The sequence below is a fragment of the Mobula birostris genome, chromosome 10 (assembly GCF_030028105.1).
Source record: "Mobula birostris isolate sMobBir1 chromosome 10, sMobBir1.hap1, whole genome shotgun sequence".
Taxonomy (NCBI): domain Eukaryota; kingdom Metazoa; phylum Chordata; class Chondrichthyes; order Myliobatiformes; family Myliobatidae; genus Mobula; species Mobula birostris.
This window is the reverse complement of record NC_092379.1, coordinates 5,325,501-5,397,589: the sequence shown is the minus strand read 5'-3', so window position 1 is coordinate 5,397,589 and position 72,089 is coordinate 5,325,501. Positions and strand designations below refer to the sequence as shown.

General features: G+C 49.0%; 1 long non-coding RNA gene across 2 annotated transcripts; it reads right to left on the bottom strand.

The window, feature by feature from the left end:
- Positions 1-21,509: 21,509 nt before the first annotated feature.
- LOC140204429 (uncharacterized) lies at positions 21,510-44,351 on the bottom strand. Of its 2 annotated transcripts, none has more exons than XR_011887608.1 (3): positions 44,287-44,351; positions 23,456-23,602; positions 21,510-22,276 (listed from the first exon to the last, which is right to left on the bottom strand). It is a non-coding gene; the product is annotated as an uncharacterized lncRNA (long non-coding RNA). The 2 variants fall into 2 exon arrangements; XR_011887609.1 differs by lacking the exon at positions 44,287-44,351 and adding an exon at positions 40,470-40,820.
- Positions 44,352-72,089: the final 27,738 nt, after the last annotated feature.

Here is a 72,089-nt window from a genome sequence, read left to right as displayed (position 1 = left end):
GTTTGCGTGATTTGTGTTTTCTCTCTGTCTCTGCACATTAGGCATTGCTGTTTTTTTAAAAAAATTGGGTTCTTTCAAAGGGTTTCTTGCTTTGTGGCTGCCTGTAAGCAGGCAAAGCTCAAGATTGTATAATTTTTACATTCTTCGATAATAAATGTACTTTGAATCCTTTACAGGAAGGATATTAGTAAAATTGAAGGAGTACAGAGAAAATTTACAAGATAGATACATTATTGATCCCAAAGAAAATTACGGTGTCACAGTAGCATTACAAGTGCACAGCTATACAAATATTAGAAGAGAAGTTACCACAAACAGTCTAACAGGAGGGGGTCATCGCTTCCCCAGCTATAGGTTGACTCATTATAGAGCCTAATGGCTGAGGGTAAGAATGATCTCATATAGCACTCTTCAGAGCAGTGCAGTTGTCTTAGTCTATTACTAAAAGTGCTCCTCTGTTCAGCCAGATTGGCGTGCAGAGGGCGAGAAACATTGTCCAGAATGGGCAGGATTTTCCGACGGGTCCTTTGTTCTACCACAGCCTCCAGAGTGTCCAGTTTGACTCCTATAACAGAGCCAGCCTTTCAGATCAGTTTATTGAGTCTGATGGCATCACCCATGTTTACAAGAATGTTGCTGTGGCTTAAGAACCTGAGATTTAGGGATAGGTTGAGTAGGTTAGGACTTCCGGAGTGTTAGAGAATGAGGGGAGATTTTATAGGGGCATACAAATTATAAGGGGTATAATTTATCATTATAAAGTGTATATACAGTTCTGTGCAAAAGTCTTAGGCATATATATAGGTAGGGTGAAAATAACTCAGAAGATATGTAGCTCCGGTGGTAGGTGGTTGGGTTGAGTTGTTCACCGATCTTGGCAATTTACTTGCAAACATTTTGTCCCCATGCGAGGAGACATCGTCAGAGCGCTGTGTCCTCCACCCTATAGCTAGGGTGCCTAAGGTTTTTGCACTGTGCTGTAGTAATTTTATTTATTGCGCTGTACTGCCGCCGCAAAAAAAAACACACACACACAAATTTCATGACGTATGTGAGTGACGATAAACCTGATTCTGATCTGGGTCTCTATTGTGGACTGAGAGTGGGAAGGGGACAGGGAGAGGGGAATCGTGGTTGGGGAAAGGGAAAGGAGCAGGACGCACCAGAAACCTTCTGTAACGATCAATAAACCAGTTGTTTAGTATCAAATGACATGTATAGTTAGGGTACCTAATACTTTATATATGTATATAAGACTGCACAGTTCTGTATCGGGTAGGTTCCTTAGGCTGGGGTGGCAGTGGGGATAAGCTCCTACTACTCATCAAGTGTTTGTCTCAAATACCCTCTGAGAACCAAGTCCAACACCTGGACTTACTTGACGTATGGCTTGGCTATCAAACCTGGTGGAACTGTTTCCACTGACAGGAGAAGGAGCAAAGGTAGATTGTTGGCACCTTAAAACCAGTCAAAGTTTGGGCAGATGAGGCTCGTCAGCCGTGGTCGGCAGCTCATCTCGGAGAAGGAAAACTCTGATCTCAAACCTCCGTTACCTTATCGCTATACCCACTCACAGGGAAGGCTTTGGGAGTAAACCCCGAGGGAAAAATCCAGGATTGGAGTCCCTAAGGAAGCTGTATGTTGAGTTCAACGCTGACTGGCAACCCCTGCAACGCTGCTGGTGCCAAACTGTATCGGTCTCTGCCGATCCTTTGGGTTCTTCAGGTGCGTGGAGAGGGGGAGCCTGCCGCATGGGCAACAGCCAGCTCTCCGTATCGTACTGCCCTGGCCTGTGTCTCCAGACTGCCAGGACACAACATCCATGGTCGACCCTGACCAACCTCAGGCTTTTTCCACTGAGGCTGGGCAAGACCAGAACCAGAAGTCATGGGTTAAAGGTGAAAGGGAACCTGAGCTCGAGCTTCCTCACTCAGGTGGTGGTGAGAGTGTGGAACGAGCTGCCGGCAGAGGTGGTGGATGAAGATCTGAATGCAACATTGACGTGAAGTTTAGTCAAATGCATGGATGGGAGGGACGTGGAGGGCTATGGTCCAGGTGCGGGTTAATGGAACCAGGCATAATAATTCAGCGTGGATTAGATGGGCTGAAAGGCCTGTTTCTGTGCTGTAGTGCCTCGTTACTCTATATAGATAGGGCACTCTATATAGATAGGTTGAGTGAGTGGGCAACAGTCTGGCATTTTGGCGTGCCATTTTGTGCCAAGATGAGGCCACCCTCAGGATGGAGGAGCAACACCTTATATTCTGTCTGGGTAGCCTCCAATATTAGATTAGATTAGATTAAATTCAACTTTATTGTCATTGTGCCAAGTACAGATACAAAGCCGATGAAATGCAGTTAGCATCTGACCAGAAATGCAAAGAATAGTGTTATTTACAAAATAACTGCAAATAAAAAAATTGCTACAGCACACAAATATAAAAGTACTGAGACAGTACAATATGGTGCAATATTGTTTAGTGCTGTGATGTGAGGTTCAGCAGGGTCACAGCCTCAGGGAAGAAGCTCTTCCTGAGCCTGCTGGTGCAGGAGCGGAGGCTGCTGTAGCGCCTACCGGATGGGAGGAGAAAAAAAGCCCATGGTTAGGGGAGATACATCCCCGGTAAAGCTTTTCGCCCTGCCCAGGCAGTGTTTATGGTAGATGTTCTCAATGGTGGGCAATTGGGTGCCGATAATCCGCTGGGCAGCTTTCACCACACGCTGGAGTGCTTTGCGGTCCGATACGGGACAATTGCCATACCACACTGAGATGAAGTTGGTGAGTATGCTCGCAATGGTACAGCGGTATATGATAGCATGAATATCGACTTTCTCCTCCTGATGAACATTCCCCCCCTCCCATGCCCCACTTTGACCTTTCACTTCTCACTTGCCCTTTACCCCTCTCTAGGTCCCTTCCTCCTTCCCTTTCTCCTATTAGATTCCTTCTTCTCCAGCTCTTGACCTTTCCCATCCACCTGGCTTCACCTATCACCTTCCAGCTAGCCTCCTTTCCCTCCTCCCACCTTTTTTTCTGGCATCTTCCCCTTATTTTTCAGTCCTGAAGAAGGGTCTCCACCTGTTCGTTCATTTCCCTAGATGCTGCCTGATCTGCTGAGTTCCTCCCGCACGTTGTGTGATTTGTAGATGGTGTACAATGTTGGTAAATGCAACGTCACCCATTCTGGAAGGAAAGTTAGAAGAGCAGATTATCATTTAAATGGTGAAAGATTGCAACATGCTGTTTTGCAGAGGGACTTGGGAGTGCCTGTGCATGAATCGCAGATTGATTTGCGTGCAACACATTATAATGAAGGCAAATGAAATGTTGGCGTTCATTGCTAGAATGATTTAATTTAAGAGCGGGGATGTTATGCTACAATTCTACAGGGTACTGGTGAGGCCGCACCTGGACTACTGCATGCAGTTCTGGTCTCCCTACTTGAGGAAAGATATATTGGCCTTGGAGACCGTGCAGAAGAGACTCACCAGATTGATTCTGGAGATGAGGAGAGATTGAGTTGCCTGGGATAAGGTTCCCTGGAACTCAGAAGAAGGGATCTTACAGAAACAAATAAAATTATGAAAGACATGGATAAGATAGAGGCAGGAAAATTGTTTCCACTGGTGGCTGAGATCAGACTAGGGGACATCACCTCAAGATAGAAGGGAGTAGATTTAGGATGGAGATGAGGAGAAACTCCTTTTCCCATAGAGTAGTGAATCTGTGGAATTCTATGCCCAGGGAATCAGTGGAGGTTACCTCATTAGATATACTTAGATGGATTTTTGCATTGTTTGAAAATTAAGAATTTGAGAAAAAGGCAGGTAGGTGAAACTGAAGCCAGATCATCCACGATCTTATTGAATGACAGGGCAAGCTCGATCGGCCAGATGGCCGACTCCTGCTCCTGTTTTTTATGTTCTTAATATTGACTGTCCATTTCCCACCATAGATGCTGCCTGACCTTGTGAGTTCCTGCAGCAGCTTGTGTGTTTTTTCAGGCTCTGGAGCCATAGAGTTGTACATCCTGGAAACAGACCCTTGGTCCCATTGCATTGATGCCAACCATTACACCCATCTATACTAACCCCATTATACCCATCTATACTGACCCCATTACACCCATCTATACTGACCCCATTACACCCACCAATACTAACCCCATTACACCCATCTATACTGACCCAATTACACCCACCTATACTAACCCCATTACACCCATCTATACTGACACCATTACATCCATCTATACTAACCCCATTACACCCACCAATACTAACCCAGTTACACCCATCTATACTGACCCAATTACACCCACCTATACTAACCCCATTACACCCACCTATACTGACCTCATTACACCCACCTATACTGACCCCATTACACCCATCTATACTGACACCATTACACCCACCTATACTAACCCCATTACACCCACCTATACTAACCCAGTTACACCCATCTATACTGACCCCATTACACCAACCTATACTGACCCCATTACACCCATCTATACTGACCTCATTACACCCACCTATACTGACCCCATTACACCCATCTATACTAACCCCATTACACCCACCTATACTGACCCCATTACACCCACCTATACTGACCCCATTACACCCATCTATACTGACCCCATTACACCAACCTATACTGACCCCATTACACCCACCTATACTGACCTCATTACACCCACCTATACTGACCCCATTACACCCATCTATACTAACCCCATTACACCCACCTATACTGACCCCATTACACCCACCTATACTGACCCCATTACACCCATCTATACTGACCCCATTACACCCATCTATACTAATCCCATTACACCCACCTATACTGACCCCATTTGCCTGCATTCATTCCATATGGAGGAGGTGTTTGCTACCTGCAGGCAAATCAGCGTGGATAAATTCCCAAGGTGCTCCCTCGGACCCTACGGGAGGCAAGTGCACAAATAACTAGAGCCTCAGCAGGAGATATTTAAAACATCATTAGCGACAGGAGAGGTACCAGAGGATTGGAGGATAGCCAATGTTGTTCCGCTGTTTAAGGAAGGCTCTAAATATAAACCAGGAAATTATAGGCTGGTGAGTCTGACATCATAGTGGCGAAGTTATTGGAAGGTTTTCTAAGGGACCGGATATATAAGTATTTGGATAGACACGGACTGATTAAGGATAATCAGCATGGCTTCGTGCGTGATAGGTCATGTCTAACCAATCTTATAGAGTTTTTTTAGGAAGTTATCAGGAGGGTGGGTGAAGGCGAGGCAGTGGCTGTTGTCTACAGGGACTTTAGTAAGGCATTTGACAAGGAGCCTCATAGGAGGCTGGTCAAGAAGGTTCAGTTGCTCAGCATTCAGGGTGAGCTAGTAAACTGGATTTGACACTGGCTTTGAGGGAGAAGTCAGAGAGTGGTAGTAGAGGGTTGCCCCTCTGACTGACGGTCTGTGACTAGTGGTGTGTCGCACAACTGGTTCCTGGGTCCTTTCGTGTATATCAATGATCTGAATGATAATGTGGTTAACTGGATCTGCAAATTTATGGATGACACCAAGATTGGGGTTGTAGGAAGGCTATCATGGCTCGCAGAGGGGTCTGCATCGGCTGGAAAAATGGGCTGAAAAATGGCAGACAGAATTTAATGCAGACAAGTGTGAGGTTTTGCCCTTCGGTAGGAGCAGCCAGGGTGGGTCTCACACAGAGAATGGTAGGACACTGACGGGTGTGGTAGAACCAAAGGATCTGGGAATACAGGTTCACAAGTCATTTAAGGTGGTGAAATAGGTAGATAGGGTCATAAAGAAGGCTTTTGCAATATTGGCCTTCATAAATCAAGGTACTGAGTACAGGAGATGGGATGTTATGTTGAAGTTGTATAAGACATTAGTGAGGTCTAATTTAAAGTATTGTATGTAGTTTTGGACACCTACCTACAGGAAAGATGTAAGCAAGGCTGAAAGAGGACAGAGGAAATTTACAAGGCTGTTGCCAGGTCTGGAAGACCTGAGTTATAAGGAAATATTGAATAGGTTAGAACTGTGTGCCTTAGAACGTAGACGATTGAGAGGAGATTTGATAGATGTATAGAAAATTATGAGGGATATAGGTAGGGTAAATGCAGGCAGGCTTTTCCTACAAGGTTGGGTGGGACTACAACTAGAGGTCATGGTTTAAGGGTGAAAGGTGAAAAGTTTAAGGGGAACATGAAGGGAAACTTCTTCACACAGAGGGTGGTGAGAGTGTGGAACGAGCTGCCAGTGCGAATGGTGGATGTGAGCGCAATTTCAATGTTTAAGAGAAATTTAGATAGGGACATGGATGGTAGGGGTATGGTCCCGGTGCAGGTCGATGGTTGTAAGCAGTTTAAATGGTATTGGCACAGACTAGATGGGCCAAAGGGCCTGTTTCTGTGCTGTACTTCTCTATGACTCTATATCTCTCCATGCCTTGCTCTGTCCTGATGCCTCTTAAATGTTGTCGCTGCTCCTGCCTCCAAAACCTCCTCTGGCAGCTCATTCTAGTTCCCAACTAGTTCTTGTATCCCGCAGCTCCCCTTTAAACCTCTTCCCTCTCACCTTCATCATATGTTCCCTGATATTAGACACCTCACCACGCGAAAAGGTCTCTGGCTGTCTACCCAATCTGTGTCTCTTATCATTCGTAACATTATAAGATAAAGGGGAATTATTAAATCATTCGGCCTGTGGAATGTGCTCCGCCATTTCCCTCTCAATCGTACTCTCCTGCCTTCTCCCCATGACATTGGATGCCCTGACTAAGCAAGAACCTATCAATCTCTGCCTTACTTAACCTCTCACCCAATGACTTGGCCTCCACAGTTGTCTGTGGCAATGAACTTCATACGTTCACCACCCTCCAGTTAAAGAAGTTCTTTCTTATCTCTGTTCTAAAAGGACACAGTTCTATTCTGAGCCTGAGCCTCTGGTCCTAGACTCCCCCACTATTGGGAACATCCTCCCCACATCTACTCTGTCTAGGCATTTCAACATTCTACAGCCTTCAAAGTGAACCCCCCCCCGTCGCCACCATTCATTTTTTCTAAACTCCAGGGAGCACAGGCCCAGAGCCATCAAACACTCATCATACGTTAACCCTTTTATTCCTAGGATCATTCCTGTAAAACTCCTTTGGACTCTCTCCAATGCCAGCACATTCTTTCTTAGACACAGAGTCATAGAAAAATACAGCACAAACAAGGCCCTTTGGCCCATCTAGTCCACGCCGAACCATTTAAGCTGCCTACTCACATTAAACTACACTGGGACTGCAGCCTTCCCATCCACGTACCTATCCAAACTTCTCTTAGAAGCTGAAATCAAGCTTGCATGCACCGTTTACACTGGCAGCTCATTCCACACTCTCACCACCCTCGGAGTGAAGAAGTTTTCCCTCATGTGTCCCTTAAACTTTTTCACCTTTCCACCCTTAACCCATGACCTCTGGTTGTAATCACAGCCAAACTCAGTGGAAAAAGCCTGCTTGCATTTACCCTCTCTATATATGCCACTGTCAAATCTCCCCTCAATCTCAGAATCAGGTCTAATGTCACTGAGGTATGTTGTGAAATTTGTTGAAATTTATGTACAATGATAAATAAATATAGAGAAAAAAACTAAATTACATTATGTATATATATATAATGTGTGTGTGTGTGTGTGTGTGTATATATATATATATATATATATAATAGTTAAGTTAAAATTACTTGTGCAAGAAAAAAAATCTACATTCCAACATTCCAAGGATTGATGTCCTAACTTATTCAATCTTTCCCTATAACTCCGGTCTTCCTGTCCCGGCAACATCCTTGCAAATGTTCTCTGTACTCTTCCAACCTTATCTCCATCTTTCCTGTAGGTAGGTGACCAAAACTGCACATAGTACTCCAAATTAGGCCTCACCGTCGTCTTATGCAACTTCAGCATAACATCCCATCTCCTCTACTCAGCACATTGATTTATAAAGGCCAATGTGCCAAAAACAAAAAGGACCTCCAGCACCCAGGGCATGCCCTTTTCTCACTGTTACCATCAGGTAGGAGGTACAGAAGCCTGAAGGCACACACTCAGCGATTCAGGAACAGCTTCTTCCCCTCTGCCATCAGATTCCTAAATGAACATTGAATCTTTACACACTACCTCACTTTTTTTTAATGTACAGTATTTCCATTTTTGCACATTTTTAATCTATTCAATATCCATAATTGATTTACTTGTTTATTTATTATTATTTTTATTTATTATTTATTCCTCTCTTCTAGATTATGTATTGCATTGAACTGCTGCTGCTAAGTTAACAAATTTCACGTCACATGCTGGTGATAATGAACCTGATTCTGGTCAATGGACACTTCCTCACTATTTTCACTTTGTTTATTTATTTTTATGTTTCTTTTTGTAGCTTGTGGCAATATTTTATGTATTGCACTGTACTGCTGCCACAAAACCACTAATTGCTTGATCCTTCCTTCAGTTAGTCCTGACAAAGGGTCTCGGCGTGAAACGTCGACTGCACCTCTTCCTACAGATGCTGCCTGGCCTGCTGCGTTCACCAGCAACTTTGATGTGTGTTAATTGCTTGATCTATGTGAGTGATGGTAAACCTGACTCCGATTAGAGTAAATGAGCTGTTGCTGGTCAGCCTAGACCTTGTGGGCCGAAGAGCCTGTTTCTCTCTCTCTCTCTCTGAGTCCTTCATTGAGTGAGCTTTACCTCCACAGAGGGTCTGTTTCGTGCTGTATGATTATGTGCCAATGACTGGTGTCTCAGCAGCTCCCCCTGTTGGATGAAGAGTTACCTTGCGATCCCCCGGCTCACCGGAACACAAAACCAAGCCTGGCACATTCACCAAACGATCTGCTGGGGGAATTCATGGTGGCAAGCTGCATCTGTGGGTGGAAAAGAATTGTTAACATTTCCAGTTGAAATTGTGCATCCATAATCCAAAACATCGACAATTTCTTCCCCCCCCACCCCCATACAGATGCTGCCACTATTCCCTGTAAGTTGCGCAGTGCACCACCGCGCAGTAACTGAAATGCTCCCGTGCACATAGCCTTTGTTGCCATGCACCTGAAATTTTCTTTTATATAAGATTAACGTAACTCTGAAAATATGTTAATATAATTATGAAATACCATGTAATTAATTATGTGTTATCCATAAATTTTCTAATTAGTAGTACAGCCTTTACTTTGGAACATTTTAGAGTTTCAACATAATTACATTACCAATGTTTTAAGTTACAACACTGTTCCAAATTGTAACAATATTTTCTATTGTCAGTAACTCATTGTTAATAAACTACCGGCCCACTGAACGCAGATGCCGTCGAGTCAAAACATTTTACTTTTCCCATTATACCTGTCAGTGTTTTGCCTGCCTGACATTGTTTACTTGTGTTGTGTGTTGTGGTTTATGTTTGATTGATGTGTATATTAAAAAAAAACATGTAAAAAATCCACACGGTTTAGTTTCCTGCTCAGAGCAATGGGTGGTCCACACAACTGCAAAAAAAATTAGAGGGAAAGTTGGATGCTGTTCAACTCGCTGAGACTCTCCAGCAGATTGTTTGTTAAGCCAACTACAGTCTCTTGCGTCTCCATGTACAATCATCAGTGCCAGAACCCCAAACCATTGATGAGGCCAAGGTGGACTTCTACCCTGTAGAAACACAGCCCACGTTCAAAGGGGAGATGAACGTTAATTTATACAGAGCCCTACTCCTGATAAAAGACTTGGAACTTGCTCTTAGATTCGTAGAGTAATACAGCACCGAAACAGGTCTTTCGACCCAATTTACAGCGATGAGAATGAGAGGTGACTTGACAGCGGTGTACGAGAAGATAAGAGGCAGAGATGGAGTGGACAGCCAGAGACTTTCTCCCAGGGTGACAACAGCTAAGACATGAAGGCATTGTTTTCAGGCAATTGAAGAAAGTATAGGGGGGAATGTCAGAGGTAAGTTTTTTTTTGCAGAGATAGTGGTGAGTGCGTGGAACACCCTGTCAGGGGTGGTGGTAGAGACAGATACATTAGAGACAGGCATTCAAAAAACTCTTTTTACATATGGATGATAAAAAAAAAGTCAGAATCAGAATCAGGTTTATTATCACCGGTGTGTGTTGTGAAATTTGTTAACTTAGCAGCAGCAGGTCAATGCAATACATAATATAGAAGGGGGAAAAATAAAATAATAATAATTAATAAATAAGTAAATCAATTACAGTATATGTATATTGAATAGATTAAAAATCGTACAAAATCAGAAATAATATGTATGTTAAAAATCGAGGTAGCATTCACGGGATGTTTGATGTGCAAGTTACAAGAAAAACTACAGATTCAATGTCCATTTAGGAATCAGATGGCAGAGGGGAAGAAGCTGTTCCTGAATCGCTGAGTGTGTGCCTTCAGGCTTCTGTACCTCCTCCCTGACGGTAACAGTGAGAAAAGAGCATGCCCTGGGTGCTGGAAGTCCTTAATAATTGACGCTGCCTTTCTGAGACAGTGCTCCAAAGTCCTGGGTACTTTTGTAGGCTAGTACCCAAGATGGAGCCGACTAAATTTACAACCCTCTGCAGCTTCTTTCGGTCCTGTGCAGTAGTTTCCTCCTCCAATACCAGACAGTGATGCAGCCTGTCAGAATACTCTCCACAGTTCATCTATATAAGTTTTTGAGTGTATTTGTTGACATCTCAAATCTCTTCAAACTCCTAATAAAGTATAGCTGCTGTCTTGCCTTCTTTATAACTACATCGATATGTTGGGACCAGGTTAGATCCTCAGAGATCTTGACACCCAGGAACTTGAACGTCTGATCCCTCTATGAGGATTGGTTCGTGTTCCCTCATTTCACCCTTCCTGAAGTCCACAGTCAGCTCTTTTGTCTTACTGATGTTGAGTACAAGGTTGTTTCTGCGACACCACTCCACCAGTTGGCATATCTCACTCCTGTATGCCCTCTCGTCTCCATCTGAGATTCTACCAACAATGGTTGTATCATCAGCAAATTCATAGATGGTATTTGAGCTATGCCTAGCCACACAGTCATGTGTATACAGAGAGTAGAGCAGAGGGCTAAGCACACACCCCAGAGGTGCACCAGTGTTGATCGTCAGTGAGGAGGAGATATTATCACCAATCCACACAGATTGTGGTCTTCTGGTTAGGAAGTTGAGGATCCAATTGCAGAGGGAGGTACAGAGGCCAGGTTCTGCAACTTCTTAGTCAGGATTGTGGGAATGATGGTGGGAATGGTGTTGTGCTTGGATGGGTCTCGGCCCGAAACATCAACTGTACTTTTTTCCACAGATGCTGCCTGGCCTGCTGAGTTCCTCTGGCATTTTGTGTATGTTGCTCGGATTTCCAGCATCTGCAGATTTTCTCCTGTTCTTACTGTGCTGTGATGTTTTATGTTCTTTGTTCTTTTAAGACCGTTAGACCATAAGACATTGGAGGAAAAATTAGGCCATTTGGCCCATCAAGCCTTTTCCACCATTTGATCAAGGCTGATCCATTTCCCCTCTTAACCCTGTTCTCCTGACTTCTCCTGGCTGCAAAAAAAAACAAATTTTATGATATCTGTGAGCGATGATAAACCTGATTCTGATGTGGGTCTCTGTTGTGGACTGAGAGTGGGAAGGGGACAGAGAGAGGGGGATCATGGGTGGGAAAAGGGGAAGGGAGAGGGGTGGAAGCGGGAAGCACCAGAGAGACCTCTTGTAATAATCAGCAAACCAATTGTCCTGCTGAAAGGGTCTCAGCCTGAAACTTCAACTGTACTTTTGTCCATAGATGCTGCCTGGCCTGCTAAGTGCCTCAGATTATTTTGTGTGTGTTGTTTGGAATCAAATGACCTTGCCTGGTGCCCTGGGCTGTGTGTCTCTGCACTCGTACCAACACCTCAAAAAGAGAACGTTCAAAGAGAAGAAAATAGAAATACTGAGGTAGCGTTCGTGGGTTCATTGTCCATTCAGAACTCAGATGGCGGATGGGAAAAAGCTGCTCCTAAAACATTGAATGTGTGTCTTCAGGCCCTTGCACCTCTTCCTTGATGCTAGCAATGCACAGTCTCTTGCATTTGTACATAATGAATGCCTCACCAGGTGAGGTACCCAGAGTTTCAAACTCAACATTTTTAGGTAGGAACGCAGGGAACATTTGGCGGGACTGCCCCTTTAAGGCTGAAGCTTTTTCCCGTCAGGACAAGTTTGCCAACAGATTCCTCTCGACAGAGTCCTGTCAGAGTTTTCTCCTCCTCTTTTAATGCAGAACACGGCCCCAAAAGCTAGACCACAAACATTCCTGGAGTCTTTGCTGGCAACTGGGACGGGAGCCATCGACTGTCTCGGCAAAGCGAAGAGGAGCAGCTCAGGTTTCAGCTCCAGGCGCGGGCTGTCATTGCACTGAGCACCAGCAGAGGGGGCACTACGACGAAGGACTCGGTCTCCAAAGGCGAGGCCAGTGACCAGACAGTCTGCCTATGCTGGAAATCCTCTCAGAATGCTGCTGGAACTCTGCAGGTCGGGCAGCGTCTACGAAGAGGAATAAAGAGCTGACATTTTGCGCCAGACCCTTTATCGGCACAGGAAAGGAAGGAGGAAGAAACCATCCTTTGGAAAGGGGAAGGGATCTCAATGTGAGATTCGTGGTGGGCAGGGTGAAGTTCCTGACATCAACGTCTCAGGAGATCAGTCCTGACACGGTCGTGAAGAAGGCACACCAACAGTTCCATCGGGAGTTTGAGGATTCGTGCAAGTTTCTGCAGATTTACGATGGAGAGCATTCCAACGGGTCGTATCACTGCCTGGTGTGGAGGCTCCAATGCACGGGGTCGAAAGAGGCTGCAGAGGGTTGTAGACACACTCAGTTTCATCACGGGCACAACACTCCGCACTATTGAGGACATCTTCAAAACGTAGTGCCTCAAGAAGGCAGCATCCATCATAAACAACCTTCTCCATCAGGGATATGCCTTCTTCTCATTACTACCTTCAGGGAGGAGATACAGGTGCCTGAAGACCCCTCTTCTCATTACTACCTTCAGGGAGAAGATTCATGAACCTGAACACCCCTCTTCTCATTACTACCTTCAGGGAGAAGATACAGGTGCCTGAAGACCCGTCTTCTCATTACTACCTTCAGGGAGAAGATTCATGAACCTGAACACCCCTCTTCTCATTACTACCTTCAGGGAGGAGATACAGGTGCCTGAAGACCCGTCTTCTCATTACTACCTTCAGGGAGAAGATTCATGAACCTGAACACCCCTCTTCACATTACTATCTTCAGGGAGGAGATACATGTGCCTGAAGACCCATCTTCTCATTGATACCTTCTGGGAGGAGATAGACAATAGACAATAGGTGCAGGAGTAGGCCATTTGGCCCTTCGAGCCAGCACCACCATTCACTGTGATCATGGCTGATCATCCACAATCAGTACTCCGTTCCTGCCTTCTCCCCATACCCCTTCACTCCGCTATCTTTAAGAGCTCTATCTAACTCTTTCTTGAAAGCATCCAGAGAATTGGCCTCCACTGCCTTCTGAGGCAGAGCATTCCACAGATCCACAACTCTCTGGGTGAAAAAGTTTTTCCTCAGCTACGTTCTGAATGGCCTACCCCTTATTCTCAAATTGTGGCCTCTGGTTCTGGACTCCCCCAACATCGAAAACATGTTTCCTGCCTCTAGCGTGTCCAATCCCCGAATAATCTGATATGTTTCAATCAGATCCCCTCTCATCCTTCTGAATTCCAGTGTATACAAGCCCAGTCGCTCCAATCTTTCAACATGACAGTCCCGCCATCCTGGGAATTAACCCCGTGAATCTCTGCTGCACTCCCTCAATAGCAAGAATGTCCTTCCTCAAATTTGGAGACCAAAACTGTACACAATACTCCAGGTGTGGTCTCACCAGGGCCCTGTACAACTGCAGAAGGACCTCTTTGCTCCTATACTCAACTCCCATTGCTATGAAGGCCAACATACCATTAGCTTTCTTCACTGCTTGCTGTACCTGCATGCTTGCTTTCAGTGACTGATGAACAAGGACACCTAGATTATTATGATTATGAGGACATGCAGTCCCCTTTTATTGTCATTTAGTAATGCATGCATTAAGAAATGATAAAAATGTTTTTCCAGAATGATATCACAAAAACACATGACAAACCGACTTAAAAACTAACAAAAACCACATAATTATGACATACAGTTACAACAGTGCAAAACAATACCGTAATTTGATAACAGCAGACCACGGCACAGTAAAAGTCTCAAAGTCTCTCGAAAGTCCCATCATCTCACGCAGACGGTGAACCTCCAGCGCTGCCAACTTGCCGATGCAGCATACCGGAAGCATCCAAGCACAGTCCGACTCCGGGTCTGTCCGAAAACTCCGAGCCTCCGACTACCTCTCTGACACCGAGCACCATCTCTGCCGAGCATTCCGACTCCAGCCCCAGCAACAGGCGATACGCAAAGCCGAGGATTTGGGGCCTTCGTCTCCGGAGATTCTCGATCGCACAGTAGCAGGGGCAGTGAAGCAGGCATTTCAGAAGTTAATCCAGATGTTCCTCTGGGCTTTCTCACGGCTGTCCTCATCAATTCCGGATTGTGCACGGCACCCCTAGTTACACATATCGATATTCATTCGGAACAGCTGCACGTGCTACGTCGCGCTGCCATCTTCTTCTCCCTCCTTAGAAGTTAGAACTTCCCCTTTTCCTAACTTGGCACTATCCAAATAGTAATCTGCCTTCCTGCTCTTTCCACCAAAGTGAATAACCTCACATTTATCCACTTTAAACTGCATCAGCCATGCATCTGCCCACCCACCCAACCTGTCCAAGTCATCCTGCATCATCTCAACATCCTCCGCATATTTCACACTGCCACCCAACTTTGTGTCATCTACAAATTTGCTAATGTTACTTTTAATCCATTCATCTAAATCATTAATGTATATACACGATACATGAACCTGAACACCCCTCTTCTCATTACTACCATCAGGGACGAGGTACAAGAGTCTGAAGACCCCTCTTCTCATTACTACCATCAGGGACGAGATACAGTTGCCCGAAGACCCGTCTTCTCATTGATACCATCGGGGAGGAGATGGACGAACCTAAAGACCCCTCTTCTCATTAATATGTTCAGGGAGGAGATACAGGAGCCTGAAGACTCACACTCAACAATTTAGGAACAGCTCCTTTTCCTCCACCATTGGATTTCTGAATGGTCCATGAACCCATGAACACTACTTCAACTTTCCTCTTTGACACCATTTTCAATCTACCTATCTGTTTATGGTAATTTTTTGTCTTGCACTGTGGTGTTGTGATTGTCCACTGTGTACAACATGACAGGAAACCTGTGAGGAAGTTTATAAAGTGGAAAAGCCACTGCAATGGGGCAGTTCCTCATCAGTGCCTTATAAAACCTCAGTATCACATATTTGCTTTTATATTCTAGAACTCTTGAAATGAATGCTAACATGGCATTTGTCTCCCTCACCACCGACTCAATTTGCAAGTTAACCTTCAGGATGTTCTGCACAAGGACTCCCAAGTCCCTCTGCAACTCAGATAACTCATTTAGAAAATAGTCTGCTCATCTATTTCTACTATTTGTACAGGAGATGGCGCTGAAAGCTAGCAGACAGAGCCAGAGAGTTAGTGTTTCCCTTCTTATCACTTTCCTCCGGGTTCCCTTCTTCCCTCTCTCAGCAGGTCCACTTCTCTCTCCGATCAGATTCCTTCCTCTACTGTCCTTGACCACCTGGCTTCACCCATCACCTTCTAGCTAACCTCTTTCCTCTCCCCCTCCCACCTTTCTATCCTGCTGTCTGCCCCCTTCTTTTCCAGTCCTGATGAAGGGTCATTTCCATAGACGCTGCCTCACCTGCTGAGTGCCTCCAGCATTTTGTGTGTGGTTCACCTAGTGTTTCATTGCCGCCCGCACCAGAACAGTACGACGGTTCACTACACTTCAGCAAGATAAATGACTACTGGGCAGAGATTTTTAAAAAACTTAATATTCTTCTGGAAAGATTGATTAATGTCTGCCATACTCGTGTGGGGAGTTAGGGCTGAGTTTTGGACAAGCTCAGTTAACAAAAACTGAGGAAAATTATAGCATTTCTGCTACTCTTTTGAAACCTATCTAATCAGAATTCTCAAACATGAGGAAATCTGCAGATGCTGGAATTTCAAGCAACACACATCAAAGTTGCTGGTGAACGCAGCAGGCCAGGCAGCATCTCTAGGAAGAGGTGCAGTCGACGTTTCAGGCCGAGACCCTTCATCAGACTTCTAATGAGAAGTCTGTTCTTCAGCCTTTGGTGCATCTGATAAGGCCTCGTGTTGAAACATTAATGAAGTGCAGGTTATTTCAAACCAAAACCACGGAGAGACTAAGCCAGGGTACTCAACACTGTATGGTACGCTTCTAAATAATGAAGTTCCAAAATCAAAATGCCTCTTCGGGGAGGAGGGACAGGAGCCTGAAGACCTGCACTCAACGATTTAGTAACAACTTCTTTTACAGCTTCGATCCCTCATTACGAAACCAGCAAACCCAAACAATCTTGTAGCAATTGAAAAAGCTAACAAGTCTAAATTAGCAAGGTAACAAAGTAACAAGTTTAGCAGTCAAACTAAGGTACTTGAGTGAAGTTAGCATTCCAATAACTTCAATTAGCGTAACTGAGCGGTTGAGCTAAATAATTTATTTATTTTTTGAGACGCACGCGGAATAGGCCCCCCCCCCCAGCCCTTTGAGCCGCGCTGCCCAGCAACCCCCAATTTAACCCCAGCCTAACCACGGGACAATTTACAATGACCAACTGACCGACTGACCGGTACGTCTTTGGACTGTGGGAGGAAACCGGAGCACCCGGAGGAAACCCACGCAGTCACGGGGAGAACGTACAAGCTCCTTACAGGCAGCGGTGGGAATTGAACCTGGGTTGTTGGTACTGTAAACTGCTAACCACTACGCTACCATGATGCCCCAGTGTTCCAATTAACGATCGAATAGCGCTCTATGCATATCTAAGTGAAGTAACGAAGTGGGCAGCTGACGGAAGAATTATTATTCTCTGTGGCTCAAACCCTCTTCATTAAACTAAATAAAACTAACAAATACGTAAATACGAGAATATGTAACCATACTCATTTGCGTCAATGACGCCCCAACCCATGTGACAGAAAATAGATGCGTGGCCCTTACGAACAATGTGCCACTATGGGTGTATGGGTATGAGCAGGGAAGTGTCTGTCTGTAGCTAAAGGGCTTCAGAACGTTCTCTCGACCACTGGTTTCTAGTCCGTAAAGCTCAGCTCCTGCCTCGGATTTCGATTATTTAATTCATCGGATGTACAGGGAACTTACGGTGAAATGCGCCGTTTGCGTTTCAAACGTAACCTCAGGGAGTGCGGTGACACAGTCTGCGTTCGTCAGAGCAGCACGTGCAAAGGGAAACAACAACGTAGCGACAAGCAACAGAACAACAACAGCAAAACAAGCCCCTTCCTCCCCACCCTCCCCACCCACTCACACACACACACACACACACACACACGGGCAGGCCGCCTCTGGGCTTCCAACCTCCTGCCCCTGGCCCAGACTCGCAGATTCGCAGTCACACAAATCCGGGGCTTTGACCATCGGGTCTCTGACTTTCGGACTTGCTGACTTTAGTCTTTGACCTTTGACTTTCGGAATTCGACCTTTGGTATTGGCCTTACCTTAGACTAGGGGTCGCCAAACCGTCGGTCGCGATCGACCGGTCGATCTTTCAGACTTTCCCAGCAGATCCCGAAGAAAAATCAAAAATAAATACACAAATACTGATGTAATGTGAGCATTATAAAAGTAAGTAATACTAATTAGGATAATGGTAATATAGCAATATTTTCGCTAAAAAGCTGTTTGTAAAGTGAGATTGTTTCCGGGTTGCGGGGGTTTAGTTCCATTCTTTCTGCCCAGTGCGCATGTGTGGAGCTCCCCCACCATGAACTGCATTTTCAGCGTAGCCTGTGCTGCATCAAAGACCAATCAGATTAGGGGTAAGAGTACTGACTGTCACAAACATCAATATACGGCAGTGGTCCCCAACCTCTGGGCCGCGAAGCAGGCAGTGGTGCAGCGGTAGTTAGGACGCACACAGCACATTTTTAAGAAAAAAAGCCAAAATAAACAAGCTAATTAATTAGGTGCTGCCCAGCACATAAATGTCGACTCAGATCAGAGGCGACACAATCGGCAATCGCTCGTGATATCCTGATAGTATGGCGGAGGCTCCACGAAAGAAGGCGAAAACGTACAAATTCCATCCAGAATGGGAAGAGGAATTTCTATTTACCTTGGTGAAAGACAAGTGTGTATGTATGTTGTGCCACCAAACACAAGCACTGACTAAAAGGGGGAATCTGGAGCGGCACCACAACACCAACCACCAGGAATTTAAAGACACCTACCCCCGCAAAGAGCACAATTCGTGCCTGGAAAGTTGAGGAGCTGAAATCGGGGTTGAAGGCTCAGCAATCGTTTTTCACAAAACATGCTGCTCAAAATAAAGGCTGCTATTGAAGCATCATTTCGTGTAAGTCACCTTTTGGCTAAACACAAGAAGCCTTTTACAGATGGCGATTTATTCAAGGAAGCAACGGTCATTACCGCAGAGACTGTTTTTAATGATTTTAAAAACAAAAACGGCATCACAACTGCAATACATAATATACTGCTTGGCCCTGCAACAGTGACAAGGAGGGTAGAGTCACCGTCAGAAGACGTGAATATTTTTCACTACAGTTCGATGAATCCCTGGATGTAATGCAAACAGCTCAGCTTGTTGTATTTGTCAGAATGGCTTTCCAGGATTTTACAACAAAGGAGGACTTCCTCACTCTTTTGCAATTAAAGGAAAGAATGAGAGGTGAGGATATTTACAATGAGTTTTAAAAAATGTCAGTGAAAATGACATCCCCATTCATAAACTGGTGGCAATTACACCGAGCAATGCGCGGTGTGCGCGTTGGTTTTATAGCACTAAAAGTCAGTGCCTACTTCGGGTCAACATCTATGTGAAATTGTATTTTCACAGATGAAAATTATTAAATCTAAGTACAGGTGCTGACTTACTGACAGACACCTGTCTAGGGTTGCCAACTTTCTCACTCACAAATAACAGACAAAAGTAGCAGTCAAATCCCGGGACATTTGAGCTTACCCCGAGAAAGACTACCATGACCATGAAGCCTTGCGCGGGCACCTGTGTGTGCGTGCGTGATGTGCCGATTTCTTCTCGTTACCCCACCAATCGGTTTGTGCTTAATTTTCGTTATTTCTACTTTATATAGGCTGTGTATTTATCATATCATTCCTGCTTTTACTATATGTTAGTGTTATTTTAGGTTTTATGTGTTATTTGGTATGATTTGGTAGGTTATTTTTTTGGGTCTGGGAACGTTCAAGGTTTTTTTCCATTTAAATTAATGGTAATTGCTTCTTCGGCATAAAGCATTTCGGCATGAAAGGTTTCATAGGAACGCTCTACCTTAGCGGGGGAAATACGGGACAGTTGGCAACCCGACACCTCACTGACTGTCTCAGACTGGCTGTCTGTAGTCATGAGCCAAATTTCAGGGAACTAGCAGAAAGTACTCATCTCCAGTCATCACACTCAATGCAACAGTCAATTTTTATTCATTTATTTTTCGTGTTGAAATAAAATTAAATAATGAAACATAGAATTAAAGCTGTGAAGTATTGTAATATTCTTAAAGAAAGGCAGCTATGGCCTGTTTGATATGCTAGTTACAGTGTTTTCTTGTTTGAATTGATTTGAAAGTTTGACAAAAGTATTTTGTGTAATTCAAATACAATTCGCCCAAATGAAAGGCCTCAAATTGGAAGTACAATCTGAGCTGTTTTTTCTCTGAACGATTTAATAGGTAGATCTTGCCTTTCACTGAGGTCGAGGTAGGGGACCTTGGGCTTAAAAAGGTTGGTGACCACTACCTTAGACAATCTCCACTGTTCCTTACAACCAATAAAGCACTTGAGACCATAGGAAACGACAGGAGTCGTCCAGGCTTGAGAACTAAGACTGATACACAGTACCCGGGAGAAGTAACAGCGGCCGTGCCTCTGGCACTGAGCTTGGCTCTGTGGCTTAGAAGGGTGGGGAACCGAAGAGGCTGGCAGTGTAATAGGGGATTTTATAGTGAGGGGGACAGAGTCATAGTCATAGTCATAGTCATACTCTATTGATCCAGGGGGAAATTGAATTTCGTTACAATTACACCATAAATAATAAATAGTATTAAAACCATAAATAGTTAAATAGTAATATGTAAATTATGCCAGGAAATAAGTCCAGGACCAGCCGATTGGCTCAGGGTGTCTGACCCTCCAAGGGAGGAGTTGTAAAGTTTGATGGCCACAGGCAGGAATGACTTCCTATGACGCTCTGTGTTGCATCTTGGTGGAATGAGTCTCTGGCTGAATGTACTCCTGTGCCCACCCAGTACATTATGTAGTGGATGGGAGACATTGTCCAAGATGGCATGCAACTTGGACAGCATCCTCTTTTCAGACACCACCGTCAGAGAGTCCAGTTCCATCCCCACAACATCACTGGCCTTACGAATGAGTTTGTTGATTCTGTTGCTGTCTGCCACCCTCAGCCTGCTGCCCCAGCACACAACAGCAAACATAATAGCACTGGCCACCACAGACTCGTAGAACATCTTCAGCATCGTCCGGCAGATGTTAAAGGACTTCAATCTCCTCAGGAAATAGAGACGGCTCTGACCCTTCTTGTAGACAGCCTCAGTGTTCTTTGACCAGTCCAGTTTATTGTCAATTCGTATCCCCAGGTATTTGTAATCCTCCACCATGTTCACACTGACCCCCCTGGATGGAAACAGGAGTCACCGGTACCTTAGCTCTCCTCAGGTCTACCACCAGCTCCTTAGTCTTTTTCACATTAAGCTGCAGATAATTCTGCTCACACCATGTGACAAAGTTTCCTACCGTAGCCCTGTACTCAGTCTCGTCTCCCTTGCTGATGCACCCAACTATGGCAGAGTCATCAGAAAACTTCTGAAGATGACAAGACTCTGTGCAGTAGTTGAAGTCCGAGGTGTAAATGGTGAAGAGAAAGGGAGACAAGACAGTCCCCTGTGGAGCCCCAGTGCTGCTGATCACTCTGTCGGACACACAGTGTTGTAAGCACACGTACTGTGGTCTGCCAGTCAGGTAATCAAGAATCCATGACACCAGGGAAGCATCCACCTGCATCGCTGTCAGCTTCTCCCCCAGCAGAGCAGGGCGGATGGTGTTGAACGCACTGGAGAAGTCAAAAAACATGACCCTCACAGTGCTCGCTGGCTTCCCCCCAACCCTGACCCCAAGCCTACCTTCACCCCCACCCCCAAGAATCCTCCCTTGGCAGTGAACGGCCATTCTGCCCGGCCCCCTTTACTGCCCCTGTCAGGGACCATTCTCTGCTGGGACTCTGTCAGCCACATTTGAACAGAGACCATCACCAGGAGTGTCTGCTGAGTCGAAGATTCACAGTGCTTCGGGACGGTGAAACAAGCTCGGTGAAACAAAGGAAACTCTGGGATTCATTACAGCACAAAGGCTGGCTTTCTATCTCTTTAACTTTCTATTGGACTGTTCTGTTGTACATACTATTTGTTATAAATTACTATAAATTGCACATTGTACATTTAGATGTTACGTAAAGGTTTTTACATGTATATGAAGGATGTAAGTAATAAAGTCGATCCAATTCAGTTCAATCCTCTAGAGGCACAAGACCCCCATACCTCTTTCACGATGGCAGCAGAGAGGAGAGAGCACGGCCTGGACGGTGGCGGTCTTTGACAAACAGATACTGCTTTCCTGTGGCAGCGTTTCTTATAGAGGGGCTCAACGGTGGGGAGGCTTTGCCTGTGATGGACTCGGCTGTTGCCATTACTCTACGTTGGCTGTTCCGTACTTGGCCACTGGTGTTCCCCTTCCAGGCCGAGACGCAACAGTACGGATACTGCTCACCGCGTCTCTATAGAAGTTTGTCAAAGTTTTAGACGACGTGCTGAATCTGCACCAATGTCTTTTCGAACCTTCCTCCTACCACTTTCACAACTAGTAACAGAGATTCAAGCTAGTTTCCAGTCATTCTTCAGTACACGAGGGTAAAGGAGAACAAAATGACTGTTGGAGAAACAAAATACAATAATCATAAAGAGCATGATAAAAATAACACAACAACCTGACAATCAATAGAATGTAAAGGAAATCTGACTAAACTCAAAATATCCCCAGTTGCCAAACATTTCAATTCCCAAACACGAGGAATTCTGCAGATGCTGGAAAATCAAGCAACACACATCAAAGTTGCTGGTGAGTGCAGCAGGCCAGGCAGCATCTCTAGGAAGAGGTACAGTCGATGTTTCGGGCTGAGACCCTTCGTCAGGATTAACTGAAGGAAGTGCTAGCTTCCCATTCCCACTCCTGCTCTGACATGTTGGTCCACAGCCTCCCCTTGCGGCAAGATGAAGCCGCCCTCGGGGTGGAGGAGCAACACCTTGTATTCCGTCTGGGTAGCCTCCAACCTGATGGTCTGAACATCGATTTCTTCTCCTGGTAAACAAATTTTACCTCCTTCCTTTAATCCTCACTTTGGCCTCTTCTCACTTGCCTATCACCAACCCCCCCCGGGTCCCCTGCTCCTTCCCTTCCTCCTATTGTCTGCTCTCTTCTACTATCAGATTCTTTCTTCTCCGGCCCTTGACCCTTCCCACCCACCTGGCTTCACCTATCATCTTCTACCTAGTGTCTTTTCCCTTCCTTTCCCCCTCCCCCATCTTTTTATTCTGGCATCTTTCCCCTTCCTTCCTAGTCCTAAGGAAGGATCTCTGCCCGAAACGTTGACGATCTATTCTTCTCCACAGATGCCGCCTGACCTGCTGAGTTCCTCCAGCATGTTGTGTGTGTGTTACAGTGTACGAGGAACTGTTATATACCTGGGCTGATTGTATGTACATGAAGTGAGGCCGGGTGGTATGTAGCAGTGACGGGGGGGGGGTGGTGGTTAACGGGTGGGCGTGTTGATCAGCCTGACAGTTTTGGGGAGAGTTAGTGAAAGGCATAGCTCGAGGCAAACAAAGATTAGACAATGCCTGAGGCCCAGCTCTCAATGGAAGCCATTTTGAGACTCTGGTGACTTTAAGCTTGAAAACCAAGTGTTCTGGTTACGGGATTGGCGGGAAACAAACATGAAGGCAGAGTCTGAGGTAGGGACTGTAGGAGGGATCCTGCTGTGAGTCAGTCTCAATTCCCACACCTGTGTTTAGGACGAAATTGTCCACTGTGGCTACTGGTCTCACTTACCTTGGGCTATTGGTGTGGAGACCAATTCACTATAAACTCTGATGATGGATTCAATATCAGGGCTCAAGTTCTCCACCTTCCCGAGTATGTGTGTGTCGAGCTTCATCGATCTCCTTCACCAGGTTGTAGGGACTGCCTGTGTGGGATCTAGGTGTAGACCATAAAACATAGGAGCAGAATTAGGCCATTCAGTCCATCATGTCTGTTCTGACATTCCATCATGGCTGATCCTGGATCCCACTCAACCCCACACACCTGCTTTTTCGCCATATCCTTTGATGCCCTGACTGATCAGGAAACTATCAACTTCTGCTGTAAATATACCAAAGGATTTGGCCTCCAGCGCAGTCTATGGCAGAGCATTCCACAGATTCACTACTCCCTTCCTCCTTATCTCTGTTCTGAAAGGTCACCCTTCAATTTTGAGGCTGTGCATTGCATTTGCCTTCCTCACCACCAACTCAACCTGCAAGTTAACCGTCGGGTTAGGGTGTTCTGAACAAGTTCTGGATACCCCCACCACAGGAAACATCCTCTCCGAATCCACCCTATCTGGCCCTTTCAACATTAGGTAGATTTCAATGAGATCCCCACACATTCTTCTAAATTCCAGTATGGGTCCAAAGCTGCCAAACACTCTTCATATGTTAACCCCTTCATTCCCAGAATCATCCTCGTGAACCTCCTCTGGACTCTCTCCAATGACAACACACTCTTTCTGAGATATAGGGCACAAAACTGTTGACAATACTCCAAGTCCAACCTAACTAATGTCTTATAAAGTCTCGGCATTATCTCCTTGTTTTTATATTCTATTCCCCTTGAAATTACATGAGATTTACATAATTACATAACATTGCATTTGCCTTCTTTACCACAGACTCAACCTGTAAATTAACCTTCTGGGAGTCTTGCACGAGGACTCCTAAGTCGCTCTGCTCCTCTGATGTTTGGACCTTCTCCCCGTTTAGATAATAGTCTGCACTATCCCGAAATGAATTATCATACATTTCCAAACATTGTATTCCATCTGCCACGTTTTTGCCCAGTCTTCCAATTTGTCTAAGTCCTGTTGCAATCGCATTGCTTCCTCAACACTACCTACCCCTCCACCTATCATCGTATCATCCACAAACTTTACCACAAAGCCATCAATTCCATTATCCAAATCACTGACAAACAATGTGAAAAGTAGCAGTCTCAATACTGACCCCTGAGGAACACCACCAGTCACTGGCAACCAATCAGAAAAGGCTCCTTTATTGCCACTCGCTACCTCCTGCCTGTCAGCCATTCCTCTATGCATGCCAGTATCTTTCCTGTAGCACCATAGAATTTTATCTTGTTAAGCGGCCTCATGTGTAGCACCTTACCAAATGCCTTCAGAAAATCTAAGTGAATGACATCCACTGCCTCTCCTTGTTACTCTCAAATAACTCTAACAGATTTGTCAGACAAGGTTTCCCTTTATAAAACCATTGCTGACTTTGACTTATTTTATCATTAGACTCCAAGTACCCCCAAAACCTCATCCTTAGTAATAGACTCCAACACTTTCCCAGCCACTGAGGTTAGGCTAACTGGCCTATAATTTCCTTTCTTTTGCCTTCCTCCCTTCTTGAAGAGTACAATGACATTTGCAATCTTCCAGTCCTCTGGCACCATGACAGAATCAAGTGATTCTTGAAAGATCATGACCAATGCACCCATTATCTCTTCAGTAACCACTCTCAGGACTCTGGGTTGTAGTCCATCTGGTCCAGGTGACTTATCCACCTTACGACCTTTGAGTTTGCCTAACACATTTTCCTTTGTAATAGCAATGGGACTCACTCCTGCTCCCTGACACTCATGGACCTCTGGCATACAGCTAGTGTTTTCCACAGTAAAGATAGATGCAAAGTACACATTAAATCCATCTGCCATTTTTTATCCACCCCCCATTACTACCTCATCAGCATCATTTTCCAGTGGTCCAATATCAACTCCCACCACCCTTTAACTCTTTATATAACTGAAAAAACTTTCAGTATCCTGCTTTATATTATTAGCTGCTTTTCCCTTATGGCTTTTTAAATTGCTCTTTGTTGAATTTTAAAAGCTTCCCAATCATCCAACTTACCACTTACTTTTGCTACCTTATATGCCCTTTCCTTGGCTTTTAAGTGGTCCTTAACTTCCCTTGTCAGCTACGGTTGCCTATCCTTGCCATCTGAAAACTTTTTCCTCTGTGGGACATATCTATCCTGTGCCTTGTGAACTATTCTCAGAAACTTCAGACAGCTCTGCTCTGCTGTCATCCCCACCAGAATCCTCCTCCAATCCACCTGGGCAAGCTCCTCTCTCATGCCTCTGTAATTCCCTTTATTCCATTGTGATACTGATACACCTGACTTGTGCTTCTCCCTCTCAAGTTGCAGTATGAATTCAATCATGTTATGATCACTGTCTCCTAAGTGTTCCTTTACATTAAGCTGCCTAATAATATCTGGGTTATTACACAACACCCGGTCTGAGATAGCCTTTCCCTGAATCGGCTCAAACACAAGCTGCTCTAAAAAGCCATCTCGTCGGCATTCAACAAATTCCCTCTCTTGAGGTCCGACACCAACCTGACTTTCCCAATCCCTTTGTATATTGAAGTCCCCCACTACAGTTGTGTCATTACCCTTATTACATGCCTTTTCCAGCTCCCTTTGTAATTTCAATCTCTACTATTTGGAGGTCTATATATGGTTCCCATACTGTTTTTTTTACCCTTGCAGTTTCTTAACTCCACCCACAAAGATTCAACATTCTCTGACCCTATGTGACCTCTTTCTAAATATGTAATTCCATCTCTTGCCAACAGAGCCACATCACCCCCTAAGCCTCCTTGCCTGTCCTTTGTTGTTAAAAAGTACATCCTTTGTTGTTTAGCTCCCAACTATGACCGTCTTTCAACCTTCTTCCAGTTAAAGTATGACTATGACTAAGTGTTTGTGGTTGGTGGTGGGTAGGTGGAGTCTGGGGGGAGGATGGAAATAGTTAGTGAGAAAGTGATAGGATTCATGAGGCTGATGCAACGAAATGTTGGGTTTGCAACAGACAGTAACGATACGTCCGAGAGGCAGGAACCTGGGACTGAGGTGGAGTCCCAAAGCCAAGCATGCTCTCTCTCTGTCTCTCTCTCTCTGTCTCTCTCTCTCTCTCTCTCTCTCTCTCTCTGTCTCTCTCTCTCTGTCTGTCTCTCTGTCTGTCTCTCTGTCTGTCTCTCTCTCTGTGTCTCTCTCTCTCTCTCTGTCTGTCTCTCTGTATGTCTCTCTCTCTCTGTCTCTCTCTGTCTGTCTGTCTCTCTCTCTCTCTCTCTGTGTCTCTCTCATACACACTCACACACAGAATCTCTCTCTGATTCAGTCTCTCACTCTGCTCCTCTCTGATACTTATATCGTAGTATATTAATACAGAAACTGATTATGCCATGCTGTTTATAGAACAATATTTGATATTACTGTATAACATTTTATATTATGTTATAATCCAGCATTACATTTAAAGATTGAAAAATTCAAAGTACATTTATTATCAAAGTATGTAGGTAGTAAACAACCTGAGATTCATTTTGCTCACAGACAGCCACGAAACAAAGAAACATCATGGAACCAGAACAAAGAAAAATACCAACCCGCCCCCCTCTCCAACGCTCAAAACAACTCGCGCAATAATAATAAAATAATACCAAACTTAATTTTTAATCATCTCTGGATGATTAAATAAATAAACTGTGATCTTTTTTAAAAGACTTCGAGCTGACAACACTAAGATCAGTTACTGAATCATTTCCGTCTGTGTTTCGTTTGATACGTGTGGGCTGTTATGTGACTGAGTTGATGCCGAGCTGTGGGTCTGCCTGCGGCGGTTACTCAGCAAAACTAAAGCATTCTGCAGATGACAGTCAGAGACAAAGTGGTTATCTCCCAACCAACATCACTCAAACAATTTCAGTAACTCAGATTGCTTTTCTGTGTCTGAGATCAGGAAGCTGATAATTGTCTCGAATATTTCCTGCTTTTGAACAAAAACGATTCTTCAGAAGATATTAAAGTGATCAAAATTTCAGTTCAAAGTAAATTTTAGTATCAAAGTACATACACGTCACCATATACAACCCTGAGATCCATTTTCTTGAGGGCATACTCAATAAATCTATAGAATAATAATCACCACAGAATCAATGACAGGATATCCAACTGCGAATTCAACCAGAGTACAAAAGGCAACAAAGAGAAGGAAATAATAATAAATAAAAAAACAATAAATATCAAGAACATGGGATGAAGTAAGTGTTCCTGAAAGTGCGTCCATTCTTTGTGGGAACATTTCAATGACAGGGCAAGTGAAGTTGAGTAAAGTTATTCCTCTGGTTCAGGAGTCTGATGGTTGACAGACAAAAACTGTTCCTGCACCTGGTGGTGTGATTCCTGAGGCTCCCTGTACCTTCTTCCTGATGGCGGCAGTGAGAGGAGAGCATGGCCTGGGTGGTGGGGCTCCCTGATGTTGGATGCTGCTTTCCTGTGACAGCGTTTCGTGTAGATGTGCTCAGTGCAGGGGAGGGCTTTACCTGTGATGGACTGGGCCATATCCTCTACTTTTTGCAGGATTTTCCATTCAAGGGAATTGGTGTTTCCAGAGGAGGGTGTGACACATAGGAGGAAGTGGCCATGGTGGGTAGGTGGGGGGGGGGAGGAAAGGATGGAAATAATTGATGAGAGAGCAATAGAGTTCATGAGGCTGATGTAACAAGAGGTTGGCTTTGCAACAGACAGTAACGATACGTCAGAGAGGCAGGAACCTGGGGCTGAGGCGGAGTCCCAAAGGTACACTCTCTCTCTCTCTCTCTCTCTGTCTCTCTCTGTCTCTCTCTCTCTCTCTCTCTCTCTGTCTCACTCTCTCTCTGTCTCTCTCTCTGTCTGTCTGTCTCTCTCTCTGTCTCTCTCTGTCTCTCTCTCTCTCTGTCTCTCTCTCTCTGTCTGTCTCTCTCCCTCTCTCCACACACACTCTCTTTCACTCTCTCTCTCTCACACACAAAAACTACCCCCTCTCTCTCACACCACAAACATACATAGACACATACTCTCGCTCTTTCTCTTTAGCACACAAACACACACACACACTCTCTTGCTCTCTGTCTCACACACTCTCCCTCTTTTGCACTCACACAGAAACTCTCTCTCTCTCCCATTCTATTCTCCTTTCTGTTTTTGTCAACCACTTGCTGCATCTTGCACTGCTCCCTCCTTGTTCCCCGTTGTCCCTCTCACTCTCACGTAGCCATCGGCACTGGCGTGGGTCCCAGCTATCCCTGCCGTTTTGCCGGCCACGTGGAAGAGTCTATGTTCCAAGCCTACACTGGTGTCCGGCCCTCATTTTTCCTGCGCTACGTCAACGACTGCATTGGTGCTGCTTCCTGCACACATGCGGCGCTTGTCGACTGCAGCAATGTTGTCTCCAACGTCTACCCTGCCCTCAGATTCACCTGCTCCATTTCCAACACCTCCCTCCCCTTTCTTGATCTCTCTTTCTCTATCTCTGGAGACAGCTTACCTCATGATGTCTGTTTTAAACCCATGACTACACCTCGTCCCACCCTTCCACTTGTTAAAACACCATCCCCTTCTCTCAATTCCTCCGTCTCCACTGCATCTGCTCTCAGGATGAGGTTTTTCATTCCAGAACAAAAGAGATGTCCTCCTTCTTCAAATAAAGGGGCTTCCCTTTTCCACCATCAACGCTGCCCTCAACCGCATCGCTTCCATTTCACACACATCTGCTCTCACCCTGTCCACCCGCCACCCTACCAGGGATAGGGTTCCTCTTGTCTGCACCTACCACCCCACCAGCCTCTGCGTCCAGCACCTAAATCTCCGAAACTTCCACCATCTCCAACGGGATCCCACCACTCCCACTTTCTGCTTTCTGCAAGGATCACTTGCTACGCAACTCCCTTGTCCATTCATCCCTCCCCACTGATCTCCCTCCTGGCACTTACCCTTACAAGCGGAACAAGTGCTACACCTGTCCCTACACCTCCTCCCTCACCACCATTCAGGGCCCCAAGCAGTCCTTCCAGGTGAGGCGACAGTTCACCTGTGTGTCTGCTGGGGTCATATACTGTTTCCAGTGCTCCCTGTATGGTGTGGTCTCCTGTATATTGGTGAGACCCAACATAAATTGGGAGATCACTTTATGCTCTGAGCACCTATACTCTGTCCACCAGAAGAAGCAGGATCTCCCAGTGGCCACCCATTTTAATTCCAGTTCCCATTCCCATTCCAATATGTCCATCTACGGCCTCCTCTACTGTCGTGATGAGGCTACACTCAGGTTGGAGGAACAACATCTTGTATTCCGTCTGGGTAGCGTCCAACCTGATGGTGTGAACATCAATTTCTTGAACTTCTGGTAATGCCCCCCCCTTCACCATTCCCCATCCCCATTTCCCTCTCTCACCGTATCTCCTTACCTGCCCATCGCCTCCCTCTGGTGCTCCTCCCCCTCCTTTTCTTTCTTCTGTACGGAGTCTTTCTTTTAGTTAACTTTAAAGTGGCTTCTCTTGTTATGTTATACTGGGGAATGCTGAGACAGTCTCTAACTAGACAGTTGCTTGGGTGAATACAGATAGCAGGGTGCTATTAACCAATGGGTGGTCATGCATCGTTTTGTTTTTGGATACCATGCTGTATCATATGACTGGGGACAGGGTTTTTGGTGGGGAGTCGGAGGAGAGACGGGGAGGACGGTGGACAGGGTTTTTGGCGGGGAGTCGGAGGAGAGACGGGGAGGACGGTGGACGGGGTTTTGGGGGAGTCGGAGGAGAGACAAGGAGGATGACGGATGGGGTTTTTGGGGGGAGTCAGAGGAGAGACGGGGAGTTGGAGGAGGGACGGGGAGGACAGCGGACGGGGTTTTTGGCGGGGAGTCGGAGGAGAGACAGGGAGGATGGTGGACGGGGTTTTTGACGGGGAGTCAGAGGGAGACGAGGAGGACCGCGGAGAGACGGGGAGGACGGTGGACGTGCGGGGGTTTTTGCGGGGGAGTCAGAGGAGAGACGGGGAGGACGGAGGAGAGACGGGGAGTCAGAGGAGAGACGGGGAGTCGGAGGAGAGACGAGGAGGACGGAGGAGAGACAGGGAGTCGGGGGAGAGACAGGGAGTCGGAGGAGAGACGGGGAGGACGGAGGAGAGACGGGGAGTCGGAGGAGAGACGGGGAGTCGGAGGAGAGACGAGGAGGACGGCGGACGTACGGGGGTTTTTGGCGGGGAGTCGGAGGAGAGATGGGGAGTCAGAGGAGAGACGGGGAGGACAGTGGAGAGACGGGGAGGACGGTGGAGAGACGGGGAGTCGATGGAGAGACGGGGAGGACGGTGGACGGGGTTTTTGGCGGGGAGTCAGAGGAGAGACGAGGAGGACGGAGGAGAGACGGGGAGGACGGCGGAGTGACGGGGAGGATGGTGGACATGCGGGGGTTTTTGGGGGGGAGTCGGAGGAGAGACAGGGAGGACGGAGGAGAGACGGGGAGTCGATGGAGAGACGGGGAGGATGGTGGACGGGGTTTTTGACGGGGAGTTGGAGGAGAGATGAGGAGGACGGAGGAGAGACGGGGAGTCAGAGGAGAGACGGGGAGTCAGAGGAGAGACGGGGAGTCGGAGGAGAGACGAGGACGGCGGACATGCGGGGGTTTTTGGCGGGGAGTCGGAGGAGAGATGGGGAGTCAGAGGAGAGACGGGGAGGACGGTGGAGAGACGGGGAGTCGATGGAGAGACGGGGAGGACGGAGGAGAGACGGGGAGGACGGCGGAGTGACGGGGAGGATGGTGGACGTGCGGTGGTTTTTGGGGGGGAGTCGGAGGAGAGACGGGGTGCCGATGGAGAGACGGGGAGGACAGTGGACGGGGTTTTTGGCGGGGAGTCGGAAGAGAGACGGGGAGTCGGAGGAGAGACGGGGAGGACGGCGGAGAGACGGGGAGGACGGTGGACATGCGGGGATTTTTGGGGGGGAGTCGGAGGAGAGACGGGGAGGACGGAGGAGAGATGGGGAGTCAGAGGAGAGACGGGGAGTCGGAGGAGAGACGAGGAGGACGGCGGACGTGCGGGGGTTTTTGGGGGGGAGTCGGAGGAGAGACGGGGAGGACGGAGGAGAGACGGGGTGTCGATGGAGAGACGGGGAGGACGGTGGACGGGGTTTTTGGCGGGGAGTCGGAAGAGAGACGGGGAGTCGGTGGAGAGACGGGGAGTCGGAGGAGAGACGGGGAGGACGGCGGAGAGACGGGGAGGACGGTGGACGTGCGGGGATTTTTGGGGGGGAGTCGGAGGAGAGACGGGGAGGACGGAGGAGAGACAGGGAGTCAGAGGAGAGACGGGAAGTCGGAGGAGAGACGGGGAGTCGGAGGAGAGACGAGGAGGACAGCGGACGTGCGGGGGTTTTTGGCGGGGAGTCGGAGGAGAGACAGGGAGGACGGAGGAGATACGGGGAGGACGGCGGAGTGACGGGGAGGATGGTGGACGTGCGGGGGTTTTTGGGGGGGAGTCGGAGGAGAGACGGGGAGGACGGAGGAGAGACAGGGAGTCAGAGGAGAGACGGGAAGTCGGAGGAGAGACGGGGAGTCGGAGGAGAGACGAGGAGGACGGCGGACGTGCGGGGGTTTTTGGCGGGGAGTCGAGGGAGAGACGGGGAGGACGGAGGAGAGACAGGGAGTCAGAGGAGAGACGGGGAGTCGGGGGAGAGACGGGGAGTCGGAGGAGAGATGAGGAGGACAGCGGACGTGCGGGGGTTTTTGGCGGGGAGTCGGAGGAGAGACGGGGAGTCGATGGAGAGACGGGGAGGACGGTGGACGGGGTTTTTGGCGGGGAGTCGGAGGAGAGACGGGGAGGACGGAGGAGAGACAGGGAGTCAGAAGAGAGACGGGAAGTCGGAGGAGAGACGGGGAGTCGGAGGAGAGACGAGGAGGACGGCGGACGTGCGGGGGTTTTTGGCGGGGAGTCGAGGGAGAGACGGGGAGGACGGAGGAGAGACGGGGAGTCAGAGGAGAGACGGGGAGTCGGGGGAGAGACGGGGAGTCGGAGGAGAGATGAGGAGGACAGCGGACGTGCGGGGGTTTTTGGCGGGGAGTCGGAGGAGAGACGGGGAGTCGATGGAGAGACGGGGAGGACGGTGGACGGGGTTTTTGGCGGGGAGTCGGAGGAGAGACGGGGAGGACGGTGGACAGGGTTTTTGGCGGGGAGTCGGAGGAGAGATGGGGAGGACGGTGGACGGGGTTTTGGGGGAGTCGGAGGAGAGACAAGGAGGATGACGGATGGGGTTTTTGGGGGGAGTCAGAGGAGAGACGGGGAGTTGGAGGAGAGACGGGGAGGACAGCGGACGGGGTTTTTGGCGGGGAGTCGGAGGAGAGACAGGGAGGATGGTGGACGGGGTTTTTGACGGGTAGTCAGAGGGAGACGAGGAGGACCGCGGAGAGACGGGGAGGACGGTGGACGTGCAGGGGTTTTTGCGGGGGAGTCAGAGGAGAGACGGGGAGGACGGAGGAGAGACGGGGAGTCAGAGGAGAGACGGGGAGTCGGAGGAGAGACGAGGAAGACGGAGGAGAGACAGGGAGTCGGGGGAGAGACAGGGAGTCGGAGGAGAGACGGGGAGGACGGAGGAGAGACGGGGAGTCGGAGGAGAGACGAGGAGGACGGCGGACGTACGGGGGTTTTTGGCGGAGAGTCGGAGGAGAGATGGGGAGTCAGAGGAGAGACGGGGAGGACAGTGGAGAGACGGGGAGGACGGTGGAGAGACGGGGAGTCGATGGAGAGATGGGGAGGATGGTGGACGGGGTTTTTGGCGGGGAGTCAGAGGAGAGACGAGGAGGACGGAGGAGAGACGGGGAGGACGGCGGAGTGACGGGGAGGATGGTGGACATGCGGGGGTTTTTGGGGGGGAGTCGGAGGAGAGACAGGGAGGACGGAGGAGAGACGGGGAGTCGATGGAGAGACGGGGAGGACGGTGGACGGGGTTTTTGGCGGGGAGTCGGAGGAGAGACGGGGAGGACGGAGGAGAGACAGGGAGTCAGAAGAGAGACGGGAAGTCGGAGGAGAGACGGGGAGTCGGAGGAGAGACGAGGAGGACGGCGGACGTGCGGGGGTTTTTGGCGGGGAGTCGAGGGAGAGACGGGGAGGACGGAGGAGAGACGGGGAGTCAGAGGAGAGACGGGGAGTCGGGGGAGAGACGGGGAGTCGGAGGAGAGATGAGGAGGACAGCGGACGTGCGGGGGTTTTTGGCGGGGAGTCGGAGGAGAGACGGGGAGTCGATGGAGAGACGGGGAGGACGGTGGACGGGGTTTTTGGCGGGGAGTCGGAGGAGAGACGGGGAGGACGGTGGACAGGGTTTTTGGCGGGGAGTCGGAGGAGAGATGGGGAGGACGGTGGACGGGGTTTTGGGGGAGTCGGAGGAGAGACAAGGAGGATGACGGATGGGGTTTTTGGGGGGAGTCAGAGGAGAGACGGGGAGTTGGAGGAGAGACGGGGAGGACAGCGGACGGGGTTTTTGGCGGGGAGTCGGAGGAGAGACAGGGAGGATGGTGGACGGGGTTTTTGACGGGTAGTCAGAGGGAGACGAGGAGGACCGCGGAGAGACGGGGAGGACGGTGGACGTGCAGGGGTTTTTGCGGGGGAGTCAGAGGAGAGACGGGGAGGACGGAGGAGAGACGGGGAGTCAGAGGAGAGACGGGGAGTCGGAGGAGAGACGAGGAGGACGGAGGAGAGACAGGGAGTCGGGGGAGAGACAGGGAGTCGGAGGAGAGACGGGGAGGACGGAGGAGAGACGGGGAGTCGGAGGAGAGACGAGGAGGACGGCGGACGTACGGGGGTTTTTGGCGGAGAGTCGGAGGAGAGATGGGGAGTCAGAGGAGAGACGGGGAGGACAGTGGAGAGACGGGGAGGACGGTGGAGAGACGGGGAGTCGATGGAGAGATGGGGAGGATGGTGGACGGGGTTTTTGGCGGGGAGTCAGAGGAGAGACGAGGAGGACGGAGGAGAGACGGGGAGGACGGCGGAGTGACGGGGAGGATGGTGGACATGCGGGGGTTTTTGGGGGGGAGTCGGAGGAGAGACAGGGAGGACGGAGGAGAGACAGGGAGGACGGAGGAGAGACGGGGAGTCGATGGAGAGACGGGGAGGACGGTGGACGGGGTTTTTGGCGGGGAGTCGGAGGAGAGACGGGGAGGACGGTGGACAGGGTTTTTGGCGGGGAGTCGGAGGAGAGATGGGGAGGACGGTGGACGGGGTTTTGGGGGAGTCGGAGGAGAGACAAGGAGGATGACGGATGGGGTTTTTGGGGGGAGTCAGAGGAGAGACGGGGAGTTGGAGGAGAGACGGGGAGGACAGCGGACGGGGTTTTTGGCGGGGAGTCGGAGGAGAGACAGGGAGGATGGTGGACGGGGTTTTTGACGGGTAGTCAGAGGGAGACGAGGAGGACCGCGGAGAGACGGGGAGGACGGTGGACGTGCAGGGGTTTTTGCGGGGGAGTCAGAGGAGAGACGGGGAGGACGGAGGAGAGACGGGGAGTCAGAGGAGAGACGGGGAGTCGGAGGAGAGACGAGGAGGACGGAGGAGAGACAGGGAGTCGGGGGAGAGACAGGGAGTCGGAGGAGAGACGGGGAGGACGGAGGAGAGACGGGGAGTCGGAGGAGAGACGAGGAGGACGGCGGACGTACGGGGGTTTTTGGCGGAGAGTCGGAGGAGAGATGGGGAGTCAGAGGAGAGACGGGGAGGACAGTGGAGAGACGGGGAGGACGGTGGAGAGACGGGGAGTCGATGGAGAGATGGGGAGGATGATGGACGGGGTTTTTGGCGGGGAGTCAGAGGAGAGACGAGGAGGACGGAGGAGAGACGGGGAGGACGGCGGAGTGACGGGGAGGATGGTGGACATGCGGGGGTTTTTGGGGGGGAGTCGGAGGAGAGACAGGGAGGACGGAGGAGAGACGGGGAGTCGATGGAGAGACGGGGAGGACGGTGGACGGGGTTTTTGGCGGGGAGTCGGAGGAGAGACGGGGAGGACGGAGGAGAGACAGGGAGTCAGAAGAGAGACGGGAAGTCGGAGGAGAGACGGGGAGTCGGAGGAGAGACGAGGAGGACGGCGGACGTGCGGGGGTTTTTGGCGGGGAGTCGAGGGAGAGACGGGGAGGACGGAGGAGAGACGGGGAGTCAGAGGAGAGACGGGGAGTCGGGGGAGAGACGGGGAGTCGGAGGAGAGATGAGGAGGACAGCGGACGTGCGGGGGTTTTTGGCGGGGAGTCGGAGGAGAGACGGGGAGTCGATGGAGAGACGGGGAGGACGGTGGACGGGGTTTTTGGCGGGGAGTCGGAGGAGAGACGGGGAGGACGGTGGACAGGGTTTTTGGCGGGGAGTCGGAGGAGAGATGGGGAGGACGGTGGACGGGGTTTTGGGGGAGTCGGAGGAGAGACAAGGAGGATGACGGATGGGGTTTTTGGGGGGAGTCAGAGGAGAGACGGGGAGTTGGAGGAGAGACGGGGAGGACAGCGGACGGGGTTTTTGGCGGGGAGTCGGAGGAGAGACAGGGAGGATGGTGGACGGGGTTTTTGACGGGTAGTCAGAGGGAGACGAGGAGGACCGCGGAGAGACGGGGAGGACGGTGGACGTGCAGGGGTTTTTGCGGGGGAGTCAGAGGAGAGACGGGGAGGACGGAGGAGAGACGGGGAGTCAGAGGAGAGACGGGGAGTCGGAGGAGAGACGAGGAGGACGGAGGAGAGACAGGGAGTCGGGGGAGAGACAGGGAGTCGGAGGAGAGACGGGGAGGACGGAGGAGAGACGGGGAGTCGGAGGAGAGACGAGGAGGACGGCGGACGTACGGGGGTTTTTGGCGGAGAGTCGGAGGAGAGATGGGGAGTCAGAGGAGAGACGGGGAGGACAGTGGAGAGACGGGGAGGACGGTGGAGAGACGGGGAGTCGATGGAGAGATGGGGAGGATGGTGGACGGGGTTTTTGGCGGGGAGTCAGAGGAGAGACGAGGAGGACGGAGGAGAGACGGGGAGGACGGCGGAGTGACGGGGAGGATGGTGGACATGCGGGGGTTTTTGGGGGGGAGTCGGAGGAGAGACAGGGAGGACGGAGGAGAGACGGGGAGTCGATGGAGAGACGGGGAGGACGGTGGACGGGGTTTTTGGCGGGGAGTCGGAGGAGAGACGGGGAGGACGGAGGAGAGACAGGGAGTCAGAAGAGAGACGGGAAGTCGGAGGAGAGACGGGGAGTCGGAGGAGAGACGAGGAGGACGGCGGACGTGCGGGGGTTTTTGGCGGGGAGTCGAGGGAGAGACGGGGAGGACGGAGGAGAGACGGGGAGTCAGAGGAGAGACGGGGAGTCGGGGGAGAGACGGGGAGTCGGAGGAGAGATGAGGAGGACAGCGGACGTGCGGGGGTTTTTGGCGGGGAGTCGGAGGAGAGACGGGGAGGACGGTGGACGGGGTTTTTGGCGGGGAGTCGGAGGAGAGACGGGGAGTCGGAGGAGAGACGGGGAGGACGGTGGACAGGGTTTTTGGCGGGGAGTCGGAGGAGAGACGGGGAGGACGGTGGACGGGGTTTTGGGGGAGTCGGAGGAGAGACAAGGAGGATGACGGATGGGGTTTTTGGGGGGAGTCAGAGGAGAGACGGGGAGTTGGAGGAGGGACGGGGAGGACAGCGGACGGGGTTTTTGGCGGGGAGTCGGAGGAGAGACAGGGAGGATGGTGGACGGGGTTTTTGACGGGTAGTCAGAGGGAGACGAGGAGGACCGCGGAGAGACGGGGAGGACGGTGGACGTGCGGGGGTTTTTGCGGGGGAGTCAGAGGAGAGACGGGGAGGACGGAGGAGAGACGGGGAGTCAGAGGAGAGACGGGGAGTCGGAGGAGAGACGAGGAGGACGGAGGAGAGACAGGGAGTCGGGGGAGAGACAGAGAGTCGGAGGAGAGACGGGGAGGACGGAGGAGAGACGGGGAGTCGGAGGAGAGACGAGGAGGACGGCGGACGTACGGGGGTTTTTGGCGGGGAGTCGGAGGAGAGATGGGGAGTCAGAGGAGAGATGGGGAGGACAGTGGAGAGACGGGGAGGACGGTGGAGAGACGGGGAGTCGATGGAGAGACGGGGAGGACGGTGGACGGGGTTTTTGGCGGGGAGTCAGAGGAGAGACGAGGAGGACGGAGGAGAGACGGGGAGGACGGCGGAGTGACGGGGAGGATGGTGGACATGCGGGGGTTTTTGGGGGGGAGTCGGAGGAGAGACAGGGAGGACGGAGGAGAGACGGGGAGTCGATGGAGAGACGGGGAGGATGGTGGACGGGGTTTTTGACGGGGAGTTGGAGGAGAGATGAGGAGGACGGAGGAGAGACGGGGAGTCAGAGGAGAGACGGGGAGTCGGAGGAGAGACGAGGACGGCGGACATGCGGGGGTTTTTGGCGGGGAGTCGGAGGAGAGATGGGGAGTCAGAGGAGAGACGGGGAGGACGGTGGAGAGACGGGGAGTCGATGGAGAGACGGGGTGGACGGAGGAGAGACGGGGAGGACGGCGGAGTGACGGGGAGGATGGTGGACGTGCGGTGGTTTTTGGGGGGGAGTCGGAGGAGAGACGGGGTGCCGATGGAGAGACGGGGAGGACAGTGGACGGGGTTTTTGGCGGGGAGTCGGAAGAGAGACGGGGAGTCGGAGGAGAGACGGGGAGGACGGCGGAGAGACGGGGAGGACGGTGGACATGCGGGGATTTTTGGGAGGGAGTCGGAGGAGAGACGGGGAGGACGGAGGAGAGATGGGGAGTCAGAGGAGAGACGGGGAGTCGGGGGAGAGACGGGGAGTCGGAGGAGAGACGAGGAGGACAGCGGACGTGCGGGGGTTTTTGGCGGGGAGTCGGAGGAGAGACGGGGAGTCGATGGAGAGACAGGGAGGACGGTGGACGGGGTTTTTGGCGGGGAGTCGGAGGAGAGACAGGGAGGACGGAGGAGATACGGGGAGGACGGCGGAGTGACGGGGAGGATGGTGGACGTGCGGGGGTTTTTGGGGGGGAGTCGGAGGAGAGACGGGGAGGACGGAGGAGAGACGGGGAGGACGGTGGAGAGACGGGGAGTCAGAGGAGAGACGGGAAGTCGGAGGAGAGACGGGGAGTCGGAGGAGAGACGAGGAGGACGAGGAGAGACGGGGAGGACGGTGGAGAGACGGGGAGTCGGAGGAGAGACGGGGAGTCGGAGGAGAGACGGGGATTCGGAGGAGAGACGAGGAGGACGGCGGACGTGCGGGCATTTTTGCGGGGGAGTCGGAGGAGAGACGAGGAAGACGGAGGAGAGACGGGGAGTCAGGGGAGAGACGGGGAGTCAGGGGAGAGACGGGGAGTCGGGGGAGAGACAGGGAGTCGGAGGAGAGATGAGGAGGACAGCGGACGTGCGGGGGTTTTTGGCGGGGAGTCGGAGGAGAGACGGGGAGTCGATGGAGAGACGGGGAGGACGGTGGACGGGGTTTTTGGTGGGGAGTCGGAGGAGAGACAGGGAGGACGGAGGAGATACGGGGAGGACGGCGGAGTGACGGGGAGGATGGTGGACGTGCGGGGGTTTTTGGGGGGGGAGTCGGAGGAGAGACGGGGAGTCGGAGGAGAGACGGGGATTCGGAGGAGAGACGAGGAGGACGGCGGACGTGCGGGCATTTTTGCGGGGGAGTCGGAGGAGAGACGGGGAGGACGGTAGAGAGACGGGGAGTCGGAGGAGAGACGGGGAGTCAGGGGAGAGACGGGGAGTCGGAGGAGGACGGCGGACCTGCGGGGGTTTTTGGCGGGGAGTCGGAGGAGAGACGGGGAGGATGGTGGAGAGACGGGGAGGACGGAGGAGAGACGGGGAGTCAGGGGAGAGACGGGGAGTCAGGGGAGAGACGGGGAGTCGGAGGAGAGATGAGGAGGACGGCGGACCTGCGGGGGTTTTTGGCGGGGAGTCGGAGGAGAGACGGGGAGTCGATGGAGAGACGGGGAGTCGGAGGAGAGACGGGGAGTCGGAGGAGAGACGAGGAGGACGAGGAGAGACGGGGAGGACGGTGGAGAGACGGGGAGTCGGAGGAGAGACGGGGAGTCGGAGGAGAGACGGGGATTCGGAGGAGAGACGAGGAGGACGGCGGACGTGCGGGCATTTTTGCGGGGGAGTCGGAGGAGAGACGGGGAGGACGGTAGAGAGACGGGGAGTCGGAGGAGAGACGAGGAAGACGGAGGAGAGACGGGGAGTCAGGGGAGAGACGGGGAGTCAGGGGAGAGACGGGGAGTCGGAGGAGAGATGAGGAGGACGGCGGACCTGCGGGGGTTTTTGGCGGGGAGTCGGAGGAGAGACGGGGAGTCAGGGGAGAGACGGGGAGTCGGAGGAGAGATGAGGAGGACGGCGGACCTGCGGGGGTTTTTGGCGGGGAGTCGGAGGAGAGACGGGGAGTCGGAGGAGAGACGGGGAGGATGGTGGAGAGACGGGGAGTCGGAGGAGAGACGGGGAGGATGGTGGACGGGTTTTTTGACCGGGAGTCGGAGGAGAGACGAGGAGGACCGCGGAGAGGTGGGGAGGACAGTGGACGTGTGGGGGTTTTTGGGGGGGAGTCGGAGGAGAGACTCTGGCTGGCCTGCTTCGAAGCGTATCTAGAGGAGATTAAAGCAACCGACCCGTAGCGAAGCGCAGAGTTCTACTCTCCAGGGTCAGTCCACGGGTCTATTCGCTGATCAGAGACCAGCCGAACTACGACGGTGCGATGAACGTACTCAAAAGACAAAACCTGCGGCCGATAAACAGCGTCTATGATCGGCACCGCTTAGCGACACGGCAACAACGGTCCGGGGAATCGAGTGCTGAGTTTGTCCGGGCCCTACAGACACTCGTGCGGGTCTGCAATTGCCAGGAGCTGACGGCGGCGCAGCATGCAGAACTCCTAGTGAGAGACGCCTTCATTACGGGGACCAGGTCAGTGTACGTGCGCCAGCGGCTGCTGGAAAAACCCGATCTTACCCTAAATTCAGCGATGGAGCTGGCTGATACGTTGGAGGCCGCTCTGCATAACTCCGAGGCTCTCCAGACACACGATCCCCCGATGGCCTCGTGGGGGCCGCAGACCCCGCAACCCGCCGGCGAATCGACCTCGGCTGCAACCAGTCGTGAGTCCGCGAAGTGCTACTTCTGCGGACTGGAGAAGCACCCCTGGAAACGCTGTGCGGCCCAACAAGCTACCTGCTCCAGCTGCGGAAAGAAGGGCCACTTCGCCAAGGTCTGTAAGTCAAAACCACGAGCGGGATCGAGCAGCGCCGTGTGCGAGACGTGGGGGTCGCCATCTTCCCTGCACACTGCCACCACCTGCGAGACGTGGGGGTCGCCATCTTCCCTGCACGCCGCCACCACGTGCGAGACATGGGGGTCGCCATCTTCCCTGCACGCCGCAGGTCGGTCGGCGCCACCTCCCACCGCCTACAACCAACGGGTGCTCACGGGCCACCCCACCGCGCCGGACCAAGACAGCGACCCCACCCTGGCTTCCGTGACCCTCGACCAAAGCGCTCCCCACCAGCTCGCAAGGTCAATGATGGACATCCTGGTGGAGGGGCACAGGACAAGCTGCCTGTTTGACACGGGCAGCACGGAGAGCTTTATCCACCTGGCCACGGTGCAGCATTGTGGACTCATGATACGGCCGGTAAGTCGGAGGGTCACCATGGCCTCCGGGTCGCATACAACAGACATCCGGGGGGGGGGTTGTGTAGCGACACTAGTGGTTCAGGGCACAGAATATCGGGACTTTACGTTACTGGTCTTGCCTCAACTCTGTGCCCCTGTGCTGTTGGGGTTGGACTTCCAGAGCCACCTGTGGGCCCCTCCCGCCAATTACTGTCATAAATCCCCTGATATGTCACGTACCCCGCTACTGACCACACACACACACCGACCCGCGCATCCCACCCAACATCATGCCAACTGCCACACTACCGACACCACTTGCGGCCTCTCCACCCTCAGGATCCCTCCCCCACTGCTGTTCGCCAACCTGACCCCCGACTGTAAACCCCTGGCAACTAAAAGCAGGAGATACAGCGCGGGGGACAGAGCTTTCATTAAGTCGGAGGTGCAGCGGCTGCTCAGGGAGGGGGTCATTGAGGCAAGCACAAGTCCTTGGAGGGCGCAGGTGGTCGTTGTTCGGAACGGGGAGAAGAATAGGATGGTCGTGGACTATAGCCAGGCCATCAATAGGTTCACGCAGCTCGACGCGTACCCTCTACCCCGCATCACGGATATGGTCAATCAGATAGCACAGTACAAGGTGTACTCGACCATAGACCTAAAATCCGCTTACCATCAGTTCCCCATCCGCCGGGAGGACCGCCCTTACACTGCCTTCGAGGCGGACGGCAGGCTTTATCAATTCCTGCGAGTCCCGTTTTGTGTCACGAATGGTGTATCTGTCTTCCAGAGGGCAATGGACCGGATGGTGGACCAGTGCCAACTGAAGGCCACGTTCCCATATCTGGATGACATCACCATCTGCAGTCACGACCAGCAGGATCACGACAACAACCTCCAAAAATTTCTCCAAGCGGCCAAATCTTTCAACCTCACCTATAACAAGGACAAGGGTGTATTTGGGACTACCCAACTTGCTATCCTTGGGTGTGTCGTGGAGAATGGAGTCATTGGCCCTGACCCCGACCATATGCGCCCCCTGTTGGAACTCCCTCTTCCCAATACCCTCAGAGCCCTCAAAAGGTGCCTGGGCTTCTTTTCATATTACGCCCAATGGGTCTCTAACTACGCAGACAAGGCCGCCCCCTGGTCAAGTCCACCACATTCCCCCTCTCTGCCGAGGCCCACGCGGCCTTCAACCGCATAAAAGGGGACATTGCCAAAGCAGCAATGCATGCGGTGGATGAGGCCATTCCCTTCCAAGTAGAGAGTGACGCCTCCGACTTCGCACTGGCTGCTACCCTCAACCAGGCGGGAAGACCAGTGGCGTTCTTCTCCCGTACCCTTCAAGGCCCTGAAATTCGGCACTCTGCGGTGGAGAAAGAGGCCCAGGCCATAGTGGAAGCTATAAGGCACTGGAGGCACTATCTTGCCGGCAAAAGGTTCACCCTGCTAACTGACCAGTGCTCAGTCGCGTTCATGTTTAATAATCAGCAGCGGAGCAAAATCAAAAATGATAAAATTCTGAGGTGGAGAATCGAACTCTCCACCTACAACAATGACATCATGTACAGGCCTGGGAAGCTCAACGAGCCCTCCGATACCCTATCCCAGGGAACATGCGCCAGTGCGCAGATCGACCGGCTATGCGCCCTACATGTAGACCTTTGCTACCCGGGAGTCACCCGGCTTTTCCACTTTGTGAAAGCTCGGAACCTGCCTTACTCCCTTAAGGAGATCAGGACGATGATCAGGGACTGCCAAGTCTGCGCAGAGTGCAAACCGCACTTCTACTGACCCGAAAAGGCACCACTCATCAAGGCCACCCGCCCCTTTGAGCGACTGAGTGTTGACTTTAAGGGCCCCCTTCCCTCCACCGACCGCAATGTGTACTTTCTTAACGTAATCGACGAGTACTCACGGTTCCCCTTCGCCATCCCCTGCCCCAACACCACTACCACGTCAGTTATAAAAGCCCTGCGCAAGCTCTTCACTCTGTTCGGATACCCACGCTATATCCACTGTGACAGAGGGTCCTCGCTTATGAGTGACGAGCTGCACCAATACCTGCTGGCTAGGGGAATTGCAACCAGTGGGACCACGAGCTATAATCCCCGGGGGTATGGACAGGTGGAGAAGGAGAATGGCACAGTGTGGAAAGCCACACTCTTAGCCCTCAGGTCAAAGGGACTGCCGGTCTCCCGCTGGCAGGAGGTCCTTCCCGAGGCACTCCACTCCATCCGCTCCCTGTTATGCACAGCCACCAATGCCACCCCTCATGAGCGGCTCTTTTCTTTTCCCTGAAAGTCGACCACTGGGACCACCCTACCAACTTGGCTGACGTCCCCGGGGCCAGTGCTGCTCCGGAAACATGCGAGGAGCAATAAATACTCCCCGATGGTCGAGAGGTTTCACTTACTTCATGCGAACCCCCAGTATGCCTACGTGGTTTTACCTGATGGGCGGGAGGACACGGTTTCCATCCGCGACCTGGCGCCCGCAGGGGCTCCGGGCCCCTACCCTGAACACTCCGTGGTGACTATTGACCCCGTACCCACCAATGTATGTACCTACGAGACACCGTGCACCCCAAACCCTATACAGACACCACATGACACTCCCATACCGGGCGCGACGCACACGCACGAGGGATTACTGACGCCTAACGTGCTGGCACCTGAAGTCAGGCCGGAGCCAGCACAACCGCCATCGCCGGTGCTACGTAGATCACAGCGACGGACTCGACCGCCTGATAAACTTAACCTGTAAATATACTTCTTGTAAATATTGTCAGTCACTTCACCCCCCGGGACTCTTTTTAAAAAAGGAGGGGTGAATGTGGTAAACCATGTATATATGTTGTAACTCGGTTACCTGTCTGGACACGCCCCTCTGCTGACTGCCCCTGTGGCTCCTCCCACAGAGTCCTGTATAAAGGTGTTCACCTTGCCCCTCCCCCTCAGTCCGGGGGCAGACACTCACTGTGGAGGTCGTATTGTACAGCGAATAAAAGCCTTTCAGTATTTTACCAAACCTCAGTCTTTTGGAGTAATTGAAGGTGCTTCAGTGTGTACAACAGAACAGTCCAATAGAAAGTTAAAGATATAGAAAGCCAGCCTTTGTGCTCTAATGAATCCCAGAGTTTCCTTTGTCTCACCGAGCTTGTTTCACTGTCCCGAAGCACTGTGAATCTTCGACTCAGCAGACACTCCTGGTGATGGTCTTTGTTATTCAAATGTGGCTGACAGAGTCCCAGCAGAGAATGGTCCCTGAGAGGGGCAGTAAAGGAGGATGGACAGAATGGCCGTTCAGTGCCGGGGTCAAGATTGTTGGGCAGGGAGTGGCTGTGGTGGGTAGGCGGAGTCTGGGGGGAGGGTAGAAATAGTTGGTGAGAGAGTGATAGAGTTCATGAGGCTGATGCAATGAAAGGTTGGCTTTGCAACAGACAATAATGATACGTCAGAGAGGCAGGAACCTGGGGCTGAGGCGGAGTCCCAAAGGTACACCCTCTCTCTCTCGCCAGCTCAGTCTCATTTCAGACTGAGCTTGGTAAAGAGAAAGAGATTGTGTGTTTGTGTGTGTGTGAGAGAGAGAGAGACAGACACCACAATGGTTTGACAGAAGCAGAAAAAAGGGATAGTTAGAGCAAGAGAGGGAGTGTTTGTCTGAGAGAGAGTGTGTGTGTGTGTGTGTGAGAGAGAGCGTGCTTGGCTTTGTGACTCCACCTCAGCCCTAGGTTCTGCTCTCTGACGTATCGTTACTGTCTCTGTTGTAAAGCCTCCCTTTATTTGAAATAAATGGAATACCTCATTACAACATAATGTATAAAATATATAATATCAAATATTGCTCTATAAACAGCATAGCATAATCTGTTTCTATATTAATATACTTCAATATAGATATTAGAGAAGAGTACTGAGAGATTGAATCAGAGAGAGTCTATGTGCGTGTATGTCTGTATGTGTCTGTGTACATGGGAGAGAGTTTGTGTGTGTGTACATGTGTTTGTGTCTGTGTATGTGTGTGAGAGAGTTTGTGTGTGTATATGTATGCGTGTGTGTGTACGTGTGTGTACATGTGTGAGTTTGCGAGTGTTTATGTGCCTGTGCACATGTGAGAGAGTTTATGTATGTGTGTGTGTGTGTATGCGTACATGTGAGAGTGAGTTTGTGTGTGTGTGTGTGTGTGTGTGTGTCTGTGTCTCTATGTGTGTGTGTGAGAGAACGTTTGTGTCTATGTCAGAGAGAGTTTGTGTCTGTATGAGGGAGAGTTTGTGTGTGTGCATGTACATGTGTGTATTTATATCTGTTTACCTGTGTGTGTGTCTGTGTACATGTGTGAGAGAGTTTGTGTGTGTTTGTGTCTGGATGAGGGGGAGTTTGTGTGTGTGCATGTACATGTGTGTATTTATATCTGTTTACCTGTGTGTGTGTCTGTGTACATGTGAGAGAGAGTTTGTGTGTGTTTGTGTCTGGATGAGGGGGAGTTTGTGTGTGTGCATGTACATGTGTGTATTTATATCTGTTTACCTGTGTGTGTGTCTGTGTACATGTGAGAGAAAGTTAGTGTGTGTTTGTGTCTGTATGAGGGGGAGTTTGTGTGTGTGCATGTACATGTGTGTATTTATATCTGTTTACCTGTGTGTGTGTCTGTGTACATGTGAGAGAGAGTTAGTGTGTGTTTGTGTCTGTATGAGGGGGAGTTTGTGTGTGTGCATGTACATGTGTGTATTTATATCTGTTTACCTGTGTGTGTGTCTGTGTACATGTGAGAGAGAGTTAGTGTGTGTTTGTGTCTGTATGAGGGGGAGTTTGTGTGTGTGCATGTACATGTGTGTATTTATATCTGTTTACCTGTGTGTGTGTCTGTGTACATGTGAGAGAGAGTTAGTGTGTGTTTGTGTCTGTATGAGGGGGAGTTTGTGTGTGTGCATGTACATGTGTGTATTTATATCTGTTTACCTGTGTGTGTGTCTGTGTACATGTGAGAGAGAGTTAGTGTGTGTTTGTGTCTGTATGAGGGGGAGTTTGTGTGTGTGCATGTACATGTGTGTATTTATATCTGTTTACCTGTGTGTGTGTCTGTGTACATGTGAGAGAGAGTTAGTGTGTGTTTGTGTCTGTATGAGGGGGAGTTTGTGTGTGTGCATGTACATGTGTGTATTTATATCTGTTTACCTGTGTGTGTGTCTGTGTACATGTGAGAGAGAGTTAGTGTGTGTTTGTGTCTGTATGAGGGGGAGTTTGTGTGTGTGCATGTACATGTGTGTATTTATATCTGTTTACCTGTGTGTGTGTCTGTGTACATGTGAGAGAGAGTTAGTGTGTGTTTGTGTCTGTATGAGGGGGAGTTTGTGTGTGTGCATGTACATGTGTGTATTTATATCTGTTTACCTGTGTGTGTGTCTGTGTACATGTGAGAGAGAGTTTGTGTGTGTTTGTGTCTGGATGAGGGGGAGTTTGTGTGTGTGCATGTACATGTGTGTATTTATATCTGTTTACCTGTGTGTGTGTCTGTGTACATGTGAGAGAGAGTTTGTGTGTGTTTGTGTCTGTATGAGGGGGAGTTTGTGTGTGTGCATGTACATGTGTGTATTTATATCTGTTTACCTGTGTGTGTGTCTGTGTACATGTGAGAGAGAGTTTGTGTGTGTTTGTGTCTGGATGAGGGGGAGTTTGTGTGTGTGCATGTACATGTGTGTATTTATATCTGTTTACCTGTGTGTGTGTCTGTGTACATGTGAGAGAGAGTTTGTGTGTGTTTGTGTCTGGATGAGGGGGAGTTTGTGTGTGTGCATGTACATGTGTGTATTTATATCTGTTTACCTGTGTGTGTGTCTGTGTACATGTGAGAGAGAGTTTGTGTGTGTTTGTGTCTGGATGAGGGGGAGTTTGTGTGTGTGCATGTACATGTGTGTATTTATATCTGTTTACCTGTGTGTGTGTCTGTGTACATGTGAGAGAGAGTTTGTGTGTGTTTGTGTCTGTATGAGGGGGAGTTTGTGTGTGTGCATGTACATGTGTGTATTTATATCTGTTTACCTGTGTGTGTGTCTGTGTACATGTGAGAGAGAGTTTGTGTGTGTTTGTGTCTGGATGAGGGGGAGTTTGTGTGTGTGCATGTACATGTGTGTATTTATATCTGTTTACCTGTGTGTGTGTCTGTGTACATGTGAGAGAGAGTTTGTGTGTGTTTGTGTCTGGATGAGGGGGAGTTTGTGTGTGTGTGTGTGTGTGTCTGTGTACATGTGAGAGAGAGTTTGTGTGTGTTTGTGTCTGGATGAGGGGGAGTTTGTGTGTGTGTGTGTGTGTGTGTCTGTGTACATGTGAGAGAGAGTTTGTGTGTGTTTTTGGCTTCGGGACTCTTACTCAGCCACAGATTTCTGTCTCTCTGACGTATCGAGTTGTTTCTGCCTGTTGCAAAGCCAGTCTTCAGTTACATCAGCCTCAGGAATTAATCACCCACTCACCAGCTCATTCCTTCCTCTCTCAAACTCCACCATAGAATGTGAGAGAGGGAAGGAGACAGAGAAAAGAGGGGGGCAGAGAGGGAGATAATGAAAGAGGCAGAGACATCGAGGGACAGAGTGTGAGACACAGGAAGGGAGAGATTGTGTCTCACTCACACTGTCCCACTCCACAAGGGAGAGAGGGAGAAACGGAAACAAGGACTGCGACAGAGTGAGACTCAAAAAGTGGCTTACAGAAGCCTGAAGAAGGATACACTGAGGGAAAATCTGCAGATGCTGGAAATCCGAGCAACACACACACAAAATGCAGGAGGAACTCAGCAGGCCAGGCAGCGTGATTGGAAGTGGGTTGACACAAATTGTTTTTTCCCCTTCAGCCGTTTCACTCTGACCAGTCTATCAGCCGACCAGAAGCTGCCTCACCACATCCTGAGTTTCCTCCTGACCCAGGTGGTTGCAGCCAACGCTCGATTATTAAGGCTCCAGTTTAACAGCTTGTGCATGATTCGGTCCATTAGCCAACACAGCGCGGCTGGCCTTAAAGGGGGCGTTTACCGCTGTGCACCGTAACTAGAGACAAGACGAGAAAGAGAGAGCAGTGCTTCGCTCAGCTATTGTTAGCTGTGACCCAGCACCCTGGGGCTTGAAGCAGTATTTTAACCCCAGGTCCAAGCTGATATCACCCTGAATGTTGGGCTGGATGAAGGGCTGCAATGGACATTATTACAGGGGCTCTTCCAAGGATCTAGACTGAATTACTGACCACTGCAAGCATTGATCTCTTCTCAGAACATGCAGCATTTTTTTTCTACTGCCTGTCACATCGCTGGTGTTTAGGGCAGCAATGAAGGTCCTCCATTTCTGTCTGTCCTTGGCCATCAAAACCAATTTTGTTCTTGGACTTGGTGGTGTTCAGGGCTTCCTTCATCATGTCAGTAACTTTCTCTTGGTTTTAAATCCTGTCAGTCGTACAAGTACCGGGTGGGGACTCGGGAATACTGTCACACTCAGATGTAGAAAGATTCTTCATTGCTGTTTCCATAACAACTTTGTTTGTACCAGTCAGGGTTGTTAGCCCTGAGCTGAACCCCCGAACCTGGAGGACCGGTGGACTTGCTGAGTTCCTCCAGCATTTTGAGGGTGTAGCTTACCTGTACACCTCAATGCTCCTCCATTCACCTTCACTATATTTTACAGGAGCACCATTGAGAGCGTCCTGACGAGCTGCATCTCCATCTGGTCTGGGGGCAGCCGAGTATCGGACCGGAAGTCCCTACCAGGGACTGTGAGAACGGCTGAGAGGATCATAGGGGCCTCCCTACCATCCATCGGGGACATTTATCAGGAGCGCTGCATACGCAGGGCCGTTAGTATTATCAAGGACCCCACCCATCCATCCAGCATCGTCTTTGACTTTCTACCATCAGGCAGGAGACTCCGATGCACAGACAAGAACGGTCAGGATGGGGAACAGTTTCTTCCCTCAGGCCATCAGGCTTCTGAACTCCCTGCCGCGTCACATTCGAAGTGTCACCGGATAATTTGTACTGTACCCTACAATATTTAATTTATGCACTTTACTTTGTTTATCTCTGCATTACTCATTTGTAGATTTTATCCTTACTTTCCCAAGTTGTTGTGTTATATGTGTTTTATGTGTACTACTGTGCTTTACACCCTGGTCTGGAGAAACATTGTCTCGTTTGGCGGTATACATGTATAAACCGCCAATAAACTTGACTTGACTTGACTTGAAGAGAATGGGCTCATTGGGACATAGAGCCTGTTAATGTCCTGTATTACCGGATCACTCCATGACTCTATCACAAGCTGATGCTCTAAAACTTACCTACTTACCGCCCGTGACACCGCTGGCAGTTCAGGCAGCAATGAAGGTCCTCCATCTCTGGTGGTGTTCAGGGCTTCCTTCATCGTGTCTGTAGCTTCCTCTCAGTTTTCACTACTGTCAGTCGTGCAAGTCCCAGGTGGAGACCAGAAATACCATCACACTCAGATTGTAGAAGGATTCCTCATTGCTGTTTCCGTAACAATTGTTTGTGTGACCAATCAGGGTTGTTAGCCCTGAGATGAACCCCCGAACCTAAAGAACCAGTGGACCACTCTTAGTCTGGCCTCTACCCTTTGACCTGTTTGGCATGGGTGACCCGACCAAGAGCCGAAGCATGAAGCCCTGACTCCAGCCAGCACAGCTCACTGGATCATTGAGGCACACAAGTCTACAAACCATGACAAGGTTATGGTCCTATTGGAGGATGCAGCATTTGCTATAACATCACACTGAATCTCCCCTTCTGAATCCACTTCCCAGGAAAACTCGGAACCTGGGAAGAGAACCTGAATCCTAGGAATAGATAATCCCTGTGGAACCTATATCTCAGGAAGAAACATATCCCCTTGTGTCCTTACCCACAGGAAGGGACAGATATTATGGGACCTGCATCACAGGGAGAGACAGTTCCCATGCTAACTGTATCCCAGGAAGAGTCAGTTCTTATGGGGACTGTACCCCAGGAAGAGTCAGTTCCCTTGGGAACTGTATCCCAGGAAGTGAAAGTTCCCATGGGAGCTGTAGCTTTGACAAGGTGCCACGCATGAGGGGGCTAAATGAGATAAGAGCCCAGGAAATGGGCAGAAGGCAGGAGAATGGGGTTGTGAGGTAAGTGGATCAGCAAAGATGAAATGATAGAGCAGACTCGATGGGCCAAATGGACTAATCATGCTCCCATGTCTTGTGGTTTCCCAGGCAAAGACAGTTCCCATGGGATCTGTATTCCAGGAAGTGACATTTCCAGTGGGCCTGTTACCGTGCTGATTCTGTGAATATATAACATAGGAAGCACACTCAAAATGCTGGAGGAACTCAGCAGGCCAGGCAGCATCTAGGGAAAACACAGTCGACCTTTCGGGCAGCACGGGAGAAAAAAGAGTGGAGGAGTAGGTTTAAAAGGGTGGGAGGGGGGAGAGAAAAACACAAGATGATAGGTGAAACTGGGAAGGGGAGGGGTGAAGTAAAGAGCTGGGAAGTTGATGGGTGAAAGAGATACAGGGCAGGAGAAGGGCGAGTCTAATCGGAGAGGATAGAAGACCACGGAAGAAAGAAAAGGGGGGGGGGAGGAGCACCAGAGGGAGGCGATGGGCAGGTAAGGTGATAAAGTGAAAGAGGAAATGGGGATGGGGAATGGTGAAGGCAGGGGCATTACCGGAAGTTCAAGAAATCGATGTTCATGCCATCAGGTTGGAGGCTACCCAAATGGAATACAAGGTGTTGCTCCTCCAACCTGAGTGTGGCCTCATCGCGACAGTAGAGGAGGCCATGGATGGACATATTGGAATGGGAATGGGAACTGGAATTAAAATGGGTGGCCACTGGGAGATCCTGCTTCTTTTGGTGGACAGAGTATAGGTGCTCAGAGTATAAAGTGATCTCCCAATTTATGTTGGGTCTCACCAATATACAGGAGGCCACACCGGGAGCACTGGAAACAGTATATGACCCCAGCAGACACACAGGTGAACTGTCGCCTCACCTGGAAGGACTGCTTGGGGCCCTGAATGGTGGTGAGGGAGGAGGTGTAGGGACAGGTGTAGCACTTGTTCCGCTTGTAAGGGTAAGTGCCAGGAGGGAGATCAGTGGGGAGGGATGAATGGACAAGGGAGTTGCGTAGCAAGTGATCCTTGCAGAAAGCAGAAAGTGGGAGTGGTGGGATCCCGTTGGAGATGGTGGAAGTTTCGGAGATTTAGGTGCTGGACGCAGAGGCTGGTGGGGTGGTAGGTGCAGACAAGAGGAACCCTATCCCTGGTAGGGTGGCGGATGGACAGGGTGAGAGCAGATGTGTGTGAAATGGAAGCGATGCGGTTGAGGGCAGCGTTGATGGTGGAAAAGGGAAGCCCCTTTATTTGAAGAAGGAGGACATCTCTTTTGTTCTGGAATGAAAAACCTCATCCTGAGAGCAGATGCAGTGGAGACGGAGGAATTTAGAGAAGGGGATGGTGTTTTAACAAGTGGAAGGGTGGGACGAGGTGTAGTCATGGGTTTAAAACAGACATCATGAGGTAAGCTGTCTCCAGAGATAGAGAATGAGAGATCAAGAAAGGGGAGGGAGGTGTTGGAAATGGAGCAGGTGAATCTGAGGGCAGGGTAGACGTTGGAGACAACATTGCTGCAGTCGACAAGCGCCGCATGTGTGCAGGAAGCAGCACCAATGCAGTCGTTGACGTAGCGCAGGAAAAGTGAGGGCCGGACACCAGTGTAGGTTTGGAACATAGACTCTTCCACGTGGCCGGCAAAACGGCAGGGATAGCTGGGACCCACGCCAGTGCCGATGGCTACGTGAGAGTGAGAGGGACAACGGGGAACAAGGAGGGAGCAGTGCAAGATGCAGCAAGTGGTTGACAAAAACAGAAAGGAGAATAGAATGGGAGAGAGAGAGAGTTTCTGTGTGAGTGCAAAAGAGGGAGAGTGTGTGAGACAGAGAGCAAGAGAGTGTGTGTGTGTGTTTGTATGCTAAAGAGAAAGAGCGAGAGTATGTGTCTATGTATGTTTGTGGTGTGAGAGAGAGGGGGTAGTTTTTGTGTGTGAGAGAAAGAGAGTGAAAGAGAGTGTGTGTGGAGAGAGGGAGAGAGACAGACAGAGAGAGAGAGAGCATGCTTGGCTTTGGGACTCCACCTCAGCCCCAGGTTCCTGCCTCTCGGACGTATCGTTACCGTCTGTTGCAAACCCAACCTTTCGTTGCATCAGCCTCATGAACTCTATCACTCTCTCACCTGCTATTTCCATCCTCCCCCCCATACTCTGCCTACACCCCACCCGCCATGACCACGTCCCCCCAACTCTGACCCCAAGCCCACCTTCAACCCCACCCCCAAGAATCCTCCATTGGCAGTGAATGGCCATTCTGCCCATCCCAGATCTCACAAACAGCAAAGCTATTTAAATTACTGAATTGGTTTGTGTGATGTTGGTTGGAAGATCACCACTTTGACTCTGACTATCATGTTCTATCTGCGGAATGCTTTAGTTTAGTTTTGCTGAGTAACCATAGCAGATGGTTTTGCTGAGTAACCATAGCAGATGGTTTTGCTGAGTAACCATAGCAGACCAACCGCCCAGCGTCAATTCAGTCACAAAACGACACACACGTGTCAAACAAAACACAGACAGAAATGATTCAGTAACTGATCTTAGTGTTGTCAGCTCGAAGAATGATCTTTGGTTAAAAAGGAACAACACTTATCATAGAAACTACAGCACAGAAACAGGCCTTTTGGCCCTTCTTGGCTGTGCCGAACCATTTTCTGCCTAGTCCCACTGACCTGCACATGGACCATATCCCTCCATACACCTCCCATCCATGTACCTGTCCAATTTATTCTTAAATGTTAAAAAAGAACCCGCATTTACCACCTCGTCTGGCAGCTCATTCCATACTCCCACCACTCTCTGTGTGAAGAAGCCCCCCCCCCAATGTTCCCTTTAAACTTTTCCCCCCTCACCCTTAACCCATGTCCTCTGGTTTTTTTCTCCCCTTGCCTCAGTGGAAAAAGCCTGCTTGCATTCACTCTATCTATACCCATCATAATTTTATATACCTCTATCAAATCTCCCCTCATTCTTCTACGCTCCAGGGAATGAAGTCCTAACTTATTCAACCTTTCTCTCTAACTGAGTTTCTTAAGTCCCGGCAACATCCTTGTAAACCTTCTCTGCACTCTTTCAACCTTATTTATATCCTTCCTGTAATTTGGTGACCAAAACTGAACACAATACTCCAGATTCGGCCTCACCAATGCCTTATACAACCTCATCATAACATTCCAGCTCTTATACTCAATACTTTGATTCATAAAGGCCAATGTACCAAAAGCTCTCTTTATGACCCTATCTACTTGTGACGCCACTTTTAGGGAATTTTGTATCTGTATTCCCAGATCCCTCTGTTCCACTGCACTCCTCAGTGCCTTACCATTAACCCTGTATGTTCTACCTTGGTTTGTCCTTCCAACGTGCAATACCTCACTCTTGTCAGTATTAAACTCCATCTGCCTTATTTATTCAATCATTTGGAAATGTTTAAGAATTAAGATGGGAAATGCTTTTTTCTTGGCATTGGCACAATTTGTAGTTTTTGTGTGTGTGGGGAGAGGGGGCGTTGATATTTTTCTTTGAACAGGTTCCATGATGTTTCTTTGTTTTGTAGCTGTCTGCAAGATGAATCTCAGGTTGTATACTACATACAAACTTTGATAATAAATGTTCTTTGAATCTTTACATATAATACTATATTATAAAATAAAATAAGATATATCAAATATTGAACAGCATGGCATGATATGCTTCTATATTAATTACACTATATACTACATTATGAGTATTAATGAGTAGACTGAGAGATTGAATCATAGTGGGAGAAAGGGATTGTATGTGTGTCTGTGTCTGTATTTATGTCTGTGTGCATATGAGAAAGAGTTTGTGTGTGTACGTGTGTGAGAGAGAGTTTGTGTGTGTTTTTGGGTTCGGGACGCTACCTCAGCCACAGATTTCTGTCTCGCTGACGTATCGAGGTGTTTCTGTCTGTTGCAAAGCCAGTCTTCAGTTACATCAGCCTCAGGAATTAATCACCCACTCACCAGCTCATTCCTTCCTCTCTCAAACTCCACCATAGAATGCGAGAGAGGGAAAGAGACAGAGAGCGAGATAATGAAAGAGACAGAAACATTGAGGAACAGAGTGTGAGACACAGGAAGGGAGAGATTGTGTCTCAGTTACATTGTCCCACTCCACAAGGAAGAGAGGGAGAATCGAGGAGAGAGGGTGTGAGACACAGTAAGTGGCTTACAGAAACAGAAAGAAGATAGGATGGGAGTTAGAGAGAATGAGAGTGAGAGAGATAGAGAGGGTGTCAGTGTGTGTCTGTGTGATAGCGAGGGGAAAATGAGAGAGGAAGAGAGTGAGAGAAGGAGTGTGTGTGTGTGAGAGGGAGAGAGAGAGAGAGAGGAGAGGGAAAGAGATCATTGCAGAATGTCTCTCTGGTGCTCCCCTCTCCTGCGCTCTCCCTTCCCCTTTTCCCAACCATGATTCCCCTCTCCCTGCCCCCTTCCCACTCGTGGTCCACAATAGAGACCCAGATCAGAATCAGGTTTATCATCACTCACCTATTATGAAATTTGTGTGGGTTTTTTTTGTGGCAGCAGTACAGTGCATTACATAAAATCACTACCGTACTGTGCAAATGTCTCAGGTACCCTAGCTGTATATATATATATATGTGCCCAAGACTTTTGCACAGTGCTGTAGAAGTTAGCAGGATAAGTTAGGAGATGGTGTAGATTTGGCAAGTAACTAAAACTTTGACAAACTTCTTTGGATGCACAAAGGAGAGTATTCGCAGTAACACACACAAAAAGCTGGAGGAACTCAGCAGGTCAGGCAGCATCTACGTAAATGACCACGCGGTCGACATTTTGGGCCAGGAGCCCTAATCAGGACTTCATCTCGGCCCAAGATGTGGATTCTTCATTCCTCTCCTTAGACGCTGCCTGACCCGCTGAGTTCCTCCTGCATTTTGCGTGTGTTGCTCTGGATTTCCAGCATCTGCGGCCTCTCTTGTGAAGAGTGCCCTGACCGGATGTGTCACAGCCTGGCATGGAGACACCGACTTCCAGGAGTGGAAAAGTCTACAGAGAGTGCTTCAGCCCAGAACATCACAGACAAATTCCTCTCCACCGTTGAGCATGCTTACTTGATGCCGTGCCACAGAAAAAGCAGCATCCCTCATCAGGGACCCCTGCCATCCAGGACATGCTCTCCTCTCGCTGCTGCCGTCAGGGAGGGAGGTACAGGAGCCTCAGGTCTCTCAGCACCAGGTTCAGGAACAGCTATTACCCCTCAGTCATCAGGCTCCTGAACCAGAGGGGATAACTTCACTCACCCCAACACTGAACTGATTCCACAACCTGTGGACTCACTTTCAACCCATGCTTTCAGTGTTTTTTTTAATTTTTTCACAACTTTTGCACATGTTGGTAAATCTCCCCTGCACCCTCTCTAAAACTTCCACATCGAATACCTGCTTAAAATGGACACTGAACATTTGAGACCTGGGTCTTTGGTTCTGAGTTTTTTGTAAGTCCTCTGGTATTTCTTAATGTTGCTGGAAACACCTGCAAGAAAATGGATCTCAAGTTAGTATATGGTCACATAGAAGTGTCATGGAGTCATAAAAATTTACAGCACAGAAACAGGCCCTTTGGCCCATCTTGCCCATGCTGAACCATTTTTAAATTACCTCCACCCATCGACCTGCACCGTGACCATACCCCGTCATACCCCTACCATCCATGTACCTATCCCAACTTCTCTTAACCGCTGAAATCGAGCTCGCATTCACCACTTGTGCTGGCAGCTCGTTCCACACTCTCACAGCCCTCTGAGAGAAGAAGTCACCCCCTCCTATATTCCCCTTAAACTTAAAATGTGCTTTCATAATAAACTTTATTTTGACATTGAGGAAGAGGAATTTTTTTTTTTGGCAGCGAGAGATTAGTCTCAAAATATTTTGCTTCTCCTTTCGCAGTGGAAGTGGTTATCTCGATGAGAGAAGAACCAAAGCTGTTTGCTGGAAGGTTAGATGGAGATGCATGGTGCGTGACAAGTGTTTGCAAGCTGCTCTCTTGATAGATCTGCACAAAGTCAACCTTATTGTCAGATGCAGAATTACAGGTATACACAGGGGCAAGGGAAAGCTTACAGCTGGTTTCACAGGCACAGAGGGCCAGTTACAGAACATTCACAAGAAAAAACTAATTAAACTGTACACAATTTTAACAAGAAAGAACACAATTGTAACAAGAACCTTGCTCATGGTGTTATTAGGCCTAACTTGTACGGCACACTGCAACAGAAACTGTTCCTTCTGCACTTGGAGCGCCCAAGGACAGGCAGAGCTGGAGGACATTCATTGCCACCCTTGATGCCAGCAGCGCAACGGGCAGTGAGCAAGCATGGCGCAGTGGCGCGGCGGTTCTCGTAGCGCGTTACAGTGCAAGCGATCAGCGATCGGGTTCCATGCCCCCTGTGCTCTGCGGGGAGTTTGCACGCTCTCCCACGGCCGCGTGGCTTTCCTCTGGTTTCCTCCCACATTCCAAAGAGCTACAGGTTAGGGCATGCTACGCTGGCGCCTGAAGCAGGGCGACCCTTGCGGACTGCCCCCCCCGTCACATCCTCCGTCTGCGTCGGTCGTTGACGCAAATGGCGCACCTCGCCGTAGGTATTGATGTACATCTGACAAATAAAACTAATCTTTGAGGGATAATCTTTAAACTTCAGTTTAATCTTTAATCTTGAGTAATAACCATAAAGAGACGACTTTTTATTTGTCATATATACTTCGACAGTCGAAAAATAAGGTGAAATACCTTGTTTGCATCAAATCAAATTGTTTGCGCAGGTTGACTGTGTGGTTAAGAAGGCATACGGTGCATCGGCCTTTATCAACTGTGGGATTGAGTTTAGGAGCCGAGAGGTAATGTTACAGCTATAGAGGACCCCGGTCAGACCCCACTTAGAGTACTGTGCTCAGTTCTGGTCACCTCACTACAGGAAGGATGTGGAAACCATAGAAAGGGTGCACAGGAGATTTACAAGGATGTTGCCTGGATTGGGGAGCACGTCTTATGAGAATAGGCTGAGTAAACTCGGCCTTTTTTCCCTGGAGCGACAGAGGATGAGAGGTGACCTGATAGAGGTGTATAAGATGATGAGAGGCATTGATCATGTGGATAGTCAGAGGCTTTTTCCCAGGGCTGAAATGGCTAACACAAGAGGGCACTATTTTAAGGTGCTTGGAAGTAGGTACAGAGGAGATGTCAGAGGTAAGAGTTTTACGCAGAGAGTGGTGAGTGCATGGAATGGGCTGCCGGCAAAAGTGGTGGAGGCAGATACAATAGGGTCTTTTAAGAGACTCCTGGATAGGTACATGCAGCTTAGAGAAACAGAGGGCTATGGGTAACACGAGGTAATTTCTAAAGTAAGTACGTGTTCGGCACAGCATTGTGGGCTGAAAGATTAGTATTGTGCTGTAGGTTGAAGGGAAGTGGCTGATCCTGAACCTGGTGACATGGGACTTCAGCTTTCTGTACCTCCTGCCTGATGGAGAATGGAGATTTATCGCATTTATTTTAATTAGATCATCACAAGGTTAGCGTAAGGCTGTTACTGAGCCAGTGACCTGGGTTAAGTTCCCTCCATGGTCTGTAAGGAGTTCGTATGTTCTCTCTGAGACTGTGTAACCCACCTTTGCCCCTACTCCTGCCTGGAGAAACGGTTCCACTGGGCTTAATGGCTAAGCCACACATGAAGACCAGGAGCTGGACTTGGTGGGTCAGAGGCTATCTGAGGTGCACACCTTTGGGAGCATTTAATAGGTAGCGGGATCTTGTCCCTGCTAACACCCTCCTGACAATGACAACCTTCAGGAACCATTGACACTCATGCATGCATACATACATACATGAATACGTGCATATACGTGCACACATATGCGTACAGGTATTTAGACCATCAGACCAGAAGGTATAGGATCAGAATTAGGCCATTCGGCCCATCGAGTCTGCTCCACCATTTCATCATGGCTGATCCATTTTCTTTCTCAGCCCCGATCTCCTGCCTTCTCCCCGTATCCCTTCATGCCCTGACTAATCAAGGATCTATCAACCTCTGCCTTAAATGTACCCAATGGCTTACCATCCGCACCTGCCTGCGGCAACGGATTCCAAAGATCCACTTCTCTCTGGCTAATTCCTCCTCATCTCCGTTCTAAATGGATGTCCCTCTACCCTGATGCTGTGTCCTCTGGTCTTAGATTCCCCCACCCATAGGGAGTATCCTCTCCAAATCCACCCCATCGAGGCCTTACAACATTCGATAGGTTTCTACGAGATCCTCCCTTCATTCTCCTGAATTCCAGTGAGTGCAGGCCCAGAACCATCAAACGCTCCTCATATGGCAAACCTACCAATCACGGAATCATTTTTGTCAACCTCACTTGAACCCTCTCCGTGTGTGTGTGTATAAACATGCACATACATCACAATTCACTACTGAGTGAGCAAATGGGTCAGAGCTGAGTTAGTGTGATACCTTCCACAGCAGAATAGCTCACTATGTTGGCCGTCTGGATAGGTAATGTAAAAATAGGAAATGCCGGAAAAACAAGGACAAGGAAACCTGCGGATACTAGAAATCCAAGCAACACCTACTAACACAATGCTGGAGGAATGCAGCAGGTCAGGCAGCATCTATAGAAAGGGACAGTCAACATTTTGGGCCGACTCTTCATCAGGACTGGAAAGGGGGAGAAGTCAGAATAAGAAGGTGGGGGTGGTGGGGAGAGGAGGAAGTAGAAGGCGGTAGGTGATAGGTGAAACCGGGAGAGGGGGAGGGGTGAAGTAAAGAGCTGAGAAGTTGATTGGTGGAAGAGGTGTTGGGCTGGAGAACAGGAAATCTGATAGGAGAGGACAGAAGGCATTGGAAGGAAGGGAAGGGAAGGGGGAAGAGCACCAGGGGAAAGTGATGAGCATGTAAGAAGATAAGGTGAGAAAGGGAAACAGGAATGGGGAATGGTGAAAGTGTGGGGCAATTACCAGAAACCTGAGAAATCGACGTTCATGCCATCAGGGTGGAGGCTACCCAAATGGAATATAAGGTGTTGCTCCTCCAACCGGAGTGTGGCCTCCTCGCGGCCATAGAGGAGCCCATGGACTGATGTCGGAATGGGAATGGGAAGTAGAATTGAAATGGGTGGCCACTGGGAAATCCCACTTTTCGTGGGGGATGGGGGAAACATGCTCGACGAGGGTGTCCTTCAATCTACGCTGGGTCTCACCGATATACAGGAGGCCACTCCGGGAGCTCTGGATAGGGTAGATAACCCCCAACAGGTTCAGTGTTACCTCACCTGGAAGGACTGTTGGGGCCCTGAATGGTAGTGAGGGAGGAGGTGTAGTGGTAGGTATGAAAATAGTCAGCACCTCAGGAAGCATCCATGGAGATAGAAACAGAGTTGATTTTCAGTTGGGTCAGCCTTGCATCCGATTTTTAGCACCTGGATTTTTTTTGCCTTCTGATGCCCTGGGCAAGTCCCGCTGTTCAGGAACCTTGCAAAGGGAGCCTTTGGCTAACTAAACAGCCTCACATTATGGTACTGTCCCTTTTAACTGGCTGAACTGAGCAGACATGTACATCACTGCTGACTGATCCCATGGTAACCATGATGACGTGCCCAGTCGGTCGCGTGCTGTGCTCTTTGACTCTTGCGTTTAAATGGAATTAAATGCTTTAATGGCCAGGTTGCGGGAAGCAATTGTCAGAAGACACATTGATGCCTCTCAAGGGAAGAATCTCATTTAAAAATAGAGAGGGCACCGACCAGCGTCTCTGCTGAGCTGGCTGTATGATTACGTGAGACATCAGAAGGTTCAAGATTACTGATTGTCGTTTTTCAGTGCCTGAGTTTAAAGGAGAATGAAATGATTGTTACTCCAGATCCGATGCAGCGTAGAAAAAAGAACACAATAGGTATAAATAGAAAAGCAATCTTGTAAAACACGATGAACAAGTAATTACTGAGTGTGGTTGAACAACCTGTCCAGTGTTTCTGGTAAACCCTCTGATAAGGATTCAGGAGTTATGGAATTTTAGATTTACAAGCTTATGAAAGACACAGATAGAGTGGAAATCGATACTCTTTCCTGGGGTTGAAATGTCTAACACCAGAGGGCATGCATTGAAAGTGAGAGGGGGTAGGCTTAAGGGGGATGTGAGGGGTAAGTTTTTTAATCAGAGAGTGGTGGATGTCTGGAATGCACTGCCTGGTATGGTTGTAGAGGCAAATACATTAGAGGCTTTTAATAGACCTTTAGATAGGCACAAGGATGTGAGGAAGGTGGAGGGATATGGACATGGTGTAGGTAGGAGAGATTAGTGTTTGGGTGTTTTTTCCAGCTGGTTCAGCACAACATTCTGGGCCAAATGGCCTGTTCCTGTGCTATACTGATCCATATTCTATGTTCCAGACCATAAGACCCATGAGAGCAGAGTTGGACCATTTGGCCCATCAAGTTTTCTCTGCCGTTCCATTAAGCCTAGTTCGTTCTCCTTTTCATCTCCATTCTCCTGCCTTCTCCCGTAATCCTTGATGCCCAGACCGATCAAGAACTTGTCAAACTCTGCTTTATATATACCGAGTGACCTGTCCTCCCACTCCCATATGCGGCAAAGAATTGCACAGATCCATCATCCCCTGGCGAAAGAAATGCCTTAACTCCTGCTAGGTTTCATGACCTGGCATGAATTGAAAGCAGAAACGGTCTTCAGCCCTTAACATACAGTGCAAGCAGTAACTAGTTTGAAGTTAAAAGTTCCACAAGGGTTCGGCTTGCTTTGTGTAGCATGGTGAATTATTTAGCTTGTAACAAGGAACGCACGAGAGGCAATATTTGTTACAATCTTCCAGTCCCCTCGAAATGAATGCTAACATTCCATTCCCCTTCCTCACCACCGGCTCAATTGGTAAATTAACCTGCACAAGGACTCCCAAGTCCTGTGGTATGATAGTGTGGGTGTGCAGCATATAACATGTAGCAGGCTCTCTCCATATTTGGGCGTATCGAAACAGGGCCCTGGATTAACGCAACAAATGCATCATCGCAATCTCCTAGCAACCAGCCTGGCGTCAGCAAACTGGAGACCCTCACCAGGCAACTGAATGCATCCCTGCAGACGTAGCCATGGCAACGGGGCTAAAATCAATCACTTTGCCCTCTGGTCGTGATAAAACTTAAATCGCAAGCTCTCTGCCTCCTTCCCGGCCTCAGCTTTTAAATTGCCTCCATTTGTCCTCCACAAGGTAATCCAAACCCCACTGCCAAAAAAAAACCACAGATATTGTAATCGGAAATATAGGGAGCAAATGTTGGAAATATTCACCAGCTCTGTGGGGGGAGAAGTAGAGTCAAGAAATTCAATGGTTCAAATTTTATATCAGAGAATGTATACAGTGTACAACCTGAAATTCTTACTCTCCACAGACATCCATGAAACAGAAAAAAAAGCAAAGAATAAATGACAGAAAATGTTAGAACCCCAAAGCCCCCCCATTTCCCTTTCCACGAACAAGCAGCAGAAAAGCATCAACCCTCCTCCTTCCCTCTCCCCCCCCACTTGCAGCAGCAAAAGCATCAATCCCTCCCCCCACCACCCATCATGCAAGGAATAGCCAAGCCCCCATAGTCGATCAAAAACTACTGTCCAACTACTTTTACATCTCAGGTAGGCTGTCTCTCTCACTAGCAAGGGAAAGAGAGGTATCACTCCTGCCACAATGAGATGAAAGGCCAACAGCTTGCTGTTTCCATGTTACAGTCTGTATCTTCACTTACTTCCACAGCAGCGTACACTGCTGATCGATGTTCCGATCTGCTGTGACACCTCAGTTGACGACACTGGGTAAGGAATCAGATCACCTGCAGGACCGTTCCCCAAAGGCACGCGTCCTCCAGGCTGCTCCTGGAGATATTGGCACGCCCGGCCGCTCAGCCAAGTTTGAGAGCGGGAGCCCACCGCCCGTGAAGAGCCATTGTTTGAAAGCAGCTGTCAATCACGGACTCCGCTAGGACCCTGGCCACCTTGAAAAGGAATGGAAAGATATTAAAAGAGAAAAAAATTAAAACTGTTTCGCAGACAAACTGGAAGTTGTCGCCCAGGTCTGCAAAAACCTCTGGCGCCAGCTTAAGGTTAAAGCGAAAAGATTTGGATGAATTTTTTACACGGAAGAGGATAGGGCTGTAGAGCGGGCTGCCAGAGGAAGTGGGTGGGGCAGTTGCGATTGTGGCACCAGGAAGCCACTTGGAGCAGATACATGGATAAGAAAGGTTTAGCGGGATATGGGAAAAATGCAGGCAATTGGGACTGCTGAGTTGGGCAGCTTAGTTGGCATGGATGAGATGGGCCAAAGTCTTGTTTCTATGCAGTGAAGCTCTATAACTCTAATGTTTAGAAAAAGATCACTATAAGAAATAAGTAAATAAAACATCAGCTTATTGTGACATTAATTGTGATGCTTTATATTCTGTGTTTTCCACGTTTTTTGCCATTAGAGTCATACTTACTTACTTACTACCCGTTACCCCGATGGCGTTAGGGCAGCCATGAAGGTCCTCCATCTCTGGCAGTGTTCAGGGCTACCTTCACCGTGTCAGTAGCTTCCTCTTGGTTCTCACTGTCTGGGTTATGCTCTCCAGATCATTGAGGCGCACGAGCCTCCAAACCCAACAACAAGGTTGCGGTCCGCATGGAGGGTTAGTGTCACGGAGGCTGGCCCTTCGGCCTGTCTAGTCTGTACCAAGCCATCTCAACTGCGTGGTCCCACCCACCTGCACCAGGACCATAGTCCTCCATGCCCCTCCCATCCATGTACCTGTCCGCGCTTCTCTTAAACGTTGAAATTGAGGCCTTGTCCACCATTTGTGCTGGCAGCTCGTTCCACACTCTCACCACCCTCTGAGTGAAGAAGTTTCCTCTCATGTTCCACTTTAACATTCCACTTTTCACCCTTAATCCATGACCTCTGGTTGTAGCCCCACCCAACCTCAGCAGGATAATCCTGCTCGCATTTACCTTGTCTATACCCCTCAAAATTTTGTGGAGCTCATCAAATCTCCTCTCAGTCTTCTGCGTTCCAAGGAATAAAGTGCTAACCTATTCAATCTTTCTTTATAACTCAGGTCCTCCAGTATGTGCAATTTGCTCTTCATTTTTGCGCACTGGGGATTTGATGTTTTCATTGAAGAGGTTCCAGGTTCTTTGTTTCGTGGCAGTCTGTGGGGAAGTCACGCCGCGGGGTAATATACAGCATACATACTTAGATACTAAAAATACTTTGAATCTTTGAAGTGATTATGAGGACACGCAGTCCCCTTTTATTGTCATTTAGTAATGCATGCATTAAGAAATGATACAATGTCTTTCCAGAATGATATCATGAAAACACATGACAAACCGACTTAAAAACTAACAAAAACCACATAATTATAACATATAGTTACAACAGTGCAAAGCAATACCGTAATTTGATAACAGCAGACCACGGCACAGTAAAAGTCTCAAAGTCTCTCGAAAGTCCCATCATCTCACGCAGACGGTGAACCTCCAGCGCCGCCAACTTGCCGATGCAGCATCCTGGAAGCATCCGACCACAGCCCGACTCCAAGTCCGTCCGAAAACTCCGAGCCTCTGACCAGCTCTCCGACACCAAGCACCGAGCACCATCTCTGCCGAGCACTTTGATCCCGGCCCCGGCAACAGGCAATAGGCAAAGCCGAGGATTTGGGGCCTTCGTCTCTGGAGATTCTCGATCGCACAGTAGCAGCGGCAGCGAAGCAGGCATTTCAGAAGTTACTCCAGGTGTTCCTCCGTGCTTCTTCACATCTGTCTCCATCAAATCAGGATTGTGCATGGCCCCCAGTTAACACATATCGATATTAATTCGGAATGGCCGCGCGCGTTGCATCACACCGCCATCTTCTCCTCCCTCCTTACACAGACAGGAGAATATATAAATATATATAAATAGTTCAAGAGAGGAATAGTATAGTGTTCATAGGTTCCTTCCAAGAGGACTGCAACCTCATCATAGGCTTTGGAGATTTGCTTACCTCAATGACAAAGAGAGCTATGTTGGCTTTATGGTCTGTTTCTTGGAGTGGTCACCCATGTCAAACAGGTCAAAGGGCAGAGGCCAAACGAAGAGTGATCCACTGGTCCTCCAGGTTCAGGGCTAACAGCCCTGATTGATCAAACAAAATTATTATGGAAACAGCAGTGAAGAATCTTTCTACATCTGAGTGTGACGGTATTCCTGAGTCTCCACCCGGGACTTGCATGACTGACCGTAGTGAAAACCGAGAGAAGCTACTAACGTGATGATGGAAGCCTTGAGATGCAGGAACTTCACTGCTGCCCTAAACGCCAGTGGTATAATGGACCGGTGAACGTTCATGGATTCATGGACTGTCTAGGAATCTGATGGTGCGGGGTGGGGGGGGGGAGGATGCTGTTCCTAAAACGTAGAACGTGGGTTATCAGGGCCCCTGTACCTCCTCCCCGATGGGAGCAATGAGAAGATGGAATGTCCCGGGTGATGATGGATGCTCCTTAGTTAATAATCACTCTGCTATGATCCAAAGAATAAAGTCTGTACCATGCCTAGCCTCACCCTATTACTCAGGCCTTTCATTCCTGGCAACATTCTCGAGATTTTGCCATCACCCCTGGCATCTATGTGAAACACTGTCGTAGAAAAGCAGCGTCCATCATGAGGGACCCCCCCCCCCCCCCCAGTACAGGCCGTGGTATTTTCTATCTGCTCACATCAGATAGAAGGTACAGGAGCCTCAGGACCCACACCACCAGGTTCAGGAGCAGTTATTACCCCTCAACCATCAGATAGAAGGTACAGGAGCCTCAGGACCCACACCACCAGGTTCAGGAGCAGTTATTACCCCTCAACCATCAGATAGAAGGTACAGGAGCCTCAGGACCCACACCACCAGGTTCAGGAGCAGTTATTACCCCTCAACCATCAGATAGAAGGTACAGGAGCCTCAGGACCCACACCACCAGGTTCAGGAGCAGTTATTACCCCTTAGCCATCAAGCTGTTGAAGAAAAGAGGATATCTACACTCACCTAGTGAGATGTTCCTGCAACCAGTGATTCCACTTTAAGGACTCTATATCTTGTTATTTCATGCTCTCATTATTTATTGCTATTTACTCATAGTTGCATTTGCACAGTTCATTGTTCATTGAACAAGAGAAAATCTGCATATCCTGGGAATCAAAACCAAAGGAGAAATTATTAAATTAAGGTGAAACCAACGCAGGTGCTTCACCGAGCACCTACACTCTGTCCGCCTGGAAAAGCAGGATCTCCCAGTGGCCATCTATTTTAATTCCACTTCCTATTCCCATTCCGACATGCCAGTCCACGGCCTCCTCTACTGTCACAATGGGGCCACACTCAGGTTGGAGGAGCAACACCTTGTATTCTGTCTGGGCTGCCTCCAACCTGATGGCATGAACATCGATTTCTCGAACTTCCAGTAATGCCCCCCACCCTTCACCATTTCCCTCTCTCGCCTTATCACCTCCCTCTGGTGCTCCTCCCCCTTTTCTTTCTTCCATAGCCTTCTGTCCTCTCCTATCAGACTCCCCCTTCTCCAGTCTGTATCTCTTTCAACAAATCAACTTCCCAGCTCTTATTTCACCCCTTGCACCCTCCTGGTTTCACCTATCACCTTGTGGTTCTTCCTCTCCTCCGCCTACTATCTTACTCTGACTCCTCATCTTTTTTTTTCCAGTTCTGATGAAGGGTCTTGGCCCAAAACGTCGACTGTTCACTCTTTTCCATAGACGCTGCCTGGCCTGCTGAGTTCCTCCAGCATTTTGTGTGTGTTGTTGTTCATTGATCCTGTTTACAGTTACTATTCTATAGATTTGCTGGAGTATGCCCAGAGGAAAGAGAATCACAGGGTTGTATGTGGTGACATGTATGTACTCTACTAATAAAATTTACTTTGTACTTTAATGCTATGCTGTCTTTCCATGACACGGCCACAGCTTTGTGTGCAAATCCCAGACTACACCCAGATTCATTACCATCCCGAATTGCCACTGATTAAGGGTTGAGAAGTAGTTGCGGGAGGAGAGAGAGGTAGAACTGATTAAGGACAAAACGTCAGAGTATTAAACTTCAAAGGAAGAAGGGTGTAGTTCTTGGAAGTCAATGAACCTTGAATTATCAATGAAGGATTTCCTCAAGGCAGTGTCCTAGTTTCAAGCTACTAACAATGAACTCTTTTCCATCATGTTGAATGGTGAAAGGCCTTGATAGGGTGATGTGGAGAGGATGTTTCCTGTGGTGGGAGAGCCTACGGCAAGTCCAACTGTTGGGTGAATGATTCGCTTTTATTGTACTGCAGATCATAGTCTTTACTGGGGGGCCTTGCTGATGCTTGCTTGTTGGGTGGAGGGTGCTGATGCTTTTTTTGCGGAAGTGGGTGGTAGTGAGGGAGGGTCGTTGCTTCGCCGCTGCTTGTGCGTGGGAGGGGGGAGTAAGAGTCTTTGTATTTCTAACGATTTAGCTGTTACTCTTTCTTTGCGGCATTCTTTCTGTTTTTGTGGATGTCTGTGAAGAACAAGAATTTCAGGATGTATATCACATTTGATATTAAATGGAACTATTGAACTATTGGCTTCATCGAGACCTGTGTGGATGAGTGCGTGCCTTCAAGAACATACCAAACCAGAAGCCATTGATTGAAGCACATTTGTTGTTTGCTGGAGGCTAGTTCTGTCGCATTCAAGACCGATAATACAGAATTATACAACAAGTCATAAAGAAGGAAAAGATGGAATACGAAGGTAAGATAGCCAATAATATTAAAGAAGATACCAAATGTTTCTTCAGATATATAAAGTGTAAAAGAGAGGTGAGAGTAGATATCGGACCTCTGGAAATGATGCTGGAGAGGTAGTAATGGGGCCAAGGAAATGGCGGACAACTGAATAAGTATTTTCCATCAGTCTTCACAGTATGCTGGAAGTTAAGAGTGTCAGGGAGCAAAAGTGAATGAAGTGGTCCTTGCTAGGGAGAAGGTGCTTGGGAAACTGAAAGGTCAGAAGGTAGATTAGTCACCTGGACCAGATGGTGTACACCCCAGGGTTCTGAAAGAGGTGGCTGAAGAGATCGTGGAAGTATTAGTAATTATCCTTCAAGAATCAATAGATTTTGGCATGGTTCCAGAGGAATGGAAAATTTCAAATGTCACTCCACTCTTCAGGAAGGGAGAGAGGCAGAAGAAAGGAAACTATAGGCCAAGAAAGTATGACCCTAGTGGCTGGGAAGATGTTGGAGTCGATTATTAAGGATGAGGTCTCAGGTTACTTGGAGGCACATGATAAAATAGGCTGTAGTCAGAATGGTTTCCTCAAAGGAAAATCTTGCCTGACGGATCTCAGAATCTGAATCCAAATCAGGTTTATTATCACCGGCATGTGACATGAAATTTGTTAACTTAGCAGCAGCAGTTCAATACAATACATAATATAGAAGAGAAAAACATGTAAAATAAAATAAATAATAATAAATAAATCAATCAATTACAGTATACGTATATTGAATAGATTATAAAATATGCAAAAACAGAAATACTGTGTATTAAAAAAGTGAGGTAGTGTCCAAGGATTTGATGTCCATTTAGGAATCGGATGGCAGAGGGGAAGAAGCTGTTCCTGAATCACTGAGTGTGAGCCTTCAGGCTTCTGTATCTCCTACATGATGGTAACAGTGAGAAAAGGGCATGCCCTGGGTGCTGGAGGTTCTTAATAATCGACGCTGCCTTTCGGAGACACCGTTCCCTGAAGATGTCCTGGGTACTTTGTAGGCTAGTACCCAAGATGGAGCTGACTAAATTTACAACCCTCTGCAGCTTCTTTGTTCTGTTGGAACAAAGAATCTGTTGGAATTCTTTGAAGGACTAACAAGCAGGATAGATAAAGGAAAATCAGTGGATGTTGTGTACTTGAATTTTCAGAAAGCTTTTCACAAGGTGCCACACTTGAAGCAGCTTAACAAGCTAAGAGCTCATGGTATTACAGGAAAGATTCTAACATGGGTAAACAGTGGCAGGAGCAAAGAGTGGGAATAAAGGGAGCCTTTTCTGGTTGGCTGCCAGTGACCAGTGTTTTTCCACAGGGGTCTGTGTTGGGACCAATTCTTTTTACGTTACATGTAAATGATTTGGATGATGGAATTGATGGATTTGTGGCCAAGTTTGCAGATGATCTGAAGACTGATGAAGGGGTAGGTAGTGTTGAGGAAGCAGAGAGGCTACAGAAGGACTTCAACAGATTGTGAGCAGTTCTGAATGCTATTTGCTTACTTTCATTGCTTGCACACAAAATTGTTGCTTATTTGTTTTTTTCTCTGCACATTGAGTGATTAATGGTCTTCTGGTTTTAATGGGTTCTATTGAGTTTCTTTGTTTTGTGACTGCCTGTGAGGAGACAAATCTCAAAGTTGTATAAAGTATACATACTTTGATAATAAATGTACTTTGAGCTTTGAACTTTGATTAGGAGAATGGGCAAAAAATAGCAGTTGGAATACAGTGTTGGTCATGCACTTTGGTAGAAAAAATGAAAGGGTTGACTATTTTCTAAATTAAACAATTAAGAAATACTTTATACTTTATTGTCGCCAAACAATTGATACTAGAACGTACAATCATCACAGCGATATTTGATTCTGCACTTCCCGCTCCCTGGGTTACAAATCGATAGTAAATATTAAAAATTTAAATTATAAATCATAACTAGAAAATAGAAAAATGGGAAGTAAGGTAGTGCAAAAGAACCGGAGGCAGGTCCGGATATTTGGAGGGTACGGCCCAGATCCGGGTCAGGATCCGTTCGGCAGTCTCATCACAGTTGGAAAGAAGCTGTTCCCAAATCTGGCCATACACAGGTGCAAAGGGACTTGGGAATTGTCATGCAGGATTCCCTCAAGGTTAATTTGCAGGTTGAGTCGGGGGTGAGGAAGGCAAGTGTAACGTTAGCATTCATTTTGAAAGAACTCGAATATAAATGCAAGGATGTAATGTTGAGGCTTTCTAAAGCACTGGTGAGACCTCACTTGGAGTATTGTGAGCAGTGTTGGGCCCTTTGTATGGAACAACGCAGATTTTGCTTCCTGAATACTTTTGGGTGTATCTTAATGGATTTTGGGCTGCTGATCTTGAAAATCACCATGAAATTTCCAAATTATGCACCATTTTTTAAAATCACCTATATTTATTATTTCAATTCATAATTCAAGTCAGAATAACGGAAAGCATTTTTTTTGGTCCACAATTCAAACAGGTCATCAATAACAGGCAATCAAAGAACTTCCCGTGGGACTGGAGAAAATCTGACGGATGTTGTTGAAAGTTTTCTTAGCAACGACAGACGCAGCGAAATACATGCAGCTGGTCGACAACGTGCTTCAAGCATACAAAACCATGAAGTGCAGCATGTCACTAAATATTTATTTTCTGCGTTCCCATTTGGACAGCTTCCCTGCAAATCTTGGCGCTGTCAGTGACAAGCATGGTGAAAGGTTTCACCAGGACATTGCGGTCATGGAGAAACGGTATCAGGGCAACTGGAATCCATAAATGCTGTCTGACTATTGTTGGACACTTAAGCAAGAACTGTCAGACTCTCAGTACAAATTTAAATTACCAACAAAACATTTTTAGCTTAGTTGAACTATTGCAAAGCATCAGTACCTGCTGTGCAACTAAACGCATTATCAGCACTATCCTCAGCTCCCAGCCTCTGTCACTATTCCCACTCTCTTCCACCTGCCTATCACCCCTCATGTGGATCCACCCATCACGTCCCTGCCTCTTGTCGCCATTTCCAGTCTCCCTCACCCCACTACCTATCACCTCCTGCGTCTTGCTCCATCCATTTCTCCACCTCTTCCCTCTACTTTTCAGGCCAGTTGAACTGTCTTGACCCAAAATACCAACTGGCCATTTCCCTCCACAGATGCTGCCTGACCTGCTGAGTTCTTCCAGCATCTTGTGTGCGTTGCTCCAGATCCCAGTATCCGTGGTCACTTGACTCTCCACAGATGATCGATGAAGTCCCTAGCTTCTTGTCCACATTCGTTTTAATGCACAAGCCCTACCAGCAGTACACGAGGAGGTCATAGATTCATTCACACAGCAGGGAAACAGACCCAGCTGGTCCATGCTAAACAAAACGCCCATCGAAACTAAATCCCACTTGCTTCCGTTTGGCCCACATCCCTCTAAGCCGGGGGGCTCTCAATCTTTTTTATGCCATGGACCCCACCATTAACCAAAGGGTCCGTAGACCCCAGCCTGGGAACCCTTGCTCTAAATCTTTCTGATCCATGTACCTGTTCCAGTACCTATTAAAAGTTGTTTACAGTGCTGTGCAAAAGTCTTAAACACAAATATATATCTAGTGTGTCTAAGACTTTTGTATCTGCCTCAACCACTTCCTCTGGCAGTTAACTCCCCATACTGACCGCACTCAAAGCAAGCAAGCTTCTCCTCAGGTTCCGACTGAATCTCTCCCTTCTCACCTTAAACCCATGCCCTGTAATCCTTGCCCCCGCCCATCTCGGAAAAAAAAGACCATGCTCATCTGCACTATTGGAGATCTTCATGAACTCATTTACTGTACCTCTTTAAGATGACCCCTCATTCTCGATGCTCCAATGAGTAACGTCCTAGTCTGCTCAACGTCTCTGTTATAACTTATTCCGTCAAGGAGATGAAGTTGTGTCAGTGGGCTGGCCTCGTCATCCTTGGAAACCTCAGCTGGGGCAGCTGAAATCCTCCAACCTGATGGTATGAATATCGATTCGTCCTCCCGGTGAACACAATTTTGTCCCCTTCTCCTCTATTCCCCACTCCAAACTGTTATGTCCTCTCACCTGCCGATTATTTCACCCTAGTCCCTTTCTCCCATTGCCCGCCATCCTCTCCTATCAGATTCTTTCTTCTCCAACCCTTAACCTTTCCCACCCACCTGGCTTCACCTATCACCTTCCAACCAGCCTCTTTCCCTCCCCCCCCCCCTCCAACCCTCCTATTCTGGAGTCTTCCTCCTTCCTTCTCAGTCATGAAGAAGGGTTTCGGTCCAAAACGTCGACTGTTTAATCTTTTCAATAGATGCTGCCTGACCTGCTGAGTTCCTCCAGCATTTTGTGTGTGTTGCTCTGGATTTCCAACATCGGCAGAATCTCGTGTTCATTACCATTGATTTAGGTTTTATTATTTGGTTTGTTCATTGGGAAAAATGGAGGTTAAGTAAGTAGGTATTTAGACAGGTACATGGAGCTTAGAAAAAGAGAGGGCTATGTGCTCAGGAAATTCTGGGCAGTAGGTTACATGGTCGGCACAACATTGTGGGCCGAATGGCCTGTAATGTGCTGTAAATATCTATGTTCTAAATTTTAATGTTCCCTTTGTGATGGTGATGATTCGGTTGTGTACACAGCTAAAGTTCTGAAAGCTTCACTTACATTAGCTCCTACCCTTCTCACTTCTCGTCTTCCATAACCTTGAGTTCACCCGGATCCCAGTTACCTGTGCTCTGACTTGCATTGGCTCCCGTTCCTGCTGATCTCTTGGTTCTCTGTTAAGCAATATCTCTATTCACGAATCCCAACGAAGGGCCTCGGCCCAAAACATCAGCAGTTTATTCATCTCCATAGATGCTGCCTGACCTGCTCAGCTCCTCCAGCATTTTGTGGGCATTGCTTTGAATTTCCAGCATCTGCAGATTTTCTCCTGTTTGTGATCTTCCTGAATTTATTGATACTAATGT